Below are 72,089 nucleotides of genomic sequence, written 5' to 3' on the forward strand. Positions count from 1 at the left end.
TAGAAAATTATTACAATCTAAAACTTAGAGAAGGGAGACTGGAGGATAATTGCATCAAAACTTTGATTATGAGGCATTTTCCTTCCATTGATCACGATCTTTGCATTGTTTTTAGTTTTCTATAAAATACATTTCAATGTCACTATTTTCGGATTATGCTATCATTTTAAGATATCTCTTAAAGCTCTAATTCTCAAGAGGATGAAAATTACTTCTTTGATCTTGTTCGCTTTATAATGCAACATTTTGACAAATGAACTTTGTGTCATCTGTTGTTCTTTGCTTTGCTTTTCTTTTTAGTCACTAAGTTTTTGCATCTACTTTGTGTTTACGGGTATATGTTTGTAAACCTTTTGTGCTTTCTAGTTAAAACCATCCATATTGAATTCATTGTAAATCATGTATGGGGAGTTGTACCTGAATAAATTCAGAGGGTATTTACGCTTTTCAATAGTGAAATGACCCAACTATTAGTGTATATTTAGTCTTCCTGTTTGGGCTTTGGAGTTAATTTGTATATTTTTCTTTGGAGGACAATCTGTTCACTAACACAACACTAATGAATCTTGTCCTAGAGATTCTCAGATCAAGAATATAGTAACTCTTTTCATAATTTCAAAAATATAGTAACTCTTTTCATAATTTTAATGTTCTCGATATGTTCTTTTATTTTCTATTTTCATTTTTTTTCACTTTTTTACCCCTTTTATTTCCTCAACATATATTTATATTTGAAATTTATTTTATGTATATGATCTTCTATTTCAAATATCATTTACCTCATTCATTTTGTTATTAATTTTTTTATATGATCTTTTATTTCTAATATTCTTAACCACCTTTTAGAATTTCTTTTGTCAATACTTGATACACCTATATATACATACAAAAAATGACATACATGTCATTTATATTTTACATTTATATATATGTTGATTTGTATATATTATAATGCATATATATATATATATATATATATATATATATATATATATATATATATATATATATATATATATATATATATATATATATATATATATATATATATATATATATATATATATATATATTTGTCACCACTTGATATGTCTTGTATATACAAAGTGACATATTAAAAACATAACACCATTTTCATCTTATTTATGGACATATTATGAGATTTTATTTAAATATGATGTTGTCATATCACTATGCATCTCAAAACGTATGTACAAATATCGCCAATATAAAAATATTTCTCCACAACCATGCCAAAGTGTGATGCATACAAATTCTAAATAAAGACAAGTAATACTTAAAAGTGTTTTTAAATAAGTTGTTAGATTGCATTGTTTATAGTTTGTTGGATTCTAAACTCTTAGAAGTAACCACTTCTAACTTTGAAAAAAGAATTAAGAACATGATGAATCATGCAAGGAGAATAATGTGACAATTCAAAAGTGGATTTTACTTTCAATCTCTTTGATTTAAGCAAATATTTTTCTCGTATTCCAACTAATTTAACCTAACATATACTAAACCACATCACATGGTAAAATAGTTGATAAAATAAGATATTTTGAATTCTAAATTTTAAAAATAAAGATATCAAATATGATTTTAAAGATAATTTTATTCAACAATTCTTTTTATCAATGTAAGATAATAAACATGAATTAAATCTAAAAATTCATAGTATACAATTTAAATATATAATACTAATTTTTTACCATACTTAAAAATTTGACATATATAAAAAATTATTACAATCTAAAACTTTAAAAAACATTTTTTTTTTTTCTATTACACCTCTAAATCAAAAATAGGAAAAATATAAATGAAATCAATGCTTAATATACAAACTATAAATCCAAAGAATTAGTATACAAATTCCATCCACAATTTTCTAGAAAGCCTAGATTATTTATTGTTTTGTTTTGTTTATCAAGTAATTCCCAACATTTTAGTTGAAATAAAGAAATTTTAAAAATTAAAAAGAAAAAGAAAAAATATGACCACTCTTCATAGGAAGGGGTCCCGTGGGAGGGATTTTGGTTCTATTTTTGTAGATCCCTTGATAACTTTTTGGCCATACAAGTTTATTTAGAATCTACGCCTATATAAAATAGGAACTCTAAGAGTTTTTAGCCCTCGGGCTTATTTAGAATCTACGCCTATATAAAATAGGAACTCTGAATTTTTAGCTCTCTCAATTTGATCGGATGAAATAGCCCGAAATTTGGTCAAAACAGGTAGGAACTTGATTTTTTTAAAGCGCGGGGACCCAGCCTAATGGTAGGTGAAGTTGCAATACGCTATTTTGGCACAATTATCCAGCAGCTAGAAAAGAGCTTATCAGATAATATCCATGGAGTCAAAGCTAAATACGAGCAAGACACAATTTTTTTCATTGAATCAATCCGAAAAAATAATACAATGAAGAGGGCAGTACCAGACACACAATTGTTGACTCTGAACCAAAATTATGAAATGTCCACCTGAGAAATCCATTCAATTTAACAATTATTACAGGAGCTGCATCGACCTGCGCTCAATGCCTCCTGACAGCACTTGGGTAAACTTACTAAAGACTGCTTTAAAGCTAAGGATTAATGGCTCAATGCAATTGATCATGTCTGGCCTTGTTTAAATTGTCTTTCTTATAGCCTGGGTTTGCATTTTAAATTGGGTGCGATTTTGAGGTATATTTATGTGTTTGATTGATGTTATTTTTTATAGCTCAGTACAATTACTGTTTTCAATTATTGCATACCTCTCTGTTGTTGATTTTATTCAGTACCCAAATTTGTTATTTCCGTTGGAAGAACTCAATTTTCCATCACAGTTTTCTGGTCTTTTACCCCTTAATTTTTCTTTCCCGAAATCCGTGTTTAATCTTCTGAATCTTTCTGGACCTGTAGAGTCATTTTGATCTTTGTGCGTGCAAACGCATATTTGGGCTTTTGGCATCACAAACATTTTCATTTTGGTCAATCTGGAATTGCTGGTGACGCCTGAAAAGATTTTCCTGGTCACACTCTCAGTTATGTAGGCTTTTAGTTAGCATGGCAGTTCTCTGATGGATTTCTTGATCAATTAATAAAACTTAAAAATCAAAATTCCAGTCAAATGGTTTATCGAATGTGTTAGTCCGGGAATTTAGTATAAGTCAATCGTCGAATTGGATTGGGTTGGTTCGGGTTAAGCGTTGCATTTTGGGTCAGGCATTAAAATCTGTATGGTGTTTAATTTTTGTGGGTAGTTCAAGAGTTTGTTATGTGTTCGGGGATTTTAACGTGCTCATTTTCCATGAATTGTGATATTTAGATTAGCATCTATAATTTTAGAGACTGATGCACTTGTTTGTGGATATTTGTCTCGCACAGCCTTGCAGTCTTAAACCCATGGGTTTTAGATTCGTATGACATTTCATCTACAGTGATTTTGTGAAGATAATAATTGATTCGGACAAGCCAACGGCTAATTTGAGAATCTAACTTATAGCTCTTCAATTGCTGAATACATTGTGAAAATGAGCGATACAAGAGTATGGCAACCCCAGGTACTGTCAGTGTCTAGACCTGATTCTATACCTTGTAACATGCTAAAAAATGGATTCAAATCTCCTGTTTCTGTTGAAACAAATCCTTTGAACCCTGAAAGTTCAATAGAGCTAGACATATTGGTGGGTGCATCTTCTTTGGCACGCTTTGGTATGGATATAGGTGGAACACTATGCAAAGTTGTCTACTTTGAGCCTGCTAGACCATCCAAAGATGAACGTTTAGAGCCAATATCATGTAAAGATGAGAAGATCCACAAGAAAAATGGTGTTTCTGGTGCTGAAACTAATGGAGAAACTGATATGCAGAGTGCTGTACATTTTGAAATGATATCTGGGTCAGGCAAATTACCTGACCAGCTGAGGAATTCAGATCAACGTAGTAATTCTGATAGTGAGATGCTTGGAAATTGCTCGCAAGGATGTATTATTGTTGATGGAATTAGCACTTCTTTAGCTACAGAAAATGGAGAATTTGCAAAGGAAGGGGAAAGTTCCATTAGCCATTCAGAAAGTAATGTTCGCAAGATATGGCTATCCAGCCACGTGTCTGTTGCTTTGCCAGCTCGTGGAACTCTTCATTTCAAATGTTTCGGCGAGTATTTAGTTTGCATGCTAATGATTTTTCTCCTGCCGTACCAAGTTTTGTTGTCTACTATGATTACAGATAATTTCCCAAGAGTAGAATCAATATACTGTTGTCTCTAGTTTTATGGTTACGATGTTAAGTTGTATAACTTGCTATTATTTTTCATAAAAATGGCATGAAAGACGATTTCAATTATTCACACTTTAATGCATAAATGAAGTAAGCGTGTTCATTATCGAAAATTATGCCAATGTGGATCTAGATTCCAAAGAAACATAGAAAACTAGAGAGGCGGCCAACCTTCAAGATATGTTAATATGTGCTTGTAAGAATATGCAATTGCAAGATGATGTATGTCCAGAATATCTGTGAAATTTATGAACACACTAATGCATTTCATGCAAGCATAACACCTCAGTTGTGACCTAGGTGAAATTTAATACCAATGTGTGGTATCTTAAGGCTTGAAAAAAAAACCCTGGTACATTTTTGTGGTGTTGCAAATGCTTTGATGTGAACACTAATGACCACGAAATATTCAGATAATGTTACATGTTCACAAGCAAGCCATATCTCTGCTAGATTGGTTAGTGCACTTGGTTTGGAGATGGCAGACCATCCACATTCATATGCTTCAAGGTGTCTGCTACAAGGATAAGAGATGATTGTGACCAACCAATGTAAGTTGTCATTTACACTTTCTCGTGAATTTAAGGAAGAAGCATTTGTAGATTTCATTTCGTTGGATATTTGTGACATCATATTTGGGAGGCCATATTTCTATGAGAGAGATGTCTATTATAGGACGAGGAATCAATAGAGGCTTCACCTTGAATGGGAAGCTGTTAATTTTGCATCCTTTTGTTAGAAATTGGAAAGTCCAAGGTCACATTTGCAAGTGTTTCTAATACAGGAGGCTGATGAGTTCAGATGGAAGGGTTGTTCTTTGAAAAAATGCTGAAGTTGGAGATATAAAATGGGTACACTCTCAAAAAAGCAATAGGAAGGCAAACAGCGGGTGCATTAGGTTAGGCGGAGACATTGGACAAAAGTTTACCAAGTTTTCGTTGGTGTTTGCTTTGCAGTGCAAAGCAAGACGTAATCTTTGCAAAACAAAGGGTTCTTCAACCCTTACTAATTGAATTGCTTTAGATTTTGGGGACAAAAAGCCTCCTAAAATGGGAGATGCAATTTGAAATGTCAAGTCAAGTTGTTGAAGTATAAGTACAATGAAGTCAGGAGACTGTTTGGGATTGTATGGAATGTCCCTAGAAGGTTAGAACTAGAAGTAACTAAAACAGTGTGCAAACCTCAAGGACCTAGAAATCTTATTTTCGAAAAATTGCCTGTTTTTATATGCAGCAAAATTGTCATCAATCATAACAATTTTGCATTTGCTAGACTGATGTTAGCAGTGATTTCATCAAAATGTAGCAGTGCATGGTTTAGGAAGGGTTTAGATGGTTTGAATCCTCTTCTTGGTATTTTTTATTCTATTCTTAAACTGTGGAAGTTATTGGAAAGCTATATAGTCTTTTTGTAATTGTTGTTCTTTGTGGGAACCATGAGAGTGGGTGCAAACCTCATTATAACCTTCATTTATTCTTTGTTCCATTGCTATAATATAGAGAAGTAAGGTTTTGGAACTGTTCAAACTGAATGCGGTGTTTGGAGCTGGTGTAAACTATCAATGAGCTTTGTTTATATCCTTGAGGCATTTTACCACTTGTAAAAGACTGAGACATGGTGATATGAGGAATTTTACTCGATTTTAGTAGAGTTTTATTCTTGTTTAAGAGTTTCTCCAGCTATAAGGCCTTGTGTTTTACTGTGTGTAGGATTTCATTGCATCTTGTTTACTATTAAATGCTCTCATTTTTATGTAACAAGTCTGATTGAACAAGAAACATTGTTTGGTTAACCAGTTTTTAGAGGTAAAACAGTGTTTGGAGGTTCTATAACAATATTCATATCTAACAACAAAACATGAGGGATAACTTTCTGTTTATGGATCATGTTAACCTTATACAGCCCCTGAGGCATAGTTTATTTGGTTCTAGTGTGGACAAATCAATTTAAAAATTAAATTGTTACATGATCAAGATATTTTGGAAATTTTTTACTTTGAGGAATTAAAAACTAATTATCTTAAAGATAAACTAACAAAACTGGCTGTTGAATAGATTGGTGCAAGACTTATGGTGAATCCTTTTCTATTCATATGTCAAAGAATAGATTGGTGCAAGACTTATGGTGAATCCTTTTCTATTCATATGTCAAAGAATCACAATTGCACTATCTTAATTGATATCAGAATTCTTTATGAGAGTTGTATTACTGCAGTTGCGGAGGATGTACAAGGGTAAAGAATTTTAATATTTTGTATACAGTTCTTATTGACAATTTCTTGATATTGTTCTTGTCAGAGACCTGGAGAATAGAGGATTTTTTGAGACTTACACAAGAACACTCTCTCGTGGGTCAAGGCCAAGCTATTGGAGCAACTGGGTAATTTGGTATTCTATATAAAAATTGTGCTCCAATGATCTTGGTCTTTTTAGTGGTTGTTCCTTGGAGCAATATTATTTATTAATTATTAACACATGAATTTATTTCTAGATGTCAAGCTTGAAAATTCGTTGACAGATTTTTTGACATTGCTGGTTTGAGCCTCCAGCATTATGATGAGTTAAAAAGGTACCTTTAAGCACCTTCTAGTATATGGAAGATAGATAGCAAATCATTAACAGCATTTCTTTTGTTTGGAATTGACCTTTTGCAAAAATTTATTCTGAAACAAAACTGCACAAAACATAATGAAACAATTAAAGCTACCAGCTTAGAAGAAGATAACTATCAAATATCACATAAGTTCAATTTTTCGATTCTGTGCTATTAGCGTTAACATGCTTGATATCATGTCTATGTTGCAAGTAAAGGTTGAGCATTTGAAGAAAAAAGAAAAAACCTATTACCATAATGTCAGTTATGTGACATTCTAGTTAGCTGAGACTCATACTTTATGCCAAGCTTTGCAGTTTCGTTAAGTTTTTTTTTTATCAGTAAGAGACCAAAGCCAATGTTAATTATTATTATTTGTTGTAATTAATTATTTTTGAATATTAGTTAAGCTTGATTATATTTGAACCCAAGACTTCTCAATTAAGAGGCTCACAATTTACCGTTTCGTTGTAGGCTCTTGTCTGCAGTTTCGTTAAGTTAATATTCCTCATGACTACACTTTTTTAATTTTGTTTTATTTTATTTTTTGGTTGTGACGAAAACTTCTAAAACTGTTTACTTTTATTATGGCATGCTTTATGTGGCTTTTATAAGGGTAGGATGATCATTTTTAGTCGCAAGATGCTTGAGAGTTTTTCATTTTTTGAACATAGAATGTTGGAACATGACTGAAAGGCCCATCAGCCATGGTTAATTTTTTGTATTCTGATTTGAATATTGGTCTAAGTTGTTTACTAGTTCTGGTTTTTGCTATATGCTATTTCACTAGTTTTTATTTTTTCTTGACTCCAAATTTATTATTTTCCTGGCAGCTTGGTGCGAGGTATTGACTTTTTGGTCAGGAATGCTCAACATGAAAGCTTCGAGCATCCTATAGGTATATATTTTTTTTCCATATTTTAAACCCCTCGTGTTTGGAAAGCGTCTAACCTTTTTCTCAATGTCATGGTAAAATAATACTCTATGGAGTGATTAATCATAGTTGAAAAATCTATAGATATTGTTCATCAATGAATGTGTTTTAGACTTTGTGGGCATATACTTGTTTCAAGTGGAATGGTAGTAGAAAGAGACTTAAATTTTAATCTAGAATGACAATAAAAAACCAATAGAAATTTGTGCAAGAAAGTAACAAAACCAAATTTATTTATAGTGGATTGAATGACAATATAAGAATTTAAACTAATTTTACATATTGAGCTCTTGTATGAGAGTTTACAGTGTTGCATTTACTTCCAACTTTGTTGATAATCTAAGAGAAAAGCTATAGTAATGTTGATTTTACAATTCAAATTTTTTCCTAACAGTGATATTAGATCGGATTCTGATGGGCTAGAGGAATTACAATCCTTGTGATCTGAATGGCATGTCAATGTCATGAAAAGACTTAAGATGAGTATAGCATTTCTCTAAAATAACCTATCAATTTTACACATATTCAAGCTGAAATAAATATTATTGTGATAAATTCTCCGAATTGTTTTTCTTCCCAAATTTTCTCCATTAACCTGGTTTACCCTGGTCAAACCAGGAATTATCTAAAATTTGGGCATAATTCTTAACAAGATATATAATAGTCAAAATGTGTTGTAGGCTCATATAAAGCAAGGCGTATACAACATCCTTGGAAGTCACATGAATATAGCGGTGATGATGATGAGAATGATTGTCATCTTAGGCAGAAAGGAAGGCAACATGGTGGGGTTGAGAATAGTATGAAACTTTATTCAAATGAGGATGCCATTGGAGAGTGTGATGATGGCGAGAATCCAAGGAATACATCTGTCTCAGACAGCCCTCATCCTAAAAGAGATGGCAACAGTGCACTGTTATATGGAAGCCAAAACTTGTACCCCTATCTTATGGTAGACCATTTTTCCTTGGTGGAATAATGATGTAGATAAACTTGAAAATATTTGAGAACTATTTGTTTTGTATTCCACATCATGTATTTGTACTCAATCTATCCATTGATTATTAACCTTGTTCTTAATTATAATTGTAATGGCAGGTAAATACTGGATCTGGTGTTAGCATCTTGCGAGTGGATTCTCCAGACAAGTTTCAACGTGTTGGTGGAACAAGCCTTGGTGGAAGGTGGTTTTCTCTTTATAATTGAATTCTAAATGAACAGCATCTAAATTTGTTTTTTCTGTTATTTCTTAGGGATTGAGAAAAGCCTTCTGTAATAGGCGCCCAATTCTGCCCTGAGAGTTCTTCTTTGGCGGTTAAGGATAGTCCATTAAATTACTACTAACTGTATCATGGGTGAGCTGCCTGTTCGGTTAATCTGAATTCCCCATTGTTATGTTTAGTGGCAAGGAGTCTGCTTATTCTTTACTACCGCGGTGACCGAGATAATGTTCACATACACAGAGAAAAAAAAAAACCCACACGCACACACATATATATAGATTGAAAATGCAGGAGATTTGATAGTGAACAAACCATAGAACTTAGCGCACTTATAACATTAATCGATGCAGACAGAATTCAACATAAGTTCATAGATTATGGAATGGTGTTTACAGAATATGGTGTACCAACCAACCTGACCCATGCAAGGCCGCTCTCCTTATTGATATTGCATCACTCCAATAACCTGTACCTTGCTGGCCACACTTATGTTTGGGTTGCATCTGCTACGCGTGTCAACTGTGTTACCTGCCATAAATGCCCAGCTCGACCCAAAGATTGTAAGGAAGAAAAGGTGTGCGGAATCGCTTCCTACGCTAATCTTTGAGAGGACGATTATGCAAATCAAAGTAAATATTGCAAAGATCTCAAGAAATGCATAATAACATAATCAAAATAACAAAGAATACACAACACAGTGATTACCATGGGGAAACCCTTCCGGGAGAAAAACCCCACCCTCCAAAACTCGCACAATGTATTATCAAACCAAGATGATTACAATACACTTGCAATACAAGTTCTTACAGGAGCGCATCACCACAACTCGAACTTGGAGAGACTGCTTCTAGCACCAGTCTTGCAAACTAAACTCAATTACACAAACACCTCCCCAAGCCCTCCTTTTATAGTGATTTTACAACTTGGAAACCACTTATGGTTTTACAAAACCATGAGCAAAACTACCATGCCACATGTTACCCATTTTTGACATTTACATTTCCAATATGGAAAAACAACCAGGTTAAAAATAGTAATCCCGTCCACAATTTTGTCTCTTAGTCTATACCCCCATAAAAGTCACAAAATGAGTCATCAAGGCTCTAAAAATAGCCTAACTATATTCTACTAAGGACAAGATTCATTTAACAACTCACTAACCACTTTCCAATGCATAAACAAGTGGAAAACTCCCACAAACTAATTCTGGAATTTTCCAAGAAAAGATTGCAAGGTTGAGACACATGTTTCTCAACAAAGATACCACGGCCTCATGTGTTGATTTAATCAACTTATCACTGCAATTTACCTAATCTTCAATTTTCCTCCCTATGTATGAACTGCATCAATCTATAACTGTTTCAAAGAGTTCCAAGATCAACTTCACAGTTGACGTCGAAGCTGTCAATGTGTGAGGGTGACGTCCCAAACATTCGTATACACAGTCCTCCAATCTGATAGTCGCTTTGGCTTATGTCATGCATATGCCTTCTAAGGTGCGCCAATATCCACACGACTGTATTGCTTTCCCCCAAATTTCCTTCCAAGCTGCCTTCCTTTCCAAATTGCTTGAGAGAACATCCTTTTACGCCCCAGCCTCTTTTCTTTCTTCCCCATGACTATTTGCATTCTCCATTTGCAATAACCCAATGCCATAAGTAAAGCTTGAGCCCGATTTAGCATATGTGTTTGATTTCCCCTCTTTGTGTGTCACTCATGCTGAAATCGGCAACAACCAAGCATTGGGAATTTGTCATTCCTTCTTCCACTAATCAGCTAGGTGGCGGATGAGTCAGCCTCAGCTTGTCTCCCCTATGATTTTGTATAATTCTGCAACACCAGACCATGTCATGCATTGCTTGTCCTTTATCACTCTGTTGGCTTGTGTCACGTTTTGCCTTCTAGGAACGACGTAGAAGGCTGGCACTCTTTTATGTTTCTTTACTCAGGGGACATTACACCTTATCAATATTCAAAGCCTAGTAGGGCATCATTAATTCTAGTCAGTAAAGCATTTCTGACAGCCAAAAATAAAAATGCATAAGAGCTTGATCAAGGTTAAGTTTTAACTTTTAACCAAGATAGTCACAAATTCTCTATTAGTAAATTTAGTTCATGTGGAAGATATCCACCAAGTTCAATTCCTATCAATCTTAAATTGTCGTAGTTTGATTTTCTATTCAAAAGATTGTGGGGGACAAGAATCTTTTGTTAATTCCACGATTTTGTTAACAATGAGAGTGTATGCATGTCCATTTTGCACATGTTCTAATTTAGTTTCATTCTTAAATATCTAATATTTTGAGCATCAGGAAATCCAACAGGCCTATTACAAACTCCAAACCAATTTTTTCACTTTTCACACCACTATTAATCTAGAACATATAATTATTGTATCAAAATTTCTTTTAAGTCAGTTCACATGGTAAAGTTTCTTCTAAGAAAAGCTATTTAAATGACTTGAAAAAATAGGATGGAACTTAATTATAGGGGTTGAGGAAACCAATTTTTACTTCAGGTGGACTTTTATAGACCATTCCTCCTTGTAGCCCAAATACTATAGGTAAGTCAATCGGATTATAGAAAACTAGGAGATATTTTCCACAGCAAGTCAAATTCTGATATTGCTATCAGGATTTAACTGTATAGTTTTTGAGTCAAACTCATTGACCCATATTTCATGAATAGTGATTCACACATGTATCCATCTCTCATGAGAGTAAATGAAGCACTTAGCACTAATTGGATCTAGGTGATGCTCACAGAGGTGAAGCACCGGGACTTCCCGGTGCTTCACCTAGACCCAATGAGTGCTAAGTACTCTGTTTACTCTCATGAGAGATGGATTCATGTGTGAATCACTAATCATGAAATATGGGTCAATGAGTTTGACTCAAAAACTACACAGTTAAATCCTGATAGCAATATCATAGATTATAAAAAATTATATTGTGATGGTGCCTTTGGCTCAAATGAGGAGCATGGTCTTGAGGGGTTTCACATGGTGATGGGTCTTTGGGTTGCTCTAGATGATTATGTTAGGCATTGCAGTTCTTCCTATAATCCTCTAGCTAGTGCAAATTCATAGGATAAAGTCCACAAGTTGATATCCAACAAAAAACAGTCTGTTCCTACTCATAATGATAAGCACTCATATTAAAACTTGAGTGTCCTGCTGCTGTTCTGGAGACTCTTTCTTAAGGAAAATAATGCTGCATAATCACTTTGAACAAGGGAGATGAAGGCATTTTTTATGATCCTAGTTCTAAGCATGTCTTATTTATAGATGAGATGGGGTAGTTTATTGCTCACTTAATTTGTTGTAAAGTAGTATGTATGCTACAGCTTCATATGCTATCAGACTAGTGCAGCAGATTTTTGGGAAAGTTATGTGATAACATGGCTGCTTGAAAAAGGTCACAGCGGAGCTAGAAGAGGGTTTTGCTAGTCACAAGGTGGTATCTGGGGTCTTTGAAAGAGTCAGTTTTGTTTTAGGAGTGAAACTTAGAGGGAAGTAGGGGGTTTTCATAGAAAATTAAACCACAATAATCATGAAGGATTGGGCTTTTAAAAACACCACAGCAGAACAAGGCACAGACAACTTAATCATCTCTTGACTTTTGTCATGCCTTGTCATGGGTGAACTCCAAGGTTAATAATATGCAAAGACATAGGTTTTGGGTAATTATTGTCAACGACACCATCAAATGTTTTGGAGCCAAAAGGTTAAGCTCGTGATGGAAAATTATTTGTTGACTAGCAATACATTTAGCATTCCTATGTGTGGAGATGGTGTCATGTTAGGTGTTCATTTGTTAAAAATGCTAGGCACTATGGAAATAAACCTTCATTGAGCTTTTAATTTGATTTCAATAAAAAAGATAGATTAAAAGCTTGAGGGACTTCAAGAATAGTGATTTTACATGATTAGTTTTCATAATTGGTGCACATTTATTCTTCGCATATGCACAACTTTAATCAACATCTTGTCCTCCAAATTTGCATGGAGCTATAATCAAACATTTGGAATTCTATTGAAGTGATTCCAAATAATGCCATTCAATTCATTCTACAAGTCCAACACCTAGGATTCAACCCGACACTAGCCTTGGGAAAGTCCCTAAGTCTCGGAAATGTTTCTGCATCCCTTAGTCATATTTAGTTTCATAAAAAGTCTTCAAGTCTTGGAAATGGCCATCACTTGTAAAGGGGTGTTGCCGAGACTAGGCTACTCATGAGAAATGTAGCTCCACAAAACCACGACATTTGCCACTTGCACTAGGAATGTTTCTAGTTTGCTTGCTATATGGCACATTCCATTACATGCTAATTGCAACATTTAACTTCAGAAAGCTCATTTGGGGCACTCACAGAGATGTTATATTACAGATTTTTCCTTGCAGATTTTGATTCACCTCAATTTGTACATCAACACCACCAGCCTCCAATGCTCCATAGCATCCCACCACAGCCCCCAAATTTAGGCCCAGGCCCCCGGTTCCCACATCCCACCATCAAGAAACTTCATGAAACTATGTTAATTTTTTAATGAAATCACTATTTTTTTATACAAATGATTTATTTTTCTGATTTATTTGTTTTTTTGGGATTAAAATCATTGTATTATACTGAATTTCTAAACAGCGCCATTTATATACAATTTGGACCATTAGATAATGTTATGTGATCTTGGCATAGGCTGTATGCTTATAGCAGTGTGCAAGAGAATTAGGAAGTAGTAAAAGGAGAAAGGAGTTGTTGGAAAGAGAGTGAAAATAGAAACTGAAGTATAGAATAAATGGTCAGTCCTTTTCAAATAGTCAAAAACGTCAGGAGGTTGAATAATTTCCAAGTGTATGCTCTGAACTTTTTTGTTCTAACATGACTGTGCACCTCTGGGGTTGATAGTTTTAATTTTCTGAGTTTTTTCAATGATAAGTTTCTTGGGTTGAGTGCCTATAATGAATTATGTTGTCAATGCTTGGATGATACATAAAGTTGCTTTTTGCTGCCATTGTTTCCATAATATATTAAGGAGATGCTATTGTGTTTGGAGGCTGCAGGACTAGCTACCCTTCATTAGGTACCCAATCCTCATCTGTGCCAACATGTGTCCCTCCTATCTGAAGTTAAACAAGATTACTGTTATGTTTCGTTCACTTGGTACAAATTATCTATTGGATGAATGATAGTGTCTTTTAAAGTAAGTCAATTAAGGATGAAAATAGACCTAAGGTCACTTTTCATGCATATGAAGGCTATAATAAATTTCTATTTATGTATTTTGTTTTCTATGCAGCACATTCGTATATCTTATGTTTGGTACATTGGTGAGGTTTTACTCAGTATCTGTCCTCTCATTTGTTTTTTATGCAGCACATTTTTGGGGCTTACAATAGCATTAACAGGTTGCAACAGGTTAGTGTTTCCATGCGATGCAATGTCTGGCTTCCATTCAATTTTGTATAATGGAAAATTGCAATCAAGCACTCGCATAAGACAAAGATGGTAGTGTGGATACTTAGCAATTTAAAGTTTGAAGTTAAAAATGTTAGAATATATAGTCCATTGATATAATTGAGTTGGGGGGGGAATCAATTATCCAACTAATATTACAATCAACAACCTTAAACAATCTTAACCATATGAGTAATATAAACTGAAACCACAACAAGATACTCATTCACAATAACACCAAATATATTAACTAGGGAAACCCTTGATCAGAGGGAAAACCTTTTTGGAGATGGTACCCACAAGATGATGTACTGATAGAGGATAGACCTTGTTTGGAGTCTGTTACAACATTCAGTACATACGAGCCCCTGTTAGGAGTCTTTGAATCCCTATTAAGAGATTCCAACCCTATTAGGAGTTGTGTAGAGGATAGACCTTGTTTGGAGTCTGTTACAACATTCAGTACATATGAGCCCCTGTTAGGAGTCTTTGAATCCCTATTAAGAGATTCCAAATATATTAACTAGGGAAACCCTTGATCAGAGGGAAAACCTTTTTGGAGATGGTACCCACAAGATGATGTACTGATAGAGGATAGACCTTGTTTGGAGTCTGTTACAACATTCAGTACATATGAGCCCCTGTTAGGAGTCTTTGAATCCCTATTAAGAGATTCCAACCCTGTTAGGAGTTGTGCCAACTCTGTTAGGAGTTGTGGAAGACAGTTGGACCCACTGCCCAAGCAACTTCAAGGGCAAGACCAATGAACCCACTATCCAAATGATCTCTATATTATTCCTTGCAAAAAAATAGAACTGAATTGTACTTTGTTTCTCTATCTTTGTCCTGTCAACTGGACCTCTGCTCCTTCAGATCTTGTAACCAAATCTCGAATCTTGCATCCAATAATCCCTTGGATCGCTTACGCACATTCAGTAAGAACTCTACTCCTTTTCGCAATTCGTACTTCAACAATGATCACAATACACATCATACACATACAATCAAGGAAAACATATTTCCTTTATACTGTATCTTCATAATAATTCCTATAGTCGGCCTTGAGGCTTTCCCAATTAATTAAAATAAGATAATTAATTAATAGCAATTACAATAGCACTGTCGGTTCACAATCTATACAAAATATTGCATGTGTGATACTATGGCTTGCGCACTCATTGATGTCATCATTTGACTTTCCTTTATCACTACATGATTGCGCATCTCTTCATTACATCCCAGATGTAAGATGACCCACAATCATCAAGAACTGCTTTCCCAATACTCTATCTCTGAACTGCTATTTGTAAATCAGGTAGAACTTTCGTATGTCTTTGACTTAAGACTTTGTGCACTTAACCACGTCATCAGGACACTGTGTTGAACATGTTCATAATTGCGCATGACCAGACAATCAAACTATTGTCTGTACCATCAAGATCTTTGTCTGCTACTTAGCCAGTCTTTATAGAAACAATGTTATGTTGACATCAATCACATAGTCATGAATGCAACTTATCAATACTCTCCAATGCTCAAGATACTCTCCCAATTTAGTATCATCAACATTAATGCTAACAATCTCCCCTTTTGGCATTGATGACAACATAGATGAAAAACATCTAAGTTCCAAGAATACCAAGCAGTACTCTACTGGTGCTTCTCGTCTCATGCATACTCTCCCCCATGATTTAGGAGATTTTTGTGAGGTTTTCACACCATCGCCCCAAAACTTTGTGGACCCCTTTTTTCAAGCAAGCCTTGGCAATTTTTGCAGATTTTTTTTGAGAATTTTTTTCAGTTGCCTTAGCAATTTTTTTCGAGTGGTCCAGAGGTTTTTGATTTGAAAATTTTACACCTCGGATGCCTTCAGGCCAAGAGAGATTTGATTTGGTTTATTTTTTACCTAGTGCGAAATTTGATTTTTCGGAACATGTAATTTTATCCTTAGGCCAAACAGAATTCAAAAACAACTTTTTTTATGGTTAGAACAATATTCGGCAGGATAAAATTGCAAATTTTTGGACTTAGATGGATTTTGAAAATTTGATATAATTCTAAGTTGTCAGTTTGGGTTCGGTTCCAAGTTCGCGGTTTGAGAACCGGTTCGCTGGTTTGACAAAATTTTGGAAAGAGGTTTGGGTTCGTTAGTACAAAAACATGTAAAATATATATATATATATATATATATATACACACACACACACACACATCTTTATCAAGCATGAGTTAAAATTAGAATGTAGCATAAACACATTTAAAGAACAAAAACTTTAAAATAGCATAAACAATAACATATCATGGTGATCATACCATCATATAGTAACATAGTGCAATCAACTTCAACATCAAAGATGAAAGATTAAAAACATTTAAAATATCAAGTTCAAGTATCATTGTTTCACGTTCAAGGTTTAACAGTAACTAATGGAATGAAAATCTATTAAAATTTTGAATTTTTAGTTCTAAGTTCTTCAATCTTCATCTTCTTCTTCATCTCCTCCTTCTCCGACTCTGCTATTACTTGCACCAAGGCCAACGGGATCAACAGTAGAATCAACAATAGTATTGGCATTAAAGTCATCAAAATCATCAATTGTAAGCCCAGTAGTGGAAGCATCTAAGTTTGTAATCTCTGCATCTACATCCCACTTCTTTGTCTCCCCTTTTTTTTTATTCTTGACTCTTATTCAAAAGAAGGCGCAAGTTGTTATGCACAAATACCAAGTTCTTTTCTTTTTTTGATTGCAACCTATTGCGCTTCACCGAGTGGATGAAAGAATAGGTGCTCCAATTTCTTTCTGATGTAGAAGAACTAGCAACCTATAAAGACAACATAGGGTAAGCAATTAAAAAAGAATTAGTTCATTCTTATAAAAAAATTCTTTTGAAGATAAAGTGAGCTAAGTTTTTAAAAAAAACTTACTTGTGATATAACTTTGATTGCAAGGGGTTGCAATGTTTGGAATTTTTGGCCATGGAGGTACCACCAAGCATGAGCATCCTTCTTGAACCGATGACAAAGAGCATCATTACTTAGACCTCTAGCATTGACAAACTCTATGAACTCATCCATGATTACATCTCTTATATCATCATCAGGAAATATTCTTCTAAATACTGCCTGGTACCCATTAGACACTTCCATATCTCTATATTGTGGCAACCTTCCTAGTAGATCACAATATTGTGAGCTATAGTATTTGGGGATCAAGGCATAGGCAAGCAAATGTAATGGAGTGGTCATTTTGTTCCATCTTTCATCAATAATTTTTTGCACTTGTTTGAAAAAGGTCTCTTGCAGATCTTGCTCCTCATTTATAACTTGCCTGATCTTCTCAATCATTGAGTCTATGCCATCATAGATCTCTCCAAGGCAAGGCCTATCCATGTCAGTGTACCTAAGCATGCTCATAATGGGCTCGGTGACCTTAAGGAGATATTCCACATGTTCCCACCATGACTCACCCAATAGCTTATCCTTTATTTTTTTTTCCCTTTCAGTGTTCTTTTGCTTCCATACACCCCAATTGTTGCTGATTACCATACCTTGAAGTGCATGTTTCACTTGCACAAGTTGTCTCAAGATGATTATATGTGATGCAAAATGGGTCTCAGCAACCTGTGATATAAATTAGAGAAAAAAACAACAACTATTAGATACATATTTTAGAAAACTAAGAAATACAAAAGTATACACATTGGCAATTGCACAAGTAAAATATGAAAAATCAGAAATTTTCAAATATTAAAAATTAAATTACTAACTTGAGTTCAAGTCCATTTACCTTCAATAGCTCTAGTTTTGAGTGGTTCTTAAAAAGAGATTGAGTCATGTGGTGGTTTGTGACAAACATTTGTATGTCCTCAGCCTCTTCATACATTGTTTTGATCCACTCAATTTGGTTCCCAATCTTTTGTAGCATAAGATTGAGTGAATGGACTACACAAGGTGTCCAAAAGATATGTTGATATTGTGATTCAACCAACAAACTTGCTGCTCTACAATTCTATGTTGTCTGTTATGACTTGGACAACATTTCTTGCACCCACTTGTTCAATGGCCTTAATTAGGATATCAACAATAAATGGCCCATCTTTTACTTTGCCCTCTCAATCCACCGCTTTCAGAAACATTGCTCCTTTAGGGGACACTGCAAGGACATTGATCAAGGGATAGTTCCTAGAATCCTTCCATCCATTTGAAACAATTGTCACCCTTGTCTCAACCCATGAGTCCCTTATGGGCTTCAATTGATTTTCAACCTATTGGATCTCATCATCCAACAAGGTGGTGCACACTTTCTCATACTCGGGGCCACAATACCCTTTTGGAGCTTCATTGGCAACCCTCAACATGTCCTTCCAAAATGAAAAGCGGACAACATTAAAAGACAACCCATTTGCATATAGGCATCTTCCCACCTTAATGTCAACTATTTCCCAAGCCTTATTTTGAAAAGAAGTTTCTAGTGGCCCCTTTCTTTTGTGTACAATGGGGACAGATTCAGTATTGAAGAAGGGGTGATCTTGTACTATAACATCTGAGGTGGGATGCATTCCCTTTGCTCTTTTACTTTTATTGCTACTGAGTTTTATTGCCCTATGTCCTCTCTCTTTTGTTGCCTCATGCTTTTCAATATATTTTAACACAGTTTAATTTGGTATAGGGACACCATTTTTGCGAGGGCATTTCTTGACTCCTCTTCTAGTATAACCACATAAATGACCTACCACACAATAATAAGAACTATTTCTTTCTACACCACATCCTCGACATCTCCAACGGAATGCACCACCTCTTGGAACGGGTTTTATAATGTCTACATACTTCCATAGAGGAGAATCAGAGTTGAGTTCCATTCTTTGTTCAGTGTTGCCTATTGATGAAGAGGTAGATGACATTCTTTTTTCTATGGCAAGAAATTAGATACATGTTCATAATCTATATGCAAGAAAATGACAAATTTTGGAATAATGGAAAAGATTCAAAAACATATGAAGATTGAAAGAGAAATGAAAAAATGGAAAAACTAGAACAAAAACAATAGCAAATGGAATAAGATCTTACCTTTTGGTCATTTTCCAGTCATTGCAAGTTCGCAAATGTGTATGAATGATGCACGAACACTTGAAGAACACTAACAAATCAATCTTCAAACTCCTCCTTGCACAATCGGATGCTTGTTCAAAAACTTATGTGCTCTCCTTCAAGGAAAAATAACCTATTTAGAAACATCAAATGACGATGAGAGAGCACAAAACTAATTACTAACACCTTTTTAGGTTACATGGACGCCAAAAAATTATGTAAAATTGCAAATAGAACAATCAAAATCATGTCCGTAGCTACGGGTTTGACCTTTGTTCGAATTTTTGGACGTGATTTGTCTGGGTTCGAACCCTAGTTTAAACCAGATCGAACCAAGCCTGTAAAAAAGGACCCTAGTCGAACCAAGTTCGAATCGGACCCGAACTTGGAACCGGTTCAAGGGGACGTACTCGTGCAACCTAGATATAATTGTATAAACCTGAGCATTTTCAAAAAATGAATTTGTTAGATTTAGTCATTTTGGAAAATCTTTAATTTTTTCGGTGAAAAAGAAATTTTTGATAGTGAAATTGAAATTGGAGTTTGAATTTTGACTGCTAGGAAAATGATTTATTTTGTTAAAAATAAATAATTATAATTGCATTGCAAAATTGAAAGTGGACTAAATTGCAAAATCTCATTAAATTGGTTGAAATTAAGCCTAGAAGATTTTAGAAATATTAAAGGAAGTTGGTAATTTGGAATTGAAAATTGATTTTGACTTGTTAAATTCGCTTTTAATGATATTTTAATTGCCAAAACGTTATTAAATGAAAATTTTGACATCTCCTAGGCTTACCTTGTTTCTATTTTGCAATTTTTGATCAAAACTAACAATTAAATGAGCCAATTTCACTATGGGCTAAATTTTTTTAATGTTGCATTTAAATCTAGGCCATTAATTAAGGAGCTAATTTAATTTTGTTCATTCAGGTCGACTCACTTGGAAAGGTAAAAGTGTGGTATAATAGGGGCTTCCCCTCCTCTTATTTTCTCATTATTTTTTGCCTCCTTGGATGTGCGATTTTCTTCGAGAGGTGAATTTCAGACATGGGCAATTTTTTGGAGAGGCAGAATTTTCCTTTTCTTGGCAACATTTTATTCTCCTTGTTTGGGTGAATTTCTGCCCTAGGGCAATTTTGGAGCAGATTTGATTTTTTTTCAGCTTGGGCGATTTTTGTTGGGTCTAGTTTTTCCATCTTTGGTTGCGATTTCTCCTTCCAAATTTAGGCAATTTTGTTTGGTGAAAAGGCTATATGATTCAAGGTCTGATTTTTGGCAAGTGTGGGCAATTTCAAGAAAGTCAAAATTCTAATTTTCGCTAGGGCATCATTATTTGCAAGGAGGATTGAAATTTTAAGATTTGATCTGAATTTGAAGAGGGTCTGGTTATTGGTAAAGGCAGATTTAAGGTAAAATTCTATTCATTTTTTAGAAGTGAAGATTTTTTTCAAAGGTGGATTCTATTCCTTGTTCTTGCTTGGTTCGTTTCCCTTATTTTCTTCTTGCACTCATCATCCACCACTTCATCATTCCATTGCTAGGCTGAAGTTGGGAGATATAAGTGTAGATTTCATGATGGGACACTTGGAAAGGCAGAAATAAGCTAGACCACTGTAGGATTGAAGTTGAAAAATATAAGTGTACTCCATCCTAAGGTAACGAAAAGGCAAAAATAAATGGAAGTCCTATTGATGTCAGTTTTGTACCACTACATAACATATGGCAATTGAACACTTGATATGGGATATCAAACACTCAATTCCACTCTTGAAAATTTAATACTCATGAAAACATGAGAAAAAATCCAATGTTCCTTATACCTTTGGATACTAACTCAGTTATATCAATGTGATTTGCTGGTAATCATGTAGGCAGCCTTATGTTGTTCATTCAAGGATGACTTGGATTTTGGACATGATGGTGATGATGATGGGTTTGTAAAATATACGATTGCCAAATAACGTTGATGGTGGTGATGATGGGGGTGTTTCTACCAATTATGCTTCTCCTAACTTCTTTAAAACTCCAAATACTAAACTACTCACTCCTCTACTCCTCTTATGAATGGAAAGATTAGCAAATGGATGGGAATCAAATTTAATGAAAGCTAACTAGCGGCTCTACTTTCATAGATGCAATGATTCAAGGGAAAAGACTAGTTTACTACGCAAGGCTTCCCAACAAGCCACTAGGATGCTAGTGGCCTAGTTATAGATCCCTATCAAACATCCACTAATATCACCATGCAACTATCCATCTACTCTTACTTAAAACCTTCTTGAAATAAAATCTACTTTAGCAACTTCAAAGGAAATCTAATTCTAACTATTGGAAGTAGAAACCATGCAATAACACCAAGTGTTCTTAATCACCATGCAAGTCACAACAATGATAAAGAGAGGCAATTTTGGTATTATCTTAAACAAATTTGTTTTTCAACCCTTTACAAATGAGAGCAAATAGCCTTATATAGAGGCCAAAATTACAACCAATGGTAGAGATTAGGAGGCAAAACAAACGATTTAGATTGGATCCTAGAAACCCTAATTAGGGTTGCCACCCCATTGGCCAATGAGAAGATGCCACCTCATCACTGAACCAATGAAAAGAAAAGAAAAGTGGTAACCAATGAGAAGGCACCAAAATGGCAGCCAATCAGAATTAGACTCCTATCCTAACCAAGAAGGAGAATTTGCCACTTGGGCTTACATCAAATGGTCTTCTAATATAGTTCTACCCCTTTCTTTCATCTTTTTAGCCAAAGCAATGAACTTGGCTAGCTTGTCGTTGACTTTCTTCATGGGAGGGCAAGGTGTATGTTTCATCTTGAACTCAACTGAATTTATCATGTTGCTTGCTGCTTGCAGTATTTTCTTATAATCCTTCTCATATTCCTTTGCATATCCAATAAAGGCATTGAGGTAGGCAAGAGTGCCCAAATGTTTCTTCTTGATGGCAACCTTCCCCAACTCATCCAATTTTGATCCGAATTCTATCTCATTGACATTCTCCTCTTGTCCACTTCAATTATTCCTTTGGTCTCTAACCTCGGATATTTTCAAATCACTTCCTCCAAATTTGCTCTTCCTTGAAATTCTCTCTTCCTTGAGATTCACTTTTCAATTTTCACCGCCTCTAAATCAAATAAAAGAGATAGGACCCCATATAGAATTGCTTTTGATTTTGCACTGTCCTAAGTTGCAACTCTAAATTCTCGCTTATAATCCTAGCCCAATCAAACCTTCTCTTTCCATTTTCAATTTCATTAATAAAGAAGTACATCTAGTTTTCAAATAGCATACCTTGAGCTACGCCCATGATCCGGCTAAGAAGCACAATGAGATCGTCGTATTCTAATTTGAAATCTGATTTGGTGAACCTTGACGACTTGGTGACTCCCTTTTTGCCTTCATGTAACTAGTTCTACTTTAGATGAATGAAGTAAGCGTCCTGATTATCCTAAAATAACTTAGCCGCCTGATCCATCACTACCACTATCATGTTTTTATACTAGAGAATATTAAATGCTTCTTTGACCACTTGTTCGCCGATGTTAGCCAACACTCTCTTCCCTTCATCAAAAATGGACTTTAGTAACAATATCAAATCGGGATGCACACTCCATTACCAATTCCAGACAAGGCAAGGTAGGAGGGAAAGTTGTTGCATATACAATTCTACTCCTATAGATCTTCTCTGCCATGGGGGATTGTCCTTCCTTCAATGTGTTCTTTAACTATATCATGTTCACTATACCGATATTGTTATCACTTATTCGCCCCACTTTCGAGAAGAAGGTGGTCTTAAGTATCATGTTTTTTTTTTTTTGGTATTCATTCCCTTTGGGTTCTTGCTTGCACTAACATTTACCATCCTAAACACTTATTTCTGCCCCTTCTTTCTAAATGATATGGACTACACTAATCAATCTCCAACCTTCTTTCTATTGATGGAATCTAGCTTATTTCTGCTTCGCCAAGTCCTACCTCTACACTTATCAATTTCCAACCTTCAACCTAGGGTTGGGACTATGTTGTGAGGTTTTCACACCATCGCCCCAAAATTTTTGGGGACCCCCTTTTTTTCGATTGCCTTAACAATTTTTGGTCCAAAGATTTCAAATTTGAAGATTTCACACCTTGGACACCTTCAAGGCTAGTGGCGAGAGGGTTAAATTTATTTTCACCTTCTTCCACTTGATTTTCCAGAGCCACCAATTTCATCCTTAGGCTGAACAATTTTAAAAGAGCAACACTTGGCAGGATAAAATTGTAAATTTTGTACTTAGACTTTTTTTTTGCAAATTTGGATATAATTGTATAAATTTGGATAATTTTTGAAAATGAAAATTTTGTTAAATTTGGTCTTCTAGAAAATCTTGATTATTTTTGGTGAAAAGGATTAATTTTTGTGATGGTGAAATAAAATTGCAAAATCGATTTTAGGTTCTAGAGAAATAATTTTATTTGTGTTAAAAAGCTAAAATTACTTAGCTAAACCGATTTGGAGAGAAATTGCAAAAAATTGGCTTTAATAAATTAAAATTTCCTTGAAAACTTTCTGCCTTTAATGAAATTGATAATTTAATATTGAAAAATGGCTTTTGGTTAGCCAAAATACAATTTTAATGACGTATTAATTACTATATCCTCATTAAATGGAAGCATTTAACACCCCCAAGGCATTATTTAATTTCTTTTTGCAATTTAGAACAAATTGGCAATTTTAAAAGGCAGTTTTCATCATGGCAAAATTAATTTTGGTTAAGTATTTAATTGTGGGCTATAATTTTGCATTAATTATTTGTTTTACTTTCTCCCAGGGTCCAAGAAGAAAGTTGGGTATAAGAGGAGGCCTCTCTCCCATTTCTTCCTCACTTCTCACTTCTCCTTCTCAAGGTGTTGGTGATTTTGCAAGAGTAGATCTGCACTCTTCATGCTTTCCAAAATTTGTGGGAGCCAAAAATTTTGGGAGCTGAATTTTGTAGAGGGCTAAATTTGTGGGAGCCGAATTTTATAGAGGGCTAAATTTGTGGGAGCCAAAATTTGTGGGAGATAAAATTCTGATTTTTTCAAGAGGCTGCGATTTTGGCCCTAGGTTGGGCAATTTTATTTGGAGGTGAATTGCATGATAAATTTCTGATTTGCAAGGGATTTGAAGTCCTTAAGGTCAAGTGCTAATTCCGAAAAGTCATTGTAAAATTATTGGTTAAGGTGAATTTTCATCATGTAGAGTTGCAAGGGGTCCTTAAGCTAACATCCTTCTTTCGTTCTAGTCTAATGATTGCTCCTCTTGGTTTTTCTTGTCTTCTGGTCCACCACTCTACCACCCCGTAATAGGGTGACGAGCATGGAGGATGGTAGTGCAAGTAAGAATCCCAAGCGAGCAAACACTAAGAAAGACAAAGAGGATATGATGCCCAAAATGCCCTTCTTCTAAAAAATGAAGAGAATAACCGACACCAATATCGGTACAGTGGACATGATACGGATGAAGGACAGACTAAAGGAAGGACAATCCCCCTTGGCTATTGGTAGAGGTAACTTCAAATCATTTAGAGTTGCAAGGGGTCCTTAAGTTGACATCCTTCTTTCATTCTAGTCTAAGGATTGCTTTCCTTGGTTCTACTTGCCTTCTGGTCCACCACTCTACCATCCCATAACAAGGCAACGAGCATGGAGAATGTTAGTACAAGTAAGAATCCCAAGTGGACAAACACTAAGAAAGACAAAGAGGATATGATGCCCAAAATACCCTTCTTCTCGAAAATGAGGTGAATAACCAATACTAATGGCAGTACCATAAAAGGATATACAAAAGGCAATTGCACATCACAGCCCAAGCGTCAACACTTCTATTTCAACCATGATGAGCGACAATAGAGCAGCCCTTGATTTTGAAGACATCAAGGAAGATGATATCAATGAGATAGATTTTGGATTGAGGTTGGATGAGTTGGGAAAGGTTGCCATCAGGAACAAGCATTTGGGCACCCTTTCCTCTCTCAGTGTTTTTATTGGATTTGCGATAGAATATGAGAAGGATCACGAAAGGATACTACAAGCAGCAAGTAGTGTGGCAAAGTTAGCAGAATTCAAGGTGAAGCACACACCTTGTCCTTCTATGGAAGAAGTTAATGAAAGGCTAGCTAAGTTCATTGCCTTAGCTAAAAAAATGAAAGAAAATGGAAGAGTTATATTAGAAGATCATCTGATGTAAGCCCAAGTGGCAAATTTTTCCTTTCTTCTAAAATAGGACAAGTGTCTATTTCTGATTGGCCACCATTTTGGTGCCTTCTCATTGGTTTCCACTTTTTGCACTTTTTTCATTGTTCCATTGATGAGGTGGCAGCTTCTCATTGGCCGATGGGGTGGCAACCCTAATTAGGGTTTTGAGGATCCAATCTGGATCGTTGATCTTGTTTTGATTTCCACCATCTGTTGTATTTCTGGCCCCTATAAAAGGCCATTTGCTCTCATTTGTAAAGGGGTTGGAGAAATTGTTGCGAAGATAATACCAAAATTGCTCTCTTTTTTATTGTTGCAATTTGCATGTTGATTAAGAACATTTGGTGTTATTGCATGTTTTCTACTTCCACATAGTTAGATTTCTATTAAGTTGTTGAAGTAAATTTCATTTCAAGTTGTTTAAGTGAAAGTAAAGTAGGTGGATAGTTGTATGGTAGCATTAGTAAATGTTTGATAGGGATCAATACTAGACCACTAGCATCCTAGCGGGTGGTTGGAAAGCTTTGCGTGGTAAGCTAGTTTATTATTCCTTTGAATCATTGCATCTGTGGAAGTGAGGCCGCTGGTCAGCTCTCATTAAGTTCGATCCCCGTCCATTTGCTAACCTTCCATTCATAGGAGTAGGAGTAGAATAGTGAGTAACTAGGTAGTCGAAGCTTAAAGAAGCAAATTAAAGGAGAAGGTCAAGCATTAGAATACATCCATTCACCTTCCACCACCATCACTTTCCATCAACATCATTTAGCTTTCACAAACCCATCACCATCACCATCATTCCGCCAAAGTCCAAGTCACCCTTGAATAAATAGCATAAGTCCGCCTATGTGATTACCAACAAATCACATCGATAAAAATGAGCGAGTATCCAACGATGTAAGGAACATTGGAGTTATACTTATGTCCCATGAGCAATAACTTTTCAAGAGAGGAGTTGCATGTTTGATATCCCATATTGAATAGTCAAATCCTAATATGTTATCTAAGTGATACAAAACTCGCATCAACATTATTTGGCGCTAGAAGGAGGGCTAACTTAAATTCATTCTTGAGAAAATTGGAGCATTGGTGAGGCATTCACCCTCTATCGTCACCCCATCAACATTATCTGGCATTAGAAGGAGGGCCGAATGATTTTCATTCTTGGATTAACTTGGAAATTCAGAGTAGAGATTGACGAGGAATGAGCTTTCAAAGCTAGATTTGAGATGAGAGATCTCTGTTAAAATTCAAAAAATTCAAAAAATTTAGAAAAAAAAAAGAAAAAAAGAGAGAGAATGGTTTCTCAATGGATAGGCGAGTGGACGTTCATCCCATTTGGTCTGATTTGAACAAAAGGTTATCTCCATTGAATTTGTCTCAACTTGCAGCACCAAGGAAATGTAGGATACATGGTACTACGGATCATGGGGAGATGGATTGTTTGGTGTTTCTCTTAAGAGTGGACATGATGTTAAGAGGAGAATTTTCTTTTTCACAAATACATGAGCCTGCGGTCTTTGTCCATTCGGAAGAAGATTTTCTTGCTTTCAAAGAAGATATCAATAGGGAACCAAAAAACATATGTGGAAAACATTATTGGTGCCTCGCACATAGCCTCATATATTCAGAGTCTACTTGCCCATCTTGCCAAGACACCATTGACTTGGTCAAGTTTCAATTGGGCTGGTATGAGGAAATATCAGTAGGGGTTGGTAAACATTTCTTTCAGCTTCGAAGTTGGACACCAAAGAATGAAGAGGGTGAGATATATCAAAATGATGTAGTTGATTCTAATGTTCAAGATAACCAAGTGGATGAACCTTCACACATTATATCAAAAGGTGGAGTTGTTGACAAGAAAATCGAGGAAACAATTGAATTTATCCAAGAGAGAGAGGAAACGGTAAGCAAAGGAAAGGATTCCATCGAGATCTTGATTGACTCAGATCCAGATGCTTCATCCGATGAGGGTGAAGGCATGTTTGAGAGCTTCAAGAACTTTGTGACTAGAACTGTACAGCAAGGAATGGAGTCCGGTAACCAAATATCAATAGAGAAATTATTATTACCCAATTGGTGCAGAATTCACAATGCATTCCACCTGGAGTTATCTTGCTCCTTGTGTACAATGGCCTTAGAACAAGTAGAAAAGAAAATCCTAGGGGCTCTAAAATGAGAAGATCAACATGGTAGACTTGAAGCAAAAAATCAACAAGTAAAGACACACGAAGAACTACAAATGGAACATCGAAAGGTGGACAAAGAGGAAATCTTTGATGAGCATTCATGTATAATTCAAGAGGTGACTCTTGAGGATGGGTTGCAAGAAGTTTCAAATATCCTTAAGGAGGAAAATAATCAGGTGGGAAAGTTGAACAAGGAATTACAAGATATCACAAAAGAGTTCAAATATGAGGAAAATATTGATAAACCAATACAAGATGCTATCTCCACCACATTCTTTGGGGGGATGCTTGAAGATCCTGCAAAAGAAATACAAAAGGATTCATTGCCCAAGGCACTGCAAGGTGATCAAGTTGTAGCAGGTAGCATGATTCACCATCAACTTCGACCTCCAGAAAATTTGCCACTTGAAATGGAAGTTGATGAACAATTCACAAAGACGTATGATGGTTCTCCTATCAGTCTTGAAGGTGCTATGTTTGGTGAGAGTCTACATAAAGAATGGTAAGATGTTCTTGAAGAGAGTTCAAAGGGAAATTACATGCTAGATGATGAAGCTCCTATTGGTGAGGATATGCAAGGATTGTTAAGTGGTGATCGAGTTGCTCCCATGGAGAAGGAAAACAAAGAACAGTTTGGGTTGATGCTACAGTTGAATATTGTGTTCGAGCAACTTGGAGAGGTGTTTGATGAGGAAAATATCAAGGAATCCTTGATTTTTGAGGATACACTTGAGGAGATTCACAAGGATTCATGGTTCACTATTCAGAGGGACAAGCCCCCAAAGAGGATATTTCATGAACTTGATTCCAAGACTGATCCTGCTTGGACCACCAATGAGTTCGGTTTTGATGCTATTGGGATGGTTCACCTACTTCGACCTCCTAAGGCTGTGGAGAATTTTCAAGTTCCATTCGAATTTGAGTCACACCAAGTTGTTTCTTTCCCTGCTCTTAAAGATGAAAGGTTTGAAAGTTTTTATTTTGATTATGGAAATTCTAGAGAAACAACTTGTATTTGGATTAATCATGGACCCTATGAGTTGCCTCAATTGTTGCTCTTGCATATTAATTTTCTAGAGTTTGATTTTGAGGTGACCAAATTTTTTTAGAGTATAAGGATGAGTTTGCAAGATTGACAACTATCACCCAAACCTTGTTACTTTTGAACATCTTGAGAAACCATGATAGATCCAATGTATATATTAGATTGGTTAGTGTTGTCCCTTTAGAGTCTTGTACATAGTTAGGGTAGGTTTGTCTTGGACCATTTGGTTCAAGAGAGTGGTTTAGGTTTACTTTTAATTAGTAGTTTAGTTTGCTTTCAGTTCTTTAGAGTAGAGTTTGTTTTGGACCATTTGGCCCAAGGGTTTAGAGTAGTTTCCCTTTTAGTTTTTTAGAGTAGTTTTCTTTTCAGTTCTTTAGAGTAGTTTTCTTTTCAGTTCTTTAGTTTAGGTGTTGTGAGGGAGCTCGAATAAAATTTGCATCAGGTCATTTGACTTGAGATCTTTTACTCTTCTCTTAGTTGGAGCAATTTTGGTTTTGGGCCTTTGGAAATACGAAAGAGGGTCCATGTCATCACTCATGGGCGAGGTGTGTAGATTTTACATTTTTGGTGACAAAACGAAGTCCATCTTGTTCATTTCTCGAATACATTTGGCAAGGTTCAAAGATTAAAGGATGTGTTTAGTCATTGGTCTATGGTAGGACTTGTACTAAATTTGGGTTAGATTCGATAGTGGTTCTTGAGTCATCTCTGGCATGGTTACAACATTCTACTCACACTTAATTTCTCTGAGTTCTTGATGTTTTGAAGTGAAATTGGACTTAGTAAAAATATTACACCTACTTCAATGCCACGGTGGTCTTCCAAACCCTTTGCAAGCTTCATTGCCTGCAAACCAAACAAAAGATTGCAAAAAAAAAAGAGAGAAAATATCATGAGAAAAGAGAAAAAGCATTATGAAAGTGAAAATAAAGATGAAATTTGGTTCAAGGGTGTGCAATCATCTCTACTGGTGCTATAAAAATAATCACTAAAGGTAGAACCATGATTGTGGTGCCACAGCGATAACTCTGTTGGGGCTATAGACGCCTGATTGGCAACGGGGCTCTATCTAGGTTGCTTTTGAAGTAAGGATATTATAATAGCTAAGTTCAAAAAATCTGAGAAAGTCAAGTTCTCATCGAGCGGGGAATAAATCATTTGCACACACGTGAGTAACTTATGGTCAGAGTGCTTAGGTTCAGCTTGAGAGTTTTTTCCCTTGTTGAGTGCTCACCCTTAAGTAGATTTGCGGATAGGCCATCCTAAGATTTTTGTTCTAAGTTACTTATTTCTTGAAATGTTCAGGAACAAACTACCACTTATTTCTACCTCTTCGTTACCTTAGGATGGACTACACTTATATCTCCCAACTTCAAACCTAAGATGGTCTAACTTATTTCTGCCTTGCCAAGTGTCCTATCATAAAATTTACACTTATGTCTCTAAACTTCAACCTATCAATGGAATAATGAAATAGTGGATGATGAATGCAAGAAGAATATAAGGAAAATGAACCAAACAAGAACAAGGAGTAGAATCCATCTTTAAACCAATATTCACCTCTAAAAATGAATAGAATTTTACCTTAATTTTGTCTTTACCAACAAGTGGCCCCTCTTCAAATTTGGATTAGATCTCAAAAATTCAATCCTCCTTGCAAACAATGATGCCCTACCAAAAATCAGAATTTTAACTTGAAATCGCCCAAATTTGCCAAAAATCAAACCCTTGGATAGCATAGCCTCTTCACCAACAAAATCGCCCAAATTTAGAAATTGAAATCCTAGCCTTTGGAAAGAAAATCAGACCCCAAGAAAAATCACCTGAGCAAGAAAATTTTAGATCTACTCGAAAATCTGACCTAGGGCAAAAATTCACCCAATATAGAAGAAGAAAAAGCCACCAAGCAAGGAAAAATCTACCCAAGAAATTGTCCAAATTTGCAAGTTGCTCTTCTAGAGAAAAATTACTCAACATATGAGGAGGAAGATGGAATGAGGAAATAAGAAGGGGGGGGCCTCTTATACCAAAATTTTCTTGTCCCTCCAAGCTGGCTGACTTGCCCGGGAGGAGAAAAAAATTAGATTAGTCCTTTATTAATAGCCTAAATTTAAATGCCATGCTAAAATTACTTAGCTCAAAGTGAAATTAGCCCATTTATTTGCTAGTTTCGATCTAAAATTGCAAAATAAAACAAGGAATGTAAAGTTTTTGTAAATTCTTTAAATTTTGGACCAAACTTTGGATCAAACTTTGAATCAGACCTTGGATCAAACTTTGAATCAAACTTTGAATCAAACTTTGATTGCTAAGAATGATATCTTAATATTCTGAATATTATGAATTGTTAGAGAAAGCAAACACTTTGTATAATGCAGATCCAGTACTCTATGCTTGAACTTGAGTGATTGTAAATATCTCTGCTATGTATTCGTGGGAAGGAGAATGCTAGGAGGATTAGACTGTTGTGTATTGTGTGTCCTCCAAACTACATTCACAACTCGTAGATATATCCTTCTAGAGGGTATGTCCCTCAAGGGACATGACCCTTAATTTAGCATTCAAACATTATTATCCCTAAATCGGCGACTTCAATAATTCTATTTAAAATTAACAAAACTTAGTATTAGTTTAGTTAGATACAAAACAAGAATGTCTATTTGGAATCGTCGGGTCATATAGGGAATGCATAATATATATTACTTGCCATTCATAGGATATATTAACCATACTAAGTAGGTACAGTCTGTACTTATCAGACCTGTAGAATTATGCAGGTTACATTCTTAACAACGAAAGCCTAGGAGATGCCAAAATTTTCATTTAAAAACATTTTAGCAATTAAAATTTCATTAAAATTGAACTTACTAAATTCAATTTTCAATTTTAATCTACCAATTTCCTTTAATATTTAAAAAACTTCTAGGCAATATTTCAACCAATTTAATGAGATTTTGCAATTTAATCCACTTTCAATTTTACAATGCAATTTTAATTATAAACCAAATTAATCCTTTTCCTAGCGCTCAAAATCTATTTCTCCAATTTTAATTTCACTATCACATAATTTCCTTTTACACCAAAAATGTAAGATTTTCCGAAATGACTAAATTTAAAATTCATTTTGAAAATGTTCAAGCTTATACAATTATTTCAAAATCCATTTAAGTCCAAAAATTTGCAAATTTATCCTACTGATTATTATTCTAACCATCGGAAGATATTTTTGAAATTTTTTTGGCCTAAGGATAAAAATACATGTTCCAGAAAATCAAGTTTCACACCGCGTAAAAAAAAAATCCAACCACATCCCTCCTGGCCCGAAGATGTCTGAGGTGCAAAATTTTCAAATCAAAAACTTTTGGACAATTTCAAAAAAAAAAAATTATTAAGGCAACCGAAAAAAGGGGGTCTCCAAAATTTTTGGGGTGATGGTGTGAAAACCTGATGAAGGTACACACCACCCTTACCAACTCATAACCAAGATCACAACAATATGGAGATAGAGAGATGACAAAATGCTTCATTAAGCATCCATTAATATTTGAAATTCATTACAATATTCTCCAAATGGAAAAAAAACTCCAAACTCTTACAATATAAGAGAGATTCCTCACTAAGGGCTTCCAACTAGAAGAGCTTACAACAAAGAGCTTGTTCACTACAACTTGAGAGCTTCCTTACAAGAGATTACAATAGAAGAGCTTCACTACAAGAGCTTACACTTGAAGAGCTTGATTACAAATGAACATAAGCCTTCCTTAAATAGGCACTTACCACCCAAAGCATGATTTATCCACAACATTCTAGAATATCTACAACCTTCTAGAATTTCCACCTAAATACAACTAAGCACCACCATGTGGCCCAATTAGAAAATTACATTTCCTTTATGGATCATAACAAATATTAAATGCATAATTTAAAGAACTTTCCACAAACTTCTAAGTTGCCACCTACACACTTCGATTAATGGAATAACAACTATTTTTATTATTTTTCTATTTACACCACCTATGCACATTGAAAATAGAAATTCCTCTTTTCTCCTTTTTTCCAAATTTTCTATTTTTTATTATTTTCTTTCTATTTTCGTCACTTTCTCTCTCTTCCACAATTTTTTTTTTTTTCCTTTTTTTTTTGTTTTTTTGTTTTTTCAATAATTTAATTTTCCCATGCAAGATACTCCTGCATCATATTCCCCTGGTAGATAGAAAAGTGTGTCCCACACTTTGACGCCAAAAGAAAGATATACAACCATCTTCATCTTCACTAAAGGTTTCCACCTCAATAGGGACAAGAAAACCAACATGCAAATCTTCCACATTTTTTTTTATTGATGCATGATGCTCCTGCATCCGACTCCCATGGTAGGGAAAATTTTGTGAGCATGGATTCACAAAATGAAGTAGCCACTGTTGATATTCTTTTTTTTCTCTTCGTCCAACACATAGCTGGAACAAGTGTCTGGTGCTGATATATTTCCTTCTTTCTTCTTTTCCAACACCTGGCTGGAACAACTGTTTGCTGTTGAAAATACTCCTTCACAATGAACTTTGTCCAAGTATAACTCTCATCCTCATCCAATCTTGTTGAATTAATCACATCTGTAATAAACCCAACAACACCATACCAATCTTTCTTTGCATACCACACAAGATTAACAAGATCCTTATGCAAACCATCATCAATATCTTTCAAACTCATCTCAAATTCAGCATCATATAATTCATAGAAATTTACCTCTGTGACATATTCATCTTCGCTTGCCTCCTTCATGTTGTCCACAATGCATGTAATTACTCCACTTGCTTGATCTCCAACTAAGGCACTATATTTTTCCTCCATTGCTGCAATCTTCAAATCATCCTGATTTATTTCAGGTTTGTAAATCTTGTCATCTTGATGCTCTTCTTCTTCTCTTTCATCTTCTTCAACTTTAGGTTCGCAAATGATTTCCTCTTCATCTGCTTGCTCTTCCACTGGATCATCTTTCTTTTCTGCATCCAAATAATTATCAACATCTCTTTTCTGGTGACACACTCTTCGTTTCTGCAACTCAGCTTCTAATTCATTCACTTGCTTTTGCAAATCAACTATCAATGCCTCTTGATTTCTTGCTCTAATTTTCTCAAGTCGAGGAATCCTTAGAATCCATCCAATCACAAAAGTCATCTTCTTCTTTCTCTGCTCCATAATCAAGTCTTTAGAAGACAAATCTAGTGCAACACAAGAACCTTGTGCAAACTGCCTCACAGTCGGCGATCTGTCTACACAATCAAAAATTTCTTGACAAACTTCACCCGACTCAAGGTCCTGGTGCAAACTGCCTCATGTTCGACGATCTATCCGCACGCTCAGAAACTCCTGCTCTGATACCACTAATATAGTACTATTCTGATACCACTGATGAAGGTACACTCTACTACCACTGACAAAGTTATGCTCTGATACCACTGATGAAGGTACACACCACCCTTACCAACTCATAACCAAGATCACAACAATATGGAGATAGAGAGATGACAAAATGCTTCATAAAGCATCCATTAATATTTGAAATTCATTACAATATTCTCCAAATGGAAAAAAAACTCCAAACTCTTACAATATAAGAGAGATTCCTCACTAAGGGCTTCCAACTAGAAGAGCTTACAACAAAGAGCTTGTTCACTACAACTTGAGAGCTTCCTTACAAGAGATTACAATAGAAGAGCTTCACTACAAGAGCTTACACTTGAAGAGCTTGATTACAAATGAACATAAGCCTTCCTTAAATAGGCACTTACCGCCCAATGCATGATTTAAACACAACATTCTAGAATATCTACAACCTTCTAGAATTTTCACCTAAATACAACTAAGCACCACCATGTGGCCCAATTAGAAAATTACATTTCCTTTATGAATCATAACAAATATTAAATGCATGATTTAAAGAACTTTCCACAAACTTCTAAGTTGCCACCTACACACCTCAATTAATGGAATAACAACTATTTTATTATTTTTCTATTTATGCCACCTATGCACCTTGAAAATAGAAATTCCTCTTTTCTCCTTTTTTCCAAATTTTCTATTTTTTATTATTTTCTTTCTATTTTTGTCACTTTCTCTCTCCAATTTTATTTTTTTTCCCCTTTTTTTTTTGTTTTTTTGTTTTTTCAATAATTTAATTTTTCCATGCAAGATGCTCCTGCATCATACTCTCACAAGTCCCACCTCTAGGTTGAAGGTTGGAGATTTGATAAGTGTAGAGATAAGACTTGGAGAGGCAGAAATAAGCTAAATTCCATTAATAGAAAGAAGGTTGGAGATTGATAAGTGTAGTCTATATCATTTAAAACGAAGGGGTAGAAATAAGTGTTTAGGATGGTAGATGTTAGTGCAAGTAAGAACCCAAAGGAAATGAATACCAAAAAATACAAGGAAGACATGATGCCTAAGACCACCTTCTTCTCGAAAGTGAGACGAATGAGTGATATCATTATTGGTACAGTGAACATGGTACAATTGAAGGACAGATTGAAGGAAGGACAATCCCCCATGGCAAAGAAGATCTACAAGAGCAAAATTGTACATGCACTGGCTTTCCCTCCTACCTTACCTTGTTCGAAATGGTAATGGAATGTGCATTCTAGTTTGATATTGTTGCGAAGTCCATCATTTTTGGAAATTGAAATCCCAGCCTTTGGAAAGAAAATTAGACCCCAAGAAAAATTGCCTAAGCAAGAAAATTTTAGATCTGCTCTAAAATCTGACCTAGGGTAGAAATTCACCCAAGATAGAAGAAGAAAAAGCCACCAAGCAAGGAAAAATTTGCCCAAGAAATTGTCCAAATTTACAAGTTGCTCTTCTAGAGAAAAACCACTCAACACATGAGGAGGAAGATGGAATGAGGAAATAAGAGGGGGGGCCCTCTTATACCAAAATTTCTTTGTCCCTCCAAGCTGGCTAACTTGCCTTGGAGGAGAACAAAATTAAATTAGTCCTTTATTAATAGCCCAAATTTAAATGCCATGCTAAAATTACTTAGCTCAAAGTGAAATTATTCCATTTAATTGCCAGTTTTGATCTAAAATTGCAAAATAAAACAAGGAAAGCCTAGCAGATGCCAAAATTTTCGTTTAAAAACGTTTTAGCAATTAAAATATCAATAAAATTGAATTTACTAAATTCAATTTTCAATTTTAATTTACCAATTTCCTTTAATATTTAAAAATCTTCTAGGCAATATTTCAACCAATTTAATGAAATTTTGCAATTTAATTTGCTTTCAATTTTACAATGTAATTTTAATTTTTTAACCAAATAAATCCTTTTCTTGGTGCTCAAAATCGATTTCTCCAATTTTAATTTCACTATCACATAGTTTCCTTTTTCACCAACATTTTAAGATTTTCCGAAATGACTAAATTTAAAATTCATCTTGAATATGTTCAAGCTTATACAATTATTTCAAAATCCATTTAAGTCCAAAAATTTGCAAATTTATCCTACTGATTAATGTTCTAACCATCGGAAGATGTTTTTGAAATTTGTTTGGCCTAAGGATAAAAATACATCTTCCAGAAAATCAAGTTTCACACCGCATAAAAAAATAAATCCAAACACATCCCTCCTGGCCCAGAGGGCCTTGAGGTGTAAAATTTTCAAATCAAAAACTTTTGGACAACTTCAGAAAAAAAAATTTTGCTAAGGCAACCAAAAAAAGGGGGTCTTCAAAATTTTTAGGGCAATGGTGTGAAAACCTCACAACAAGTCCCAACTCTAAGTTTAAGGTTGGAGATTGATAAGTGTAGAGATAAGACTTGGAGAGGTAGAAATGAGCTAAATTTCATCGATAGAAAGAAGGTTGGAGATTGATAAGTGTAGTCTATATCATTTAGAATGAAGGGGTAGAATTAAGCATTTAGGATGGTAGATGTTAGTGCAAGTAAGAACCCAAAGGGAAAAAAATACCAAAAAAGAAAAGGAAGACATGATGTCTAAGACCACCTTCTTCTCAAAAGTGAGATGAATAAGTGATACCAGTATTTGTAAAGTGAACATGGTACAATTGAAGGACAGATTGAAGGAAGGACAATCCCCCATGGCAAAGAAGATCTACAAGAGTGAAACTGTACATGTAGTGGCTTTCCCTTCTACCTTGCCTTGTTCGGATTGGTAATGGAGTGTGCATTCCAGTTTAATATTGTTATGAAGTCCATTTTTTATGAAGGGAAGAGAGTGTTGGCTAACATTAGTAGACAAGTGGTCAAAGAAGTATTTAATATTCCCCAGTATAAAATCATGATAGTGGTAATGATGGATCAGACGGACAAGTTATTTCAAGATAATCAGGAGGCTTATTTCATTCACCTAAAGCAGAATTGGTTATATGCAGGCAAGAAGGGAGTTACCAGGTCATCAAAGGTCACTAGGTCCGATTTCAAATCAGAATATGGTGATCTCACTGTGTTTCTCAGCCGAATCATGGGCGTCACTCAAGGTATGCAATTCAAGAACTGGATGTATTATTTTATTGATGAAATTGAAAATAGAAAGAGAAAATTTAATTGGGCTAGAGTCATAAGTGAAAATTTAGAGTTGCAACTTAGGAGAGTGCAAAACCAAAAGCAATTCTACATGGGGTCCTATCTTTTCTATCTGATTGCGAGACTATATGAAAATCCTGGACTTAAGGCCTTAGGAGTGATTGGCAATGGGCTGGGGCAATATTTGGTGCATGAGTGCTATCCACAGCTTCATTTGCACAACACCAAAGATTATAAGATGTTTAATGACACCTTTGCCATGAAGATGGTAAGGATATTACAAGGGGCACTTGCTAAGAGGCTCTCAACAGAAGCAGAAGCAAAAGCTAAGAAGTACGGGAGTTGGTTCATCCAATTTCAACAATTTACATATATCAGAGTGGTAGGAAGTACAATTTGTCCCAAGAGACTTCCAAGGTACCCACTCGACAAGGTAGTTTTGATGGAGTTGGCTAGGCAACTTGAGCATTATGACAAAATGATGAAACTTAAAGGTGAGACAGGGATTACCTTCTCATTTGGAATAGGCAATGATACTTGCCCTAATCTTGTTTCCTTTGCAGCTACGGAGAAAGAATTAGAATGGTATCATCTAGGATGGTATAGAGCAAGACAAGGATTCGATCCTAATGGTCTTATCAAAACATCTCACAAAAACACATTCAAACATATTCCTACTATAAAAGATTTTTGGGCCAATGCACAGGATCACTTTCACATAAAGAAGCTAGCTTTCTCAAGATTTTCAATGGGCATGATGAGGGCAATCAGATGGAGAGGCCTTGATATTCTTGATCAACTGGAAGATGATGAAAATATGCTAAGAGAAGATTATGATACAGTGGATGGAACAGAATTGGGTCTAGTGGATTGGGATGATAATCAGGATCCATTCTTAGAGGCAGTTACAAGGACAGTTGATCTACACACTAATACAATGAGAAGTTAAGGTGATTACAAAGTTAAAAGGTACACCTTACTTGTGAGAAGATGAAACTGGAGGAAGAAGGTCTAGCAGAATCAATCAAACAGAAAGATGAGGGCAGTAGCCAACAACAAAGAGTAGTTAAGAGAAAGAAAAGAGGTTTGGAGGTTGAGAAAAAAAAAGAACATCAGGAACCTCTAGAAAAAAGACAGAATGCAACACCATCAAGGGAGAATAATTGAGGCTAGAGGCCAAGAGGATAATACAAGTGGACAAGGGGCCACCGTAGAGGTAAGCTCTGATTCAAAATCAAATGGTTACAATGATAGTACTGAGAACTCTCCTCTCTCAAAGAACCAACATGGAGATGATGTGATAGTCACTAGTGAAGAAGAGGATAGGCCAATTGATATTGAGGAAATAAGCCAGGCGCCCGAGGTCGTTGGTGATGCTTTGCTAGTCGAACCGAATCCAGATTTGGAGAGATGCACTACACCACTATAGTTAAGGCAAATTCTTATGCCTAGAGGTGAGGTGGTGATTGTCCGAATAGTTGAAGATATCCAAGGGTTAGTGGAAAAGGGTGATAGCAAGAAATAGAAACAAATTGCAAAAACGGTGGCAAAGGTAATCAAGAGTGATGATGAGGGTCACCAAAAAGTTCAGATCGCTATACCAAAGGTTAGCAAGGCAGTGGATGAGATTGTAGCTTAGGAGTATGAGATAATTGAGCATAACTTGGGAAGAATCATGGATGATATGGAATCTGAGGAGATCTAGGAAGACATGGTTTCAATTACAAAAAGGTTAAGGAAGGCAAGCGAGAGGATTGTGAAGTTGGAGGTTGAAAACAAGTATTGGAGAGAGTGCCAGCCTATCCAATAGTTGCATCAAGTAACCCTTCCACAAGACAATGGGAGCAACACAGAAGAGATATCGGCCCAGCTGTACAAAGTCAAGGATTGGATCCATGATATAATTCAAGATGGGCTAAATTTTTTGCCTTCCTTTATTTCGACATTCAGGTCATTAGTGGCTATCAAAGACAAATTCAGAGCATTTGAAGGGGAGTGGAAGGATTTCCTTCCAATCAAGGACTTAGCCATTCTCAGGCTACAGGCATTTAGCGAGCTACCAGAGAGATATTTGAAAAAAATCAATTTGGTAGATGAAGAAGGAATGAGCACGGTGGAGTCTTGGTTTGTTGCCTTGACCATTAGATTGAGGATACTTGAAGAGCTATAGAACGAGATTGCACAACACAGCCTAGGTGTTGAGACTTTCATTTCAACCATGATGAGCAGTGTTGGGGTTGCACTTCATTTTGAAAATATCAACAAGGATAATGTCAGTGAGAGAGAATTTGGATCAAGATTGGATGAGTTGGGGAAGGTTGCCATCAAGAAGAAACATTTGGGCACTCTTGCCTCCATCAATGCCTTTATCGGATATGTGAAAGAATATGAGAAGGATCACAAAAAGACACTGCAAGCAGCAAGCAACATGTGAATTTAGCTAAGCTCAAGATGAAGCACACGCTTTGCCCTTCCACGAAGGAAATCAATGACAAGCTAACCAAGTTCATTGCTTTGGCTAAGAAGATGAAAGAAAAGGGTATCATTATATTAGAGGATCATTTGATGTAAGCCTAAGAGGCAAATTCTCCTTCTTGGGTAGAATAGGTCTCTGATTCTGATTGGCTACAATTTTGGTGCCTTTTCATTGAATTGTCACTTTTCCTTTTTTTTCATTGGTCCATTGATGAGGTGGTGTCTTTTCATTGGTCGATGGGGTGGTTACCCTAATTAGGGTTTCTAGGATCCGATCTGGATCGTTGATTTTGCCTCTTAATCTCTACCATTGGTTGTAATTTTGGCCCCTATATAAGGCCATTTGCTCTCATTTGTAAAGGGTTGAAGAAAATTGTTGCTTAAGATAATACCAAAATTGCTTGTCTTTATCATTGTTGTGACTTGCATGGTGATTAAGAAAACTTGGTGTTATTGCATGGTTTCTACTTCCAATAGTTAGATTCCTTTGAAGTTGTTAAAGTAGATTTTATTTCAAGAAAGTTGTTAAGAGTACGAGTAGATGGATAGTTGTATGGTGCTGTTAGTGGATATTTGATAGGGATCTATAAACTAGGCCACTAGCATCCTAGTGGCTTGTTAGAAGGCCTTGTGTGGTAATTTAGTCTTTTTCCCTTGAATCATTACATCTATGGACGTAGATCCACTGGTAAGCTTTCAGCAGATTCGGTCCCCGTCCATTTGCTAATCTTTCCATTCGTAGGAGTAGGAGTAGAGCAGCAAGTAGTATAGTAGTTGGAGTTCAATCAAGAAGGAAGTTAGGAGAAGCATCATTGGCAAACACACCCTCCATCACCATCAACATCATTTGGCACCTATATACTTTACCAAACCCAGACATCATCACCGTCACACCAAAAGTCCAAGTTATCCTCAAATGAACAACATAAGGCCACCTACGTGATTAACCAGAAAATCACATTAATATAATTGAGTTAGTATCCACAAGTGTAAGGAACATTGGAGTTTTTCTCATGTTTTCATCAGTATTTACTTTTCAAGATAGGGATCTAGTGTTTGATATCCCGTATCAAGTATTCAACCACTATATGTTATATAGTGGTACAAAAGTGACATCAATAGAGATGTTTTTCATGCATATTCTCTCACCCATTGACATCAGTGTCAAAGGTCTCAATCTCAATGTACCAATTGTTAACCAGTTGCTCCAAGTCATCAACCATCTCGAGTGTCCAAAGACACTGTTTTATACCAAATACCGAATACTAAAGACCAAGAGTCCTCAATGACTTAGTACATACCAGATACTCCCCCATATGACAAGCATCATCATTTAGTCCCTTCAAATAATAGTGCTTTGTACAACTAGACTGATGCACTCACTACATCAACTACTTAGAAGTAGGCAGGGCCCAGGGGCATAAGCCCAAGCATCCCTCTCAAGTACTCAAATGTATCTTTAGGAAAAGGCTTCGTAAAGATATTTGCAATCTGATCTATAGTACTTACATACTCCAATCTAACCTCATTTTCTACTGCTCTCTCTCCAATCTAATCTCCTTTTATACTTAATAGATATATGCTAAGTCTCAAAATGAAATACAAGATTCTTAGACATACTCACTATACTTGTGTTATCACATTAAATGATAGTAGATTCTTCAATCTCAATTTTGATATCCTTTAGCATTTTCTTCATCCACATAACTTGATTACAATTATTTGCTATTGCAACATACTCTACCTCAGTAGTACTCTGTGAAATACAGTCTTGCTTCTTGCTTAACCAAGAAAGAATACTCCACCACTGGTGTTTTTTCTGTCATCCATACTGCCTTCCCAATCAGCATCAGTATATGCACATAGAGTGAAATCGCTCGATCTGTCATACCAAATTTCACAATCAGATGTCCCTTTTAGATATTTGAATATTCTCTTAACTGTTGGAAAATGATATTCCTTAGGTATAGCTTGAAATTTAGCTACAATCCCAACTGCATTTGCTATATCTGGTCTGGTGTGAATCAGATACTGCAAAACTCCAATCATGGATCTATACTTCTTCTGCTCTACTACAGGTGTCTCATCTTTGTTGGATAACTTGTGACCAATTATCATAGGTGTTCCCACAGGTGTACAACTTTCCAAATCAAACCTTTTCAACAAATCTTTTAAGTACTTAGCTTGTGAAATGAATATACCATCATTATTCTACACAATCTGCAAACCTAGGAAAAACTTCATTTCTCCTATCATGCTCATTTCAAATTCATTCTTCATCTCTTCAGCAAATTTATCACTAGCTTCATCATTACCTCCAAAAATGATATCATCAACAAGTATTACAATAATTAGCAATCCATTTTCAATTTCTTTCAGATACAAGTTACTGTTTGTCGTACCTTTAGCAAATCCAAGCTTTGCCAAGTAACTATCCCACCTCACATGCCAAGTTCTTGGTGCTTGCTTCAGACCATAAAGAGCTTTCTTTAATTTGCATACCATGTCTTTGTCTTCTGATTAAGGAAAACCTTTAGGCTGCTCAATATAAACCTCTTCTTCTAGTTGTCTATTCAAAAGGTTGATTTAACATCCATCTAATAAACCTTGAATTTCTTGTTTGCTACATAAGCCAAGAACATCCATACTGCTTCCATTCTTACTACAGGTGCATATGTTTTCTCATAATCAATGCCTTCTTGCTATGAATAACCTTTACAAACAAGTCTAACCTTGTTTCTCACAACTTCTCCTTGCTCATTCATCTTATTCCTGAAAACGTATTTTGTTCCTATCATATTCTTGTCTTTTGGTCTAGGAATTAACTCCCATATATCATTCTTTACTATCTGATCCAATTCTTCCTCCATTGCTTGGATCCAATGATTATCTTGGACTACTTCATCTATGCACTTGGGTTCAACTTGACATATCAAACATATCTCCTCATTTACTTTGTTCCTTGTCATTACACCTTTGTCTTTACTTCCGATTATCTTCTCAGGAGGGTGATTCCTTGTCAAATTCCTGTTATGGGTAGGAGTTGACATCTCAACTTTTATCTCTTCTCTAGGTTCAGAACTCTATTCTCCTCAATGCTCAAAAGTTAGCACATCATTTTGCAAGTCATTGTTAGTCTTAATTTTAAACAAAACTTCAGCATTCTGTCTAACAATTCTAGAGTTATTCTCTTATTCATCTAAATATAATCTACCATCTTTTCTTTAGTTCCAAACTTCTCACCAATCCTTACATTTGCGCATTCAACTATTGTCTTAGTTCTATAGTTGAAACATCTATAAGCCTTACTTTTCAATGAATAGCCAAGAAAGATACTTTCATCGCTTCTTGGATCAAACTTACCATTATCATCGTCTCTCTTAATAAAACATTTGCTCCAAAATATCCTGAAATACTTGACTAATTGTAAATGTCCAAACCATAGTTCATAAGGTGTCTTGTCCATACCTTTTCTGATTAGTACTATGTTAAGAGTATATATTACTTCTCTCCAGAGTGTCTTAGAAACATCATTCCCAAATAACATCACTTTAGTTGCTTCTGCTATAGACTTATTTCTTCTCTCAGCAATCCCATTTTGCTCAGGTGTTCTAGGTGCAGATAGTTGTCATTTGATTCCATTTTCTTTACAAAATATGTTAAATTCTCTAAAGGTGAATTCTCCTCTTTTGTTAGAGCTCAAACACTTAATCTTAACACTAGATTCATTCTCAACTCTATTTTTAACTATCTTAAACTTCTCAAAAGCTTCATACTTATCTTTAAGAAATGCTACCCACATCATTCTAGTGAAATCATCAACAAAAATCATAAAATACCTTTCACTATAGAATCCTCTTGTTCTAGAAGGACCACTCCGATCTGTGTGAACAATCTCTAGCTTCTCTGTGGTAGTGAACTTCTTGCTAGGGAATGATACTTTCTTCTGCTTAGTCAAAATACATTCCTTACACACAACATTGGTAGGCTTACCAATCTTAGGCAAGTCTCTAACTGCAAAAGTGCTACTAAACTTCACAATATTATCAAAGTTTGTAACATAATCTTCTATGCTACAACCAATTGTTGTCTTCTATGCCACAACCAACCATTGTCCATTTTAGCTACCAAACATGTCATCTCAGAAGGATTCAACTAAAATACATTACCTCTAGATCTAGTGTCAATTCCAATCATCTTACCATCTCTATCTTTGAGAGTGCAAGTCTTCTCAGTGAACTGCAATTGATAACCCTTGTCTACCAACTATCCAACACTCAAAAAGTTATGCTTCAATCCATCAATAAAATAGATATCATCAGTGTTAGTTTTACGATTAAGAGTAATGGATTCAATTCCTATTATATGACAGGCTGCATTGTTACCAACTCTAACAATACCTCTATTATCATTCTTAAACTTGACAAACTTATTCATATCACCAGTCATGTGATGTGAACAACCACTATCAATTATCCAATCAGACTTCTTTTCCACTTGGGTAACTAGAGCTCTTTCTTCTCTAATTTCTCTATCAAGATCATCTTCCTTGATAGACACAAATCCTAATTCATCATCACTTTCGCTTTGACCTTTCTCATCAGATTTTTTATCTTCATTTACATACAAACAATTTCTATATCTATCTCTTTTAGGGTTAAACTTTCCCTTGTACTTCTCTCTTTTAGGACATTTGGATGCATAATGACCAAATTCATTACGAGTCCAACATTTAAAGATTTTCTTACCATCTTTTTTTTTTCTCACCAAAAGGGCTATGTTGCTATTCCTTCCCCAATCTTCTAGTCTTCATCAACTTTGTTGCTACCAGCAAAATCTCCACAAGTGCTTGCACTCCTTGTCAAATTACATCGAATTTTTAAGGCACTAAAAGTTGTTTCAACTCTTGCAAGTTCTCCAGACTGTCTCAGATTTGCTTCTGCTAATTCTAATCTTCCAAGCAATGTTTCCTTTGTGAAATCCTTAGTGCAGGGCATTACTAGTTGTATCATCTAAGCTATTGGTTTGAATGGTGGTGTTAAACTTTTCAAGATCTTCCATATGACTTCATCATCTTCCTTGGTTCCACCATGAGACCGAATTCCTGCAACCATTTCTGATATTTTACCAATATAACTTCTTACAGATTCATCTTCCATCATTCTGGCATCTTGAAATGCACATATCCAATTTTGTAATCTCATTATTTTTGCATGATCATCACCTTCAAAAGTAGATTCTAATGCTTTCCAAATTTCATGAGATGTTACTAGTGACTTTACCTAACTGTATTTTCATTCCCTAGAAGAGCTATCGGTAGGGCTTCTCTTGCTCTCATGTTACACATGAATAGATCTCTCTCTTCTTCATTGCATCCTTCAAGCTTTTCTTCTTCAATGATTGTCTTCTAACTTTTTGTCAAGATCCAATATCCCAGAACCATTCACAACAGATGAGACTTCATCTTCTCCTTCCAACTATCATAGTTGGCCCCATCGAATTTTGCACTATCCTTCCTAAACATATTCACCATTAATCTCTCAAAGCTATTAAGCTTATTCTTCAAGGACTTGAGGTTTTGATACCAATTGTTAGAATATATAGTCCACTGATATAACAGGGGGGTGGGGGGAGTGAATCAGTTATCCAACTAATATTACAATTAACAACCTTAAACAATCTTAACCATATGAGCAATATAAACTGAAACCACAATAAGATACTCATACACAATAACACCAGATATGTCAACTAGGGAAACCCTTGATCAGAGGGAAAACCCCAGTGGGGATGGTACCCACAAAATGATGTTCTACTATAAATATTTCTTCTGAGAGGATAGACCCTATTAGGAGTCTGTTACAACATTTAGTACATATGAGTCCCTGCTAGGAGACTTTGAATCCTTGTTAGGAGATTCCAACCTTGTTAGGAGTTGTGGAAAACAGCTGAATCCACTGCCCAAACAGCTTCAAGGGCAAGACCAATGAACCCACTGTCCAAATGATCTCTATATTATTCCTTGAAGAATTATAGAACTGAATTTTACTTTGTTCCTCTATCTCTATCCTATCAATCAGACTTCTGCTCCTTCAGATCTTGTAACCAGATCTCAAATCTCGCATCCAATAATCCTTTGGATCGCTTACACACATTCAGTAAGCACTCTACTCCTTTTCACAATTTGCACTTCAACAACGATCATAATACACATACACATACAATCAAGGAAAACATCTTTCCTTTATACCATATCTTCATAATAATTCCTTGAGTCGGCCTTGAGGCTTTCCCAATTAATTAAAATAAGATAATTAATTAATTACAATTACAATAGCATTGTTGGCTCACAGTTTATACAAAACTTCACACTCGCAATACTACGGCTTACGCACCCGTTGACATCATCATCTGACTACCCTCTGTCACTACCTGACTACGCATCTCTTCATTACATCCCAAATGTAAGATAGCCAACAATCATCAAGAACTGCTTTCCCAATACTCTCTATCTGAATTGCTCTTTGTAAATCAAGTACAAATTTCTTATGTATTTGACTTAGACTCTACACACTTAACCATGTCATCAGGACATTGTGCTGAACATGTCCATAACTACGCATGACTAGACAATCAAACCATTGTCTATACCATCAAGATCTATGTCTGTTACTCAGTCAATCTTTATAGAGACAATGTTATGTTGACATCAATGACAAACACAGTCATGAATGCAACATATCAATACTCTAGAATGCTCAGGATACTCCCCCAATGTAGTATCATCAGCATTCATGCTAACAAAAAATTGGTCGTTATTGTTTGTGTTGGACATTAATAGTAGATTTTTATGTATGGGTTTTTCTCAGCTCATTACAGGATAGCATATGGATTTGTCTAAGTTAGAATACACATTGAAAAATAGTTTTAGAAGGTTTTTTAAGGATCTACTTATGCAAGCTTTATAAATTACAAAGGTTAGTGTACCAAATATTTTTTGAGGCTATTCACAGCATAAATTGTATAGGATGTGCATGCACATGACTGAGTGATTTGTTTTAAATAATTGCAACTATAGTCACCAAAATGCAATTCTAGCTAGTGGAACTAAGTATCAATAATGTTGTGTCATTGTATTTTTCAAATAGTGTTGAATCCTCTACAAAAAGAAAAAAGAACACCAAAATCATTGAGGTTTGACCTTTGACCATGAACTTTTGCTAAAGGTTTTGAGTCTATACATTGTCTTGACTAAACTTGCCATCAAGAATTCAAAGGAATTGTGATCTGCTTTATGCTATAGTTCAATCGTATTTGACTTCCATCTCACTCTTATAAGATTCTTTATTTTTTGGTTTAGCATAACAATATTGGCACCAGCCAGATGGAATTGAACTTTTCAACATATGATTTAAGGTTTTTGGTTATTGACTTATAGGCCCAAACACTGAATTTTGCATTTGTTTCTCATTTCTATACAGTTGAGTTTGGGATGTTTGCTCTATCTAAATTTGTTTATGATAATTATTAATTTTCCTTAAATTATCATAGTTAGAAATCTGGGAATTCTTTTAATAAATTGAATCTTACCTTTATTTGCAGCTTCGAAGAAGCTGTTAATCTAGTTGTAAGAGGAGACTCGACACAAATTGATATGCTTGTGGGAGATATATATGGTTAGTTGGATATTCCTTTATGCTTCTTTGTCTAGGATTAGTATAATAATATATTATACGTGATATTGCTATCAAGATTTAACTGTGTGATCTTAGAGTCAAATTCATTGACCCATGTTTCATGAGTAGTGATTCAACATGAATCCATCTCTCATGAGAATAAATGGAACACTTAGCACTCATTGGCTCTAGGTGATGTTCACAGGGGTGAAGCACTGAGACTTCCCGGGAGCTCACCCATCCCAGTACTACTCCAGCCTTAGCATGCTTAACTATGGAGTTTCCTCCATGGTTAAACCCAAAGCTTTCAACCCCATTTGCAAAACCTTCACCAAGTGTTGCAAAATCACACAGTTAAATCCTGATAGCAATATCACAGTTTGACTAGCTGTGGAAATTATCTCCTACTTATCAATATATTATTTACTCCATGTGTCCCCTTTCCTAAATTTGCAATTTACAAGGTATCCTAAAGTATGTAATTAGATTTATATATATTGGGCGAAATGAATAAATTACTTGTAAAGTGTATATTTTTGACAATTTTAAATGTATGTGGTATAAATATCTAGGTGGTGACTACATGGAGATGGGTCTGGCAGCAACCACAGTGGCAAGCTCATTTGGGAAGGTTTGTCTCTCTTCTCTTTTCCTCTCCCTCTCTGGCAGAAACCAAAATGGCAAGCTTATTTCACTTCTCCCTTTGCCTGACCCCTTTTACTCTCCCATTCATGCAGGTATATCAGTGGCTTTCTTTTTTTATATGTTTTTGCTTCTCAAGGATTGGAGCAAATGATATTAAATGAGATTAAGTAAACTGGGAAATGATTCAATCATTTTTCATCAATTCTACAAGTACCACATTGTTAATAATGATTTAATGAACTTAAATCTGAACCATGTTTAAACTATTGTTTTAAAAGTCCGCAAATACTCACAAGGTGAGACTGCTGCAGAAACTCAAAAGTATTATGTGAGTTATTGAGCAAGTCTCTGCCAAGATTTCTGTTGATGTTTTGCTTCATCAACTTGTTGAATCTCAACCTTCTGTCTACCATGTTGATCTTCTCATTTTAGAGCCCCTGGGATTCTCTTTTCTACTTGTTCTAAGGCCAATGTACATGAGCAAGATAACTCCAAGTGGATTGCATTGTGAATTCTGCACTAATTAGGTAATAATAAGTTCTCTACTGATATTCGGTTACCCGACTCCATTCCCTGTTGTACAATTGTAGTCATAAAGTTCTTGAAGCTCTCAAACATGCCTTCACCCTCGATTTTCTTGTCAACCTCTCCACCTCGTGATATAATGTGGGAAGGTTCATCCACTTGGTTATCTTGGTCATTAGAATCAACCATATCATTTTGATATATCTCACCCTCTTCATTCTTTGGTGTCCAACTTCGAAGCTGAAAGAAATGTTTACCACCCACTACTGATATTTCCTCATACCGACCCAATTGAAACTTGACCAAGTCAATGGTGTCTTGGCAAGATGGGCAAGTAGACTCTGAATATATGAGACTATGTGCAAGGCACCAATAACGTTTTCCACATATGTTCCTTGGTTCCCTAATGATATCTTCTTTGAAAACAAGAAAATCTTCCTCTGAATGGACAAAGACCACAGGCTCATGTATTTGTGAAAAAGAAAATTTTCCTCGTAATGCCATGTCCACTCTTAAGAGAAACACCAAACAATCCATCTCTCCATGATCCGTAGTCCCATGTATCCTACATTTCCTTGATGCTGCAAGTTGAGAAAAATTCAATGGATGTAACCTTTTGTTCAAATCAGCCAAAATGGGATGAACGTTCACTCACCTATCCATTGAGAAACCTTTCTTCTTTTTTTTGAATTTTTTGATTTTAAAAGAGATCCCTCATCTCAAATCTAGCTTTGAAAGCTCATTCCTCGTCAATCTCTACTTTGAATTTCCAAGTTGATCCAAGAATGAAAATCATTCAGCCCTCCTTCTAGCGCTAGATAATGTTGATGCGAGTTTTGTATCACTTACATAACATATTAGCAATTGAACATTTGATACGAAGTATCAAACATACAATTCCTCTCTTGAAAAGTTATTACTCATGAAGACATAGGCAATAGCTCCAATGTTCCTTACACTGTTGGATACTCGCTCAGTTTAATCGATGTGATTTGTTGGTAATCACGTAGGTGGCCTTACATTATTCATTCAAGGATGACTTGGATTTTGGTGGAATGAAGGTGATGGTGACTCGGTTTGTGAAATGTGCGGAGGCAGATAATGTTGATGATAGTGGTGATGGAGGATGTGTCTGCCAGTGATGATGTTGATGGGAAAGCGATGGTTGTGGAAGGTGAATGGATGAGTTCTATCACTTAACTTACTTCTCTAACTTGCTTCTCTAAGCTTCGACTACCCAGCTACTCACTATTCTACTCCTACTCCTATGAATGGAAGGTTAGCAAATGGATGGGGATTGAACCTAATGAGAGCTGACCAGCGGCCTCACTTCTACAGGTGCAATGATTCAAAGGAATAATAAACTAGCTTACCACACAAAGCTTCTCAACCAGCCACTAGGATGCTAGTGGTCTAGCATTGATCCCTATCAAACATTTACCAATGCTACCATACAACTATCCATCTACTTCACTCCTACTTAGCAACTTGAAATGAAACCAACTTTAACAACTCGAAAGAAAATCTAAGTGGCAATAGAAAACATGCAATAATACCCAATGTTCTTAATCAACATGCAAATTGCAACAATGAAAAAGAGAGCAATTTTGGTATTATCTTCGCAACAATTTCTCCAACCCTTTACAAATGAGAGAAAATGGCCTTTTATAGGGGCCAAAAATACAATGAATGGTGGAGATCAAAACAAGATCAACGATCTAGATTGGATCCTAAAAACCCTAATTAAGGTTGCCACCCCATCAGCCAACGAGAAGCTACCACCTCATCAATGGACCAATGAAAAAAGTGCAAAAAGTGGCAACCAATGAGAAGGCACCAAAATGGGGGCCAATAAGAAATAAACACTTGTCCTATTCTAGAAGAAAGGGAAATTGCCACTTGGGCTTACATCAAATGATCTTCTAATATAAATCTTCCGTTTTCTTTCATTTTCTTAGCTAAGGCAATGAACTTAGCGAGTCTTTCATTAACGTCTTCCATAGGAGGACAAGGTGTGTGCTTCGCCTTGAGTTCCGTTGACTTCGTCATGCTGCTTGCTGCTTGTAGTATCCTTTCATGGTCCTTCTCATATTCCTTCGCAAATCCAATAAAAGCACTAAGAGAGGAAAGGGTGCCCAAATGCTTTTTCTTGATAGCAATCTTTCCCAACTCATCCAATCTTGATCCAAAATCTGTCTCGTTGACATCCTCTTCTCTGATATCCTCAAAATCAAGTGCCACCTCAACGTCGCTCATCATGGTTGAAATAGAAGTGTTGACGCTTGGGCTGTGATGTGTAACTGCCTTTTGTATATCTTTTTATGGTACCGCCATTGGTATTGGTTATTCGCCTCATTTTCGAGAAGAAGGGTGTTTTGGGCATCATATCCTCTTTGTCTTTCTCAATGTTTGCCCGCTTGGAATTCTTACTTGCACTACCATCCTCCGTGCTCGTCGCCCTATTACGAGATGGTAGAGTGGTGGACCAGAAGGCAAGAAGAACCAAGAGGAGCAATCCTTAGACTAGAGCGAAAGATGGATGTCATCTTAAGGACCCCTAGCAACTCTCAATGATTTAAAATTACCTCTACCTATAGCCAAGGGGGATTGTCCTTCCTTTAGTTTGTCCTTCATCCGTATCATGTCCACTGTACCGATATTGGTGTCGGTTATTCTTTTCATTTTTGAAAAAAATGGAGTTTTGGGCATCATATCCTCTTTGTCTTTCTTAGTGTTTGCTCGTCACCCTATTACGAGATGGTAGAGTGGTGGACCAGAAGGCAAGAAGAATCAAGAGGAGCAATCCTTAGACTAGAAGGAAAGAAGGATGTCAGCTTAAGGACCCCTTGCAACTCTAGATGATGAAAACTCACCTTAACCAATAATCTTACAGCGACTTTTCGAAATTAGGACTTAACCTTAAGAACTTCAAATCCCTTGCAAATAAAAAATTTATCATGCAATTCACCTCCAAATAAAATTACCCAACCCAGGGCAAAAATCGGAGCCTCTTGCAAAAATCATAATTTTATCTCCCACAAATTTTGCCTTCCACAAAATTCGGCCTCCACAAATTTTGCCAAGCAAGAAGAGTGCAGATCTGTTCTTGCAAAATCACCAACACCTTGAGAAAGAGAAGTGAGAAGTGAGGAAGAAATGGGAGAGGCATCCTTTTATCCCAACTTTCTTCTTGGACCCTGGGAGAAAGAAAAACAAATAATTAATGCAAAATTATGGCCCACAATTAAATACTTAACCAAAATTAATTTTGCCATGATGAAAATTAACTTTTAAAATTGTCAATTTGTTCTAAATTGCAAAAAGAAATTAAATGGTGCCTTGGAGATGTTAAATATTTCTATTTAATGAGGATTTAGTAATTAATACGTCATTAAAATTGGGTTTTGGCTAACCAAAAGCCATTTTTCAATATTAAATTACCAATTTCATTAAAGGCAAAAAGTTTTCAAGGCAATTTTAATCTATTAAAGCCAATTTTTGCAATTTTTACCCAAATCGATTTTGCTATGCAAATTTTTTTAGGTTTTTAACACAAATAAAATTATTTCTCTAGAGCCTAAAATCGATTTTGCAATTTTATTTCACCATCACAAAAATTAGTCTCTTTCACTAAAAATAATCAAGATTTTCCAAAAGACCAAATTTAACAAAATTTTCATTTTTGAAAATTATCCAAATTTACACAATTATATCCAAATTTTCAAAAGAAAATGTCTAAGGACAAAATTTACAATTTTATCCTACCAAGTGTTGTTTTTTAAAATTTGTTTAGCCTAAGGATGAAATTGGTGGCTCTGGAAAAATCAAGTTAAAAAAAAAAAAACCGGGTGAAAATAAGCTAAGTCTCTCCCACTGGCCCGAAAGTGTCCAAGCCATGAAATCTTCAAATTTGAAACCTTTGGACCGAAAAATGCTAAGGCAATTGAAGAAAAAGAAGGTCCCCAAAATTTTGGGGCAATGGTGTGAAAACCTCACAACAATTTCCTTGGATTCAACAAGCCCAATAGAACTAAGCAACTATAGAAACAATCAAAAACCCTCTATAAACCACTTGTTTCTCATCATTTTTGTCTTCAGCAATTCAAATCTCAACAGCTGAATTCATTATCAGAGGATTTATTAATGGTTGGTTAAAAGTGATAAATTCCTGAAAAATGACATACACCAGATGTGAAATTACCTAAATTTGGCTTGAAATAACAAGACAAACATTTTCTTCCTGATTAAAAACCAAGTAATTGAATTTCATTTACACTTTGGGTTCGCTGAGACCTGATCAATCCCGAGTCAATGTAATGCTGATATGATAAAAATAAATTTACGTGATCTCTAAGTTTGTTATTTGTGCTTCTCACATGTTGTATATTTTATTTATTTACCATTTAGTATTAGTTTATAATGTGCCAAATTTTTTACTTCTCCAATTTTGCATCAAATTTTGGGCTGCTAGATTTTAACTTTTAACCAAGTTCAAGTTTTTGAACTATGGTTTGAGCTTCAAACAATATAAAGATCTTTACTATCATGAATCATTTATTGTAACCAAAGATAGATTTTGATTTGGATTCTGACATTCAATTTAGCAGCCCTACAATTCAATGAAAAAAAAAATTAAAATAGAAATATTCTGGTAGCCTAGAACTAAACAGACTTTTTTTTATTCTTATGGCATAACATCACAAAAACATTTGATTACTTGGACAGGGTGTGATATGTGTTATAGGGTTAACTTTGCACAATTGCAAATGCAATTCCTTTTTTTGTATAGAAAGGAAATAAATCGAGTAAATCTGGGAAGTTTTTGAGCCATATAGATGTAATGTTTGTTATAAGAAACATTTGATACCGGCAACCTACATAAGCCCTTTCTCCAATATGTTCATTAGTAGGCCCTGTGAATGATTTCATGTAAAAATTATTCACTCTGCAGTTCATCATTTTCTAAGAATTCTGGTAAAAGGTAGCTTTTAGTACTAGCTATCTACATGATCTTGAAAAAGTGTGCCTAGGCTCTGAATCCTATCATAATATGTACTATCCAGTAAGCAGGATTGTTGAAATGTAGTCCATAGATCATGAAGGCTTTGAAAGACATACAATCTTAGAAGAATGCTAAATATGTATTTTGCAGTTGTATTTCATGTCCATGCTTTATTAGGCATGCAACCTAGGCAAGCTCTATGGCAAAGACTTGTATATATCATAGAAGAGGCACTCTTTTATCTTTTGAACAGGGTTGGATAGATACATCTTCTTAAACAATATATAAGGTAACAAAAAAGAAATCTTCTTATGGGCTTGCACAAGAGGGTCACACATGCCAGAGTAATGTTTCTTATTGGTGACCAAAAAAGTTACCTATACCTTTTTCACCTATATATATTACTCCTCACTGTCTAGCTTGACCTTGGTAATGATTGATTTCACCTATTTCAAATTTCAGTTGTTTGCTGAAATATTTAATGGGAAAAGATTGTATATCTTAAGCACCATTAGATGGCGATAAATTTTTTTCTAATAGTTGCCATTTTTTCCATTCTAAAAAGCAATCCTGAATTAAATTTCTAAATATTCTTTTGGCAAATCTCTACAATTCTCTTCTAGGTATTTTCATAAGCAAATTCTTCAACTAGATTTTTGAAATGCTTAATAGTTATACTGTATATATAGTTCTTTTATTTCCAAAATTTCTGATTTACTAATGCATCAAGGCTTTTAGACCTTGGCTGTCAGATCTTGACCAACTCTTGAGAAGTGTTGGCTTTCACCATATTCACCTCAAAAATCTTGTATCTCAGCAATGACCCTGCAGTCTCTGAAATGAGCAGGAATAATTCACATATGCTTTCAAACAATTTTTTGAAGGCTCTTGGCTTATCTGTGCTGGAGTCTACTGTCTGAAAAACTAGGAATCATTTTAAAATACTTTTCACTTTTTGGTTTAAATTTCACACTTTTTCAACAGATTTGTTCAGGATCTCCTTCCCATAGGGCATCGGCAGACGCAGTATTGGCCCTTATTTTGTTTTACTCTGTTTTACAATATTTGTCTATATCTATGTCTCTGTTTTTTATAAGAGAAAATAATATTCACAGGTATAGAATTACACAAGATCAGTACCTTGTTAAAATAGGAGAATATAAGTTTGTCTCTGTTGACTTGTCTAGGGTATACGTTTTTTGCTGTTTTAGTCCTAGATGCTTTCTTGTTTAAAAAGATTCCATTTTCTTTCTTTACTCTCCAGTATCACTGACCTACATCAGTCATTCATGGAGATTGACATTGTTTCTTTCATGTTTGGAATAAACATGTAAAAGTAGGATCTATTAGATTTCCTTGACATAACACTCTAGAGGAATACAAAGAGAGAATAATAATAGGAACTGGGAAGCTTTATTTATTCTGTATTCAATGATTCGTCGATTTCTCTAGTACTTGGGACTTAAAAAGGATAGGATATGCCCGATTGATGTAATCTTTTTACACTAAGTAGTTTGGGCTTCTTGGAGGTGTTAATATGTTCTATCATATGAACGGATAAGATGAGAATGGCTCATGATAGAATTTGGAACTCTTGGTCAGCATTCGAACCTGCTTATATTTAAAGAAAAATTTAGGTGGTTTCTTTACAATTTGGCTATGATTTGAGGAGGTAAAAATCATGACTATGACATTTGGCAGTCAACTTTACCACCTTTTCTATGAACCATGTACTTTCAAAACTTGTTTTTTTTTTTCTCAGGCTCAATAACTGTGATAAATGGCATTGGTGTAATAATTTTTTTTTCATTTTCTTTGACGTTTGATAAAAAGTATATCGCTTTGCTACAGCTGGCTGAAGAGATGTGAGGAGTGGAAGTTGAATTTTTAATTTTTTTCACAAAATTTCTTTAATTAATTTGACATGTATAGAGATATTTCAAATGTTATCTGTTTTTTAATGCAGTAATTAGTCAAGGATGTTACAGCATCATGGCAGGGAAATTTCAGATTCTTGTGATTATCATTAACTAGCAATCTCACTTAGTGAACCTTATGATCTATGTTTTTAATCTGCGCTATTTTATTTTCTGTTATGTAGCTAGTTGAGCCAGCTAAAAGGGATGCAGCAATGAAGACACCTGAGCATCTGGCAAAAGCAGTTTTGCTAATGATAACGAATAACATTGGCTCAATTGCAATGTTGCATGCTCGTGCATCAGGTGTTGAGAATGTTTTGTTTACAAGCAGTTTTTTACGTGGCAATAGAGTAAGCTACCCTTCTATACTTTCTAAGAATTTCTGATTTTTAAAGCATGTCTCTTGCCAATGAACTCAATGGTACATATTTATTGGCAGGTAGCAACAAAGCTATTATCAGTTGCCATGAAATTTTGGTCCAAAGGCCTGATTAAGGTGAGATAAAAGAAACTACTTTAATAAAAGATTAATTTAGATTCTTTTTGTTGCTGTCCTAGATTTTGTGTTCCTTTCTTGGAATAGAAACAAAAATAATTTACATCATAGACATAAATAAGTGAATACTTAAAGCATATTTTTGAATGCTATGACAATAAGCGTTAGATTGTAATGTTCCAAGGTTTGGCTATTTGCAATAAGTTAACCTATGATCCTATTATTTCTATAATTGTATTTTTGTGTAGAGGTTATGTTTTCATCATGCAAGAACTGTCCTTGCAGAATGAATCATTTATTCATTCATTTGAAATTATCTTTTCAGTTGTCTTCATTTGAGTCAAATCTGTTTGAATTTACGAAGTGTTAAATGTCCCCATTCTATTGTAACCAACTCTAATGTCCTAGAAAATTTAGTCCACACGGGTTTGGTTTCACTCTATCCATCAAAAGGATTTATTGAGTTGGTGAGGTTTAGTTTCAGTTTTTTCATTCAAGACTGATAAATCTATAGTCAAAACTTGTTTTGGTAATGGATGATCTGATGGATATAGTCAAAATTGTGGACAATGCAATGGGTGTTATTCTCAGCACAAAAAAATGTGAACTGAAAAGTTATCCCAAGGAACCCTATTAGAGCCCAGCCATGCATGTCGATACATTTGCAGATTTAGTAGTATTTTCCCATTTGTTGCAATAACTATGTGTAAGCTTACATTATTATAATTGATCTGATATAATATAAGTAGGTTTTCCCCATAGTCACCAGGAGATAGGTACTTGGAGATGCTTGATATTGGTACCAGTACTGGGATATTCAAAAATAGGAGACTGTCTTTAATATAAGTTAATAATTTCCAGAAAATATAATGACATAGAACTTAGCAGAAACAAGGCCAAAACATACTGAGATAACTGCAATTCAGAGAGGCGTTGCATGTATGATGTGTGAAGATCTCTCAAAACTATCATGTGAAGCTTTGAAATAGTTTATGCTTTATAAATTTATAAGTAGAGAGTGCATTATTGGATAAGGGCATTTCAGGGTTTAGTCACTAGCAAGATAGAACAATGTAATCAAACTCATTTGAAAGTCGAAGTCTGTTGTGTCATTATGTTTCCACTTAGACTTTATGTTGCAAGATCAGGCACCAGTTGAGAATCACCCACATTCAATATATATCAAGAAAAATATATCTTAAATCTTTTTTTTTTGAATTTATTTATGGTAGCATTATGCCCAGTCGATTTTTATAAATTTATATAAAGTCTATTGTGATCCTATAGCAGCTAAAACCGCTACTAGAGGACTATTACATAATGTATGTTACTGGGTTAATGGTGTTGTAAGCAACTAACGCAAAATATATATAGGGATAACCAAGTTTTATCTTATGCTGTACCATTTAACCTGTACTGTTTGATAAACTGGTCACCTTATTTGCATCTTGGCAAGAACCTTAGCATTAGTGGTTAGTACAGAAAAGAAGACCAACAGAACCTAAAGACAATTGAATTGAGTTCAAAGAGTGTGCAATAAGAAGCAAAGACATACTATCCAGCGTGTTGGACGAATTTGATATGATCATTATTTTTATATTCCATTTTTTTTTTTTGAAGTTAAATAATTAGGGAAAATAACATACTAGAACCATTTTCAACTAGTTGCCACGGCCAATCTTTATTCCTTAAGGCCATTTTAGATCTTCATGATTTAATAATTAGCAGATTCAAAAACCATTTGTGTGGCAAGGAGAAAATTAATTTATGATATAGTATAATGTCTTTCAATGTTTCAAATAATATGTTTTGTGCCTTAGTTTTCAATAGGTGCTCCATTTTTTGGTTTTTCATTTTTCTTGGTACAATTTTTTCCGTTTTAATCCTCATCACGAAAACCTCATTTTCTATATGCTCTATTTGAACCATTATTTATTTGTTTTTCTGCTTATGTTATTGAAAAAACATATAAAGTTTAATTGAAAGCAACTGACAGACAGATTACATTCAGGCAATATTCTTGAGGCATGAGGGGCATGCTGGAGCAGCAGGGGCTATGCTATATGCCTTGGACCCAAATTCAAAGGAAGATGCTATCTTACTAGCATAATTATTGTATTTCTGGCAACGATGTATTAATATATTACTACAGGAATGGCAAACTAATATATCAGTGATTAGAAAAGAATTGCTTAAATGGCACAGCATAATTCTTCTTATGCGTTGTGATGTAAACTGTAAGTTCATTTTGTATAATTTATTTCTTAATCTCCAGTTTCTATAGATGGACAGAAATGGCAGTATTATCTTGGTAATTTGTGTTATATAATCTCTTATTATCTCCAACCCCTAGAGTTGGACACTTCGCAGAACAGATTAATGGTGTGTAAGCAAAGGACTTTGGGATGCCAAATATGATATAAATAATTACCTTAAAATAACCACCTGGCAACAACTGCATTGTTTAGCTTCAATAAAACTTTCCAAGCTTTTTGCTTAAATTCTGTAAGCGTTTCATTTGTTTATTAAGGAAATAAAGGTAAGACATGGCAAAGCTCATGTTGTAAGCCTCTAAATGGTACCGAGTTCATATCTTCTCCAATAAAAAAATGACGTCTTTTGGCTGACTGATTGGATGTACCAAGTTCAAAACTTCTCTAATAAGAATGTCCTCAAATTCAATGTAGACATTTATTTTTGTACTAAACGAATGGCTTTTATGGTAGAAACATAAGCACGGAATTGTTATGGTAGATTCAATACAGTTTCTGTCATACTCATGCCAAATTGCCATCAGCTCACAGCCCGTTTCCAGCAGATGGGCGATTTAGGAGTATTGCACAACTCGTGCAATCAATTAAATAATCAAGTGAGACTGGCAAAAATAAGTAGCACTGAGACAGTAGTTTAATTAAAAATAATTTTACTCTCGAAGGGCAGAGATGAAGGGTGGTGACCTAAAGGTGAGCGAGTCCTTGAAAGAAATGGATAGAGGGCCATTCTTTGCCGACTTTGGAAAATAACACTCTTCCTGACAATTGCTTCTAAAAATTTCTTGATATATTCTAAATTCTTGAAGTATAAATGTTTAGGACAAAACAATATTATTTTACATGTTTTCAAATTCTAAAAATTATAATATTGTACATGAAAAAAATTGAGTTTGAAATTATTATATTGCGATGATAGAATTGGGGGATGAGAAATCGCTCTGTTAGGGTTTTGCATGTTGTACACTGCTTTTTCTGATTATGCTTCTGGTTTTGCATCTATCGTATTGCATTCATTGTTGGATCATTGGGGGTTTTTATTATGGCTCCAACCAGCGTTAGCCCAGTAATGTCTACTGGTGCTAGAGTTGCTGCAATAGATGTTCATGACACCTCCTTTGAACAAATGGCCGAGAAAGTTTGTTCCAAAAAAATTTCATGAGGTAAGCCCTCCTCCCCTGATATTGTTCTTAACGTTGAAGAGTTTGAAGATGCATGCAAATGGTTAGAGCACCATACCTTGATTGGGTATCTTGTGGGTCGCACTCCTCCTAAAAGCATACTCAAAGAATGGGTTACCAAGAGTTGGAGTTCACATGGAGTCTAGCTTGATGACATTTAGAGCCTTACAAAGGGCTTTTTCTTGTTCCACTTTGCGAACCCTTCCTAGGCCAACGTGATTTTCAACCACAGGTCGTGGTTAGTTAGGTCCTCAATGTTGGTGTTCTAGTGGTGTTCTCACAACTTCTCGGTGTTGGATGACAAAAAATTGAAAGTCCCTATCTAGGTCGAGTTTTTGGGCCTTCTAGTTCCCTACTGGCAGTTTATTCATGTTATTGCACAAACCCTTGGTCAGGTGGTCTGTGTCGAGCCAGAGAAAATTTTCAATGCACGTGCTCAAAGGAGGGTTTGCATTGAGGTAGGCCTCTCCCACAACCTTAAGGAATCTGTGGACATTCAAGTTAATGTGCATACCTTCTCTCAAAAGGTGCTCTACCTTAACCTACTAAACACCTGTTATAGGTTTCAGTTGGCTAATCACAAGATCAAGGACTGCCCTTTGGCTGTACCTCGCAACCCAACTCTTGCTAAGGAATCGTAGGCAAAGCCTGCTAATAATACCAAAAAAGATGAGTGGACAATCGTAACACACAAGGTTAAGGCTTCATTGTCGCTTAAGTAACAAGGGTCCTCCTTTGCACAACCCTCATTGGAGATTGTTTCTCTTACTACCTCAGTTGTGCCTGTCTCTCTGGTGGTTGAGCTACGTGTTTCAAACTGTGGTTCCTAGGGGATGGACTTGATTGTAAATGCTTCTCAACCTGCTTGGGTCCACACTCTACAGGCGGCTTCCGTGATTGTTCCTCTTGGGTCTCATGCTTTACATCACTTAAGAATCCTTGAAGGTCATGACAAAGACTCAGATGGTGGTTTGGAGAAGTGGAGGCTCATTTTTGTAGGAGTTGCCTCCCTGGCAGTCACCAACAACTCATTCTTAGACAACAGTTTATCCTCTGTTGGGGGTGAGGACGATATGCAATAATTGTTTCCATGAATTTTCTCTCGTGAAATGTTTGAGATCTCACTGACCTCTCTCGCAAGTACTATGTGTGAGATACTAGACGCAGGATTGGTATCTTGGATATCCTCTGTTTCAGGAAGTTAAGATTTTTGATTTCTTGTTAAGCACTGCATGTTGTGTTATTTGGCTAGATAGCATTATTTTTTCTTCTTAGCATGGCATTGCTCGAGGTGGTGTTGTTTCTCTTCTTTCACCTTGTTTAATTTCTTTGGTTGTTGCTCATGGTTCTAACCCCATGCATAGGATTGTTTGGATTTTGTTGTCCTTCCAAAATCATTCTTTTGGGATTGTTAATGTTTATGCTCCCAATTATCCTGATGAATGATCCAAACTTTGGCGTTGGATGGCAAATTCTCTATCACCTGCCCTTGGGTCATTTGTGGGGATTTTAGTATGGTTGAGATGGCCACTAACAAGGAAGGCATTTGCTATTTCACTGGACAAATGGAGTGCAATAAATTAGGTCTTTTTTGTCTCAATACTCACTGCTGCCATTTTGGTGGGGTTTGGCATACTTGGTCTAATTCTAGAGCTGGTTCTAACATGATTTTTAAAAGGCTTGATTGTGCGATGATCTCTGCACAATCTTTTTTTCTCTTTTCTGAAGAAAGGGCTTTACCTGTCATTCCCCTACCTGATGTGACCTTGTCAGATAACTTCCCCATCCTCTTTACTATAACCTAGCAAATAGCACAATGGTGCCCTTTTAAGACTCATTTATGTCATTGTTGAGTCATAAGCCCACCATGGCTCATATTTTGCATGATTTGAATTTAGAGCCTTGACCCCACACTCAATCTGGGTGGATACTGTGGTGGAATGATGTCATCACCCATATAGCCAGATTTCTTTGGATCTATGGTAGGCAACTTTCTCTGTACTGCAAGCATTCGTATGAAGCCACCATCAAAGATCTATGCGCCACCGCCTTGGACACTCTAACCTTGAATCCTTTCAACTCCAAACTGCAACTATGGCTTGCCAATCTTCATTGGCAAAAGCAAATTGCTAATAATTATGCTTCTAGGGGAGCCCAAATCAAAGCCCGTCTCCATTGGCTTCAGGTTGGCGACTAGGCTTTCAAAGAGTTTTTTCAAGCTCTTCGAGCTTGTCACACCTCTATGGGGATCTAAAGAATCAAAGATGGGTAGCAGGTTCTTTCAAATCTTCCTAACATTCTTTAGCTTTTGTTTATCATTACAAAAAGGTTTTCACTGCCCAAGATATCACTTTGGAGCATGAGCAAGCCTTGAAAGAGTGTATTGTTGTTGCTCCAAACCGAATTGCAGTTGAGCAACATGCATTTTGTGAGCAATTGCTTACCCTCAGTGACCTCAAGGAGGTTGTCTTTTCCATGGGGGATGAAAAGGCTCCTAGGTGTGATGGGTTTCCCTACAAATTTTACAAAAGTTTTTTGGGACTCTATTGGGCCATATGATGTACTTGGAAGCATTCCATTCCAAATCATTAGGCAAAATCATTAACAAGGGCAACATTAAGTTCATACCTAAATTTGGGGATTCAAAGGACATTTGTAATTGGCAGCCCATCACCTTGCTGAATGTTTCCTACAAAATCATAGCTAAAGCATTAATGCTCAAAATCTGTTGATCTTCTACCCTTGATTGTTTGACTAGAGTAGGCTGGCTTCATCAAATCCCATTTTATCCTAGACAACATCATTGTTGTCTAGCAGGGTATGGAATGGGCCCGCAAATCTAAGAAGCAAGCTCTTTTTCATAAAATTGACTTTGCTAAAGCTTATGATCGCATAGAATGGTATTTCATTCTTGCCATGCTTCATGCTGTTGGCTTCAAACCAATTTTTCTTCGGTCTATGGAAATGCTTTTTGGTGAGGCTTCTGCTTGCATCACCATCAATGGTAGGCAATCTGAGGCCTTTGGCCTCTTCAGATCCATTTGCTAGGGTTGTCCCTTGGCCCTTGCTCTTTATGTTTTGGTTGTCGAACATTTTGGATATTTGCTGGCTCATTCCATTTCTATTGGTCAGGTCCGTGGTAATTTGCTTCTAGAATTCCCATCCCAGCTGGTTAATGGTCATTTTGTTGATGACTCCTTTCTCACCCTCATTGAGGATGAAGCTAATGTCAACAACGCACTTAAATTCTTGGAAACTTTTTGCATGGCTTCTGGATTTTCCATTCAATGGCAAAATACGCTCTGTTACAAAAAATCAGGGTAAACTTTAAGAAAACCACCTCTAAAAAAGATATAAAATATTGGCAAATCTTTCATTATTTTGAAAAACAATAATTATTTATATTGGCGAAACTCTCAATTTTTTTATTCTAAATATGATTAATTTTGGCGATTATTTTTGAATCATAATTTTTTTGTATAAAATATTGATGAATCTCAATAATAATAGGAAGTTCATTAATCACCATGAAATATTACAAATCAAAATTGAACATTTTTTTACCTTGTGGAATGTTATGAGAATTGTTACATATACTTTAAATCAATAGTGAATAATAAATATTGGTGATATATCCCTAAATTAACTACAATAATTATGATAATTATTGGTCAGTTCAATTTAATTTCTCCAATAATATATTATATTTAGGTAACTCAAATCTATTCATGTAACGAATATTGTGGCGAATATTTGAGTTTAAATTTTTCAATAAAATAAATTATTGAGTGATTTTAAATATTCTAGAACTGAATTTTATAAAACTATGGCGATTTAGGTTGTATCAAATCTTAAATTATTAGCCAAATTACTAGCCAAAAAATTCTAAAATTAGCCAATTTACGAATATTAGCCACTAAATTATACCCTACAAACAATCCTTCCTCCCCGCTCTGCCATGGCTTGCTCAATTCTAATGGAGATAGATCCAGCATGGAGAGTTCTTTCAGGGTTTGCCTCGAGGACTTTGGCTCAAGCATCTAGGTATTCCCAACCCTCGGTGTCTGTTGTGTGATCAACTAGAATCTTTTTAGCATATATTCTGGTTCTGTTGTAGAGCTCAACAGTATTGGCTTTGGATTCATGATTTTTTTAGATCCTATAGGCTACAGCCATTTTCTTAGCATATGGTCCTACTTGGGGACTCCTTCAGAATACCCTACAAATTTTCTCAAATTTGGCATGCTTTTAGGTTGGAGATTTTGTTTACATTATGGAAAGATAGAAGTGTAGTGCTTTTCACTCACACTTTTCTAGATATCAATGTATCTATGTCTAGTAAAGCTTGCATATGTAATAATGTTTTGCTTCATATTCAAGTACAAGCTAACAAGGTGGCCCACTTGCAGGAGTTTCTCAATCATTGGGGCAGTGCTCCGTGTATGTTTGCCCAGGTGTCATCAGATTCCACTTCGGCAAATCAAACTCCACCCCATAGGGGCTGCTGCAAGGATAGCCTTTCGGCCTATTGCTCACATACGCCTCATTCTTAGTCCCCTTGCCGCTCTCCTAGCAATTGGGATGTTTAACACCGCCACTCTGCCTCTTTGTTGTGTGGCTCTGGGTGGTCCTTGGTTGCTCCTCCTGCTACCAGCTCCTCTTGCCATCGATCCTAAGTGGTCCTTCCCTCGCCTAGACCCGATCATTTTTCCTCCAAGGGTGAAGGGAGAAGATAAAGAAGTTGTTGCTATTGATAATGAATGGACTCCCCCTAAGCCTCCTTCCAACCTTACGAATAATTGGGGTTTTCATGATCATCATGATCTTCCTGCCTCAGTTGTCTAGCCACCTAAGGGCAGTTATGTTTTTTTTTCTATGAATAGTTAATTGTATCCGACTTGATGCCATGCAGACTCTTGCGGGTTGATCTTCTATCCTTTGACTATTCATCAAAAAAAAAATTTGAGTTCTTATAAAATATTTTTTAATACATCTTTTTTTCCTTTTTTTGATGAATAGTCCCTTCCTTATATTAGAAAAAATACAATAAAGTTACATATTCACAAAAAAAGGGGTTGGGGGATACAGGATCACCCTGCGAATTCATAGGTGATGCATGAGCATCCAGAGGTATAAGGGCAATCCTGTGTCACCCAAAAAAATGTACTTAGACTTAGTTTCTGTTTCATGTGTTTACATTTTTGGACACCCATTTGGGTCAAATAAAGGTTCCAACTCTCACAGTTCCACTATCAGTGAGCTAGAAAATCCCGAAAAAATAGGAGCATGTAATTGGGCCATCATTTTGGTAAACTAGAAGGTGTGAATTGGCCAGATGAATGTAATTGTAATTTAGAGCATTCCCAAAAAAGGATCAGGTCAAAAGGCCCCACGGTTTGAAAGTTATTGCAATTTTTCAGGTTTTGGAGACCTCCTAAGAATGCTTCAAAGTCAAGTTAGGGGCATTAAATGACCTCAAAAAGGGCCAAAAAATGGGGGATGAGCAAAGCTGTCCATAAGGCTATAGAGTGCTTTGAGAGCTTTCTGAAAATGTAAACAGTTCGTCAATCGGAGCTACGCTTCAAAAGTTATGCCTCCCAAAAGTTCGGTTACCGTTTCTGGATTCTTCTAAATTTGCGTCGACTTCTAACGCAGCTTCTGGAACCTTCTATTTGGTCGGTGGATGCCTACTAGCACTTTCTAGAATGTTCTCCTAGTCCTTAACCCTTCGGGGTCTATTTAAGGAGATTTCTGGCATTGTAAAAGACAATTCGAAGTGGAGTTTGAGAGGAGGTACTGAAGGGAGAAATTATCTACACATTTTTGCTATTGTAAGCCCTTAAGGCATGTTTTGAAGTTTATTTTCTATGTACTGAATGTACTAGCTTATTTTTCAGTTAATACAATTTCCCTTTTCTGTTGTGTCCATTCTGTTCTTGGGTTGTGTCCCCATCAAGTGGTGGAAGGGCTAGAGCTATTAATCCTAAGGACGTTAGAGCCCTCCAAAGGCAGGTACAAGCATTGCAAGAGGAGCTCCGTAGAGGAACAATTGTGGCCACAGGTGATGAAAGTGAAGATGACAATGAAGAAGATGAAATTGGACCAGAAGGGGAATTTGATGGGGAAGTTCTAAATCATGCAGAGGAAAGGCTTTTTAGGGCCATTACTAAGTTTGGGAAAAGACCTACAATTGAAGTGGGTGTATTTTCAGGAAATCTGAAACCAGATGAGTTGATCGATTGGATCAATGAACTGGAAGAATACTTTGAGTATGAGGATATCAGGGACCCAGATAGGGTTGAGTTTGCAAAGGCCAAACTAAAAGGCCATGCCAAAATCTGGTGGCAAGAGGTCCAATTGGAAAGAAATAGAAGAGGAAAGGAGAAGATCACAAGATGGGATCGCATGGTGGACAAATTGAAGAAGCAGTTAATTACTATGGACTACGAGCTTGATTTGTTTAAGAAGATGCATGGGTTAAAGCAAGTAGGAAGATTAGTCCAAGAATATATAGAGGAATTTTACCGACGCTTGATTAGAGCGGAGCATGCAGAAGCAAATAAGGAGAAGGTTGCTCGTTATATCAATGGGTTGCGACCTAACATCCAGGAGGAATTAAGTCTGGTAAGAATGACCAGCGTTGAAGAGGCATACTAGTTTGCCCTACGAGTTGAAGAGAAGCTGAATAAAAGGTTTGAAGGGAGACAAAGAGGGTGCAGTCAAGGAGGAAGGGGAAGCGGTAGATCATCTGGAGGCCGCAATGAAACCCAAAAGAAAAATGAAGATGTGGATACTAGCAGGAACCAAAGGGATGAGTGGTTCAACCGCTCCCATGATCAAGACTTTGGAAATCAGAGAGGAAGAGGTAGAGGACGTGGACAAGGAAGAGGAGGCTTTCGTGGTACCTATTTCCATTTCAATAAAGAAGTTCATCGCGCCTTTGAATGCCCTCAACGACAAGGAAGGACAGATAAGAGAGCTGAGGGAAAAGCTAGGGTTGCTCATGTGGATGAAGATGCACAATCATCACATTTAGAGGATGCAGAAAGAGGAGGGACCTTGGTAAATGAAAGAGTCCTACTAAGTGGTGAGATTGAACCAGGACAACGGAGGAGTTTGTTTCGTACTAGATGCAAGTGTGAGGATAAATGTTGTGACGTGATCATTGATGGTGGTAGCACTGATAACTTGGTATCAGAAGAGATGGTCTCTAAGTTGAAGCTCAAAAGGGAGAAACATCCCCAGCCCTATCGGATTGCTTGGGTAAAAGATGATCATAAGGTCCTGGTAAGTGAACAATGTTTAGTGAAATTCAAAATTGGGAGTTACCATGATGAAGTTCTCTGTGATGTTATTTCGATGGATGTTTGCCATCTATTGTTGGGTAGACCATGGCAGTTTGATAGACATGCAGTACATGATGGACATGCAAACACATACTCTCTGACAAAGGATGGAGTTCATCACAAATTGAAGTCCATGAAAAGGGAAGGTGAAAAGGTATGTAGCAGTGCTAGGATTTGTCTTGTTGATGAAAGGAAGTTTTTAGATGGCATGAAACATTAGCATCTGTGCTATGCTTTGATTCCTAGGAAAGATAAAGAAGGTAGTAGTGAAATACCACTTGAAGTTTCAGATTTACTGGGGGAGTTTGGAGATATTATCTCTGATAATATTCTAGATGGATTGCCACCAGTAAGGCAAATCAGTCATCAGATAGATCTGATTCCAGGAGCTAGTTTGCCTAACAAGGCTGCTCATAGGATGACTCCTACTGAAATAGAAGAGCTAAATAGACAGGTTCAGGAGATGTTGAGGAAGGGCTTGATTTGAGAGAGTCTGAGTCCATGTGTAGTACCTGTAGTACTCGCACCAAAGAAGGATGGAGAGTGGAGGATGTGTACAGATTCTCGAGCTATAAATAGGATAACCATCAAGTACCGATTTCCTTTGCCAAGGATGGATGATCTTATGGACTACTTTAGTGGAGCTCAGTACTTCACAAAGATAGATCTCAAGAGTGGCTATCATCAGATACGGATTCGAGAAGGAGATGAGTGGAAAATAGCCTTCAAGACCAAGGAGGGTCTTTATGAGTGGTTAGTCATGCCCTTTGGATTGACGAACGCCCCAAGCACCTTCATACGGCTCATGAATGAGGTACTTAAGAAGTTCTTGGGAAAAAAAATTATTGTCTATTTGGATGATATTTTAATTTTCAGCAAGACTTTTGAAGAACATTTACTACATATTCGTAGTGTCCTTGAAAGACTAAGGGAAGAGAAACTATTAATTAATCTGAAGAAGTGTATATTTGCAAAAAGGGAGTTAGTCTATTTGGGGTTTGTTATATCACCCGAAGGTCTAAAAATGGATCCAGAGAAGGTAAAAGCCATCTTGGAATGGCCTACTCCAAGGTCTGCTACTGAGGTAAGATCATTTTATGGTCTTGTTAGTTTTTACAAGAAGTTTATTAAGAATTTCAGTGGCATATGTGCACCCCTAACTGATACAATAAGAGGGGATAGAAAAGAGTTCAAATGGACTGCAGCAGCTGCGAGAAGTTTTGAATTGCTGAAGAAGAAGGTAACAGAACAACATGTGTTGGCACTTCCAGATTTTAGAAAGGTTTTCCAAGTAGATTGTGATGCCAGTGGCAGTGCTATTGGGGTTGTATTAAGCCAAGAAGGTAAGCCTATTGCATATTTTAGTGAAAAATTGAATGATGCAAAGAAGAAGTATTTTGTTTATGATCCAGAGTTCTATGCAATAGTTCAGGCCTTAAAGAAATGGAGGCATTATTTATTGCCAAAGGAATTTGTTTTGTATACTGATCATCAGGCATTACAGTACCTAAATAGCCAAGGTAAATTGAATCAGAGGCATATGAAGTGGGTAGAGTTCTTGTAGAGTTATGCATTTGTGTTGAAGCATAGAAGTGGAAAATCTAATAGGGTTACAGATGCACTAAGTAGGAGATAGTTGTTGTTTACAGTAATGCAGGTTGAAGTAGTTGGGTTTGATGAACTCAAAAATTTGTACCCCAAGGATCCTGATTTTGCTAAAGCATGGAAAGCTTGTAAAGAACCTGTTGCTGTAGATAGAACCAAGTGGTTAGACTATTTGATTCAGGATGGCATGTTGTTCAAGGGTAGTCAATTGTGCATTCCAAGGAGTTCCATGAGGGAAAATCTGATTAAGGAGAAACACAGTGGAGGGATGGCAGGACATTTTGGTCGAGATAAAACCATTGCCATTCTTAGAGAACATTATTTTTGGCCTCAAATTTCATAGGATGTGAAGAAGTTTGTACAGAGTTGCTAGGTTTTTCAAGTTGCCAAGGGGTTTAGTCACAATACTGGCCTATATCAGCCATTGCTTGTTCCATCAGGGCCATGGGAGGACATAAGCATGGATTTTGTTCTTGGATTTCCAAGGACACAAAGGGGTAATGACTCAGTATTTGTGGTGGTTGATAGGTTCTCCAAAATGGCACATTTCATTCCATGCCACAAAACTCATGATGTTGTCCATATTGTAGACTTGTTTTTCAAAGAGGTGGTAAGACTACATGATCTTCCAAGGAGCATTGTTTCTAAAAGAGATACTACATTTGTGGGGTATTTTCGGAGGACATTGTGGAAAAAGTTAAGAACTGACTTGAAATTCAGTTCCACACATCACCCACAAAATAATGGCCAAACAGAAGTGGTGAACAGAAGTCTGGGCAATTTGCTGAGATGTTTAGTTGGGGATAAGCCCAAGGGATGGGATTTGATTCTACCATAGACAGAGTTTTCTTATAATAGCTCTATAAATAGGAGTACTAGAAAATCACCATTCCAAATTGTATATGGGAATAGCCCAAGGACTGTACCAAAGCTGAGGAAGATACAAGGGGAGAGGACAAGTGTTGAAGCTAAGGAATTTGTTGAACATATCAAGCGTCTACATGAGGAGGTTCAAGCACACATTACCAAGATGAATCATGAGTATAAAGCTAGGGCTGATCAAAGGAGAAGACATAAGGAATTCCAAGTAGGGGATCTAGTCATGGTGCACTTACGAAAAGAAAGATTTCCAGCCGGTACTTACAATAAGCTGAAAATGAAGAAATTTGGCCCCTGCAAAATTTTGAAGAAACATGACTCAGGAAATGCATATGAGGTGGAGCTACCAGATGGTATTCACATTTCTCCCATTTTCAACATTGCAAATCTTACAGAGTATCATGATGATGGTGCAGATGAGGAGCTGGTGTTAGAGCCATGTCCAATTCCTGCTTCTAAGAAGGAGGAGATAGAAGACATTCTAGATCATCGTGTGGGTAGGAGTACCAGAAATAGTCAGTATGAAGAGTATTTGGTTAAGTGGAAAGGATGGTTGATCGAGAACTCAACTTGGATTTCAGCAGCTGAGGTTTCCCATTTGGGATTTCCTCTACCATTCATAAAGTGATAGGGTCACTTTTCAATCTACCCTGGGTGTCTGATAGAGGAGCATCCAAAGGTATAAGGGCAATCCTGTGTCACCCAAAAAATGTACTTAGACTTAGTCTCTGTTTCATGTGTTTGTATTTTTGGACACCCATTTGGGTAAAATAAAGGTTCCAACTCTCACAGTTCCACTATCAGTGAGCTAGAAAATTTTGAAAAAATAGGAGCATGTAATTGGGCCATCATTTTGGTAAACTAGAAGGTGTGAATTGGCCAAATGAATGTAATTGTAATTTAGAGCATTCCCAAAAAAGGATTAGGTCAAAAGGCCCCATGGTTTTAAAGTTATTGCAATTTTTTGAATCCTGGAGACCTCCTTAGAATGCCTCAAAGTTGAGTTAGGGGCATTAAATGACCTCAAAAAGGGCTAAAGAATGGGGGATGAGTGAAGCTGGTCTATAGGGCTATAGAGCACTTCAAGAGCTTTTCGAAAATGTAAACGATTCATCAATCGGAGCTACGCTTCAAAAGTTATACCTCCCGAAAGTTCGGTTACCATTTCTGGATTCTTCTAGATTTGCGTCGACTTCTAATGCAACTTCTGGAACCTTCTATTTGGTCGGTGGATGCCTACTAGCACTTTCTAGAATGTTCTCCTAGTCCTTAACCCTCCAGGGTCTATTTAAGGAGATTTCTGGCATTGTAAAAGACAGTTCGGAGTGGAGTTTGAGAGGAGGTACTGAAGGGAGAAATTATCTCCACATTTTTGCTATTGTAAGCCCTTAAGACATGTTTTGAAGTTTATTTTCTCTATACTGAATGTACTAGCTTATTTTTTAGTTAATACAATTTTCTTCTTTTTTTGTGTCCATTCTGTTCTTGGGTTGTGTCCCCATCAAGTGGTATCAGAGCTGGTTTTCCAGAGTGTGTAGACAGAGCGCCGACTGTGAGGCAGTTTGCACTAGGATTGTGTGGTTGTGGGTTTGAGTTAAGAAGATGCCTCCACGAAGAGGCGGTGGCGGAAGGGCTAGAGCTATTAATCCTAAGGAGGTTAGAGCCCTCCAAAGGCAGGTACAAGCATTGCAGGAGGAGCTCCGTAGAGGAACAATTGTGGCTGCAGGTGATGAAAGTGAAGATGACAATGAAGAAGATGAAATTGGACCAGAAGGGGAATTTGATGGGGAAGTTCTAAATCATGTAGAGGAAAGGCTTTTTAGGGCCATTACTAAGTTTGGGAAAAGACCTACAATTGAAGTGGGTGTATTTTTAGGAAATCTAAAACTAGATGAGTTGATCGATTGGATCAATGAACTGGAAGAATACTTTGAGTATGAGGATATCAGGGACCCAGATAGGGTTAAGTTTGCAAAGGCCAAACTAAAAAGGCCATGCCAAAATCTGGTGCCAAGAGGTCCAATTGGAAAGAAATAGAAGAGGAAAGGAGAAGATCACAAGATGGGATCGCAATGTGGACAAATTGAAGAAGCAGTTCATTCCTATGGACTACGAGCTTGATTTTTTTAAGAAGATGCATGGGTTAAAGCAAGTAGGAAGATCAGTCCAAGAATATATAGAGGAATTTTACCGACTCTTGATTAGAGCGGGGCATGCAAAAGAAAATAAGGAGAAGGTTGCTCGTTATATCAATGGGTTGCGACCTAGGATCCAGGAGGAATTAAGTCTGGTAAGAATGACCAGCGTTGAAGAGGCATACCAGTTTGCACTAAGAGTTGAAGAGAAGCTGAATAAAAGGTTTGAAGTAAGACAAAGAGGGTGTGGTCAAGGAGGAAGGGGAAGCGGTAGATCATCTGGAGGCCGCAATGAAATCCAAAAGAAAAATGAAGATGTGGGTACTAGCAGGAACCAGAGGAATGAGGGTTTCAACAGCTCCCATGATCAAGACTTT

General features: G+C 36.1%; 1 pseudogene across 1 annotated transcript; it reads left to right on the plus strand.

The window, feature by feature from the left end:
• Window positions 1-2,239: 2,239 nt before the first annotated feature.
• Window positions 2,240-58,611, plus strand: LOC149544722 (uncharacterized; annotated as a pseudogene). Its single transcript, XR_016355065.1, has 12 exons — window positions 2,240-4,139; window positions 6,560-6,641; window positions 6,753-6,830; window positions 7,688-7,752; window positions 8,469-8,740; window positions 8,887-8,972; window positions 14,388-14,429; window positions 47,636-47,709; window positions 48,282-48,340; window positions 55,983-56,150; window positions 56,240-56,296; window positions 58,308-58,611. The product of XR_016355065.1 is annotated as an uncharacterized LOC149544722 (transcript).
• The last annotated feature ends 13,478 nt before the right edge of the window (window positions 58,612-72,089 follow it).

The sequence above is a fragment of the Cupressus sempervirens genome, chromosome 8 (assembly GCF_028749045.1).
Source record: "Cupressus sempervirens isolate cs-2001-9-10 chromosome 8, ASM2874904v1, whole genome shotgun sequence".
Classification (NCBI taxonomy): domain Eukaryota; kingdom Viridiplantae; phylum Streptophyta; class Pinopsida; order Cupressales; family Cupressaceae; genus Cupressus; species Cupressus sempervirens.